General features: G+C 50.2%; 3 protein-coding genes across 3 annotated transcripts; 1 reads left to right on the top strand and 2 right to left on the bottom strand.

Moving 5' to 3' along the window:
- Positions 1–14,453: 14,453 nt before the first annotated feature.
- LOC142069966 (phospholipase A2 inhibitor and Ly6/PLAUR domain-containing protein-like) lies at positions 14,454–17,146 on the bottom strand. The gene is made up of 4 exons (XM_075122814.1): positions 17,098–17,146; positions 15,462–15,578; positions 14,953–15,105; positions 14,454–14,686 (listed from the first exon to the last, which is right to left on the bottom strand). The coding sequence occupies exons 1-4, from the start codon at positions 17,144–17,146 to the stop codon at positions 14,454–14,456; spliced, it is 552 nt and encodes a 183-aa protein (XP_074978915.1).
- An 18,889-nt stretch (positions 17,147–36,035) lies between these two features.
- On the bottom strand, positions 36,036–42,869 carry LOC125629739 (phospholipase A2 inhibitor and Ly6/PLAUR domain-containing protein-like). Its single transcript, XM_075122813.1, has 5 exons — positions 42,821–42,869; positions 41,172–41,288; positions 40,661–40,813; positions 40,325–40,468; positions 36,036–36,196 (listed from the first exon to the last, which is right to left on the bottom strand). The coding sequence occupies exons 1-5, from the start codon at positions 42,867–42,869 to the stop codon at positions 36,036–36,038; spliced, it is 624 nt and encodes a 207-aa protein (XP_074978914.1).
- A 6,519-nt stretch (positions 42,870–49,388) lies between these two features.
- LOC125629736 (phospholipase A2 inhibitor and Ly6/PLAUR domain-containing protein-like) lies at positions 49,389–55,373 on the top strand. Its single transcript, XM_075122812.1, has 5 exons — positions 49,389–49,437; positions 50,942–51,058; positions 51,417–51,569; positions 51,762–51,905; positions 55,213–55,373. Exons 1-5 carry the CDS (start codon positions 49,389–49,391, stop codon positions 55,371–55,373), a joined length of 624 nt encoding a protein of 207 aa, XP_074978913.1.
- Positions 55,374–69,997: the final 14,624 nt, after the last annotated feature.

The raw sequence follows: 69,997 nt of genomic DNA, 5'->3' as shown, positions 1-69,997 counted from the left end.
TAAACCAGAACATCTGGGGGGGGGGGGAGGAAAAAACAAGGGGAAATAGGCTACCTTGCATAATGACTTAGCCACTCCCAGTCTCTATTTAAGCCTAAATTAATTGTATCCAATTTGCAAATGAATTCCAATTCAGCAGTTTCTCACTGGAGTCTGGATTTGAAGTTTTTTTGTTTTAAGATAGCGACCTTCATGTCTGTGATTGCGTGACCAGAGAGATTGAAGTGTTCTCCGACTGGTTTATGAATGTTATAATTCTTGACATCTGATTTGTGTCCATTTATTCTTTTACATAGAGACTGTCCAGTTTGACCAAGGTACATGGCAGAGGGGCATTGCTGGCACATGATGGCATATATCACATTGGTGGATGTGCAGCTGAATGAGCCTCTGATAGTGTGGCTGATGTTATTAGGCCCTGTGATGGTGTCCCCTGAATAGATATGTGGGCACAGTTGGCAACGGGCTTTGTTGCAAGGATAAGTTCCTGGGTTAGTGGTTCTGTTGTGTGGTATGTGGTTGTTGGTGAGTATTTGCTTCAGGTTGCGGGGCTGTCTGTAGGCAAGGACTGGCCTGTCTCCCAAGATTTGTGAGAGTGTTGGGTCATCCTTTAGGATAGGTTGTAGATCCTTAATAATGCGTTGGAGGGGTTTTAGTTGGGGGCTGAAGGTGACGGCTAGTGGCGTTCTGTTATTTTCTTTGCTAGGCCTGTCCTGTAGTAGGTAACTTCTGGGAACTCTTCTGGCTCTATCAATCTGTTTCTTTACTTCCGCAGGTGGGTATTGTAGTTGTAAGAAAGCTTGACAGAGATCTTGTAGGTGTTTGTCTCTGTCTGAGGGGTTGGAGCAAATGCGGTTGTATCGCAGAGCTTGGCTGTAGACGATGGATCGTGTGGTGTGGTCAGGGTGAAAGCTGGAGGCATGCAGGTAGGAATAGCGGTCAGTAGGCTTCCGGTATAGGGTGGTGTTTATGTGACCATTGTTTATGAGCACTGTAGTGTCCAGGAAGTGGATCTCTTGTGTGGACTGGACCAGGCTGAGGTTGATGGTGGGATGGAAATTGTTGACACGCCCCCCAAATCTCAGCTAGGGTGAAACGCTGGCTGGGATTTCTTCCTGGAGCTCTAGGAAAAACAGAGTTAATAAGACACATGCACCTCTAAATATACTACCAAGTACTTAAAGACTAACAATCTTTTCCACATCTCAAGGATGATTTTAACCAGTTGATTGTGGGAAACTTTCCTGGGAGAGTGCATCCGCCACTTTGTTAGAAGCTCCTGAGATGTGTTGGATGTCGAAATCAAAATCTTGGAGAGCTAAACTCCACCGAAGAAGTGTTTTGTTATTTCCCGTAGCGGAATGAAGCCACTCTAGTGCAGCATGGTCGGTTTGCAGGTGGAAACGCCGTCCCCAAACGTATGGGCGTAGCTTTTCCAGAGCGAAGACAATGATGGAACATTCTTTTTCACTGACTGACCAGTTGCTTTCCCTCTCGGACAGTTTTTTGCTGAGAAACACTACAGGGTGGAATTCTTGATCAGGTCCTTTCTGCATTAAAACTGCTCCCACACCACGCTCGGACGCATCTGTGGTTACGAGGAACGGTTTGTCAAAGTCTGGGGCCCTTAGTACAGGGTCAGATATGAATGTCACTTTAAGCTGGTTAAGGCCTTCTGACACTTTTCGGTCCACTGAACGGCATTTGGCTGTTTCTTTTTGGTTAGACCTAGGAGTGCAGGGGCCTACGCCAGTAGCCGAGGGACCCTCCAAGGAAGCCTCTCCATCCGTCACTCAAGAGGATGTTCCCCCTACCTCGGCAACAGAGATTCTCAATAGACGAGACAAGGTGATAAGACCAGTAAAATGGCTAACTTATGATGCACCTGGGGTGACTAGTGAGGAGCCAATACATTTAGCACACAGGATTGTGGAAGCTCAAGTGGGCTTTCTGAGGCCCTTTGGAGGAAACCAATGAGTTGGTATAAAGGGAGTGTGATTTGTCGGGACGACAAATTCTCGGCCGGGGGGAGGATGTAAGCAGAGTCAGGATGAGCTCCACCCTGACGTCTGGTGGTGAGGTGCGGCAAGTTGTGGAAAAGAACTTCAGGGGCCGATCTCATTTGCATAGGCACACCCACCCCGCCTAGAATGAGGCCATAGCTGCCCAAATGGTCACTTTGGCTGTTGTGGGATCCCCAGTGTCTCTGTTATTGGGGCAGGAAGAATAACTTGCTATTACCCTGATTATGGGAACTGTGCTTGGAACTGTACTTGGCCTTTTGTTATGATGGAGGGACTCACCATCAACTAAGTAGCACTCGCTAGGCAAGGGACATGGGTTCCAAAACTCTGTGACTGGAGAGAGGCTTGAGACAGGTATTAGTACCTGGTGGTGTGGGCCCCTTTGTGAGGGCCTGAAACACTAGTTGCACCTCTGTCTGTCTCTCTCCACTGTGGAATGTCAGAGCTAATTTTGGGTCTATTAAGAGTCTTGCTACAGGTACTGTGCTGAATTCACTTTGGCCTTATGGTGCACCAGCACTAAGGCTCCCACTACTATGAGCTGGAATCACTGAGCGCTGTGTCAAGTAGTGGGGAGCCGGAAGATCTAGAGTGCAGCGGTGCTGTTCGTGCACAGGCTGGCGGAGCCGTTCCTGAGACGCCGAGGCGAGCTGTGCAGAGCGGAGCCATTCGTGGCGGAGCGGAGCCGTTCGTGAGACGGTGGAGTGGAGCGGAGCCCTGTGGGGCAGTCAGCTTCAGGTCACGTAAGGTGCCCCTTACCTCTTTCCCCCACACACAGGCACATTTTTAGCAAGACTGGGGAGTAACACTCTGCAGATGAACTTTTGAACTCTGGGGCTTGACTTTTTGGACTTTGGCTGATTTGTGGATTGCTGGACTCGAGACGTTTGGGTTCTGGGACTCAAGAACCCGAGGGAAAGGATGTGGCCCAATTTGCTGGGGTGGGTCTTTGCTCATGGTTTGGTTAATGAACACTAGTTGTGGTGTTTCCCCAATTTAATGCTGATGTCGTTTACCTCATGTTATTAAAGATTCTCTGCTACACCGAGACTCTGTGCTTGCAAGAGGGGAAGTATTGCCTCTTTGAGGCGTCCAGGGGGTGTGTAAGATTTTCCCAGGTCACTGGGTGGGGGCTCGAGGCAGTTTTCCATTTGCTTTGATGAGAGGGAACCACTGTGTACTGAACCCGGCCCTTGCTGCTATCAACTTGGCCTGGCAGAAGGGTTACATACGCATCATAACCTTTGGAACTGTGCGCTAGGAACGTGTAGTCCCGGAACTCTTTGCCAATAAAGGTCTTAACAAACATTGAAAGACATTCGTCACCCTTAAATTCCCAGGATTTTTCTGGCTTTAGGGACATCGCAAAAATGTAATTGGGCACATGCAACCCAGTCTCCTGCGTACATTCAAAATCATAAAAAATATACTTTTCTGAGGATTCGGGCTTCCTAAGGCTGTCCATAAAACAGAGGTGACTGTCTATATCTCCAACGACCAAACCCTGACCCTGCTTACAGCGCCTCCCTTTACACCGGTGCCGCTTGTCCACGTACGACGGACACTGATCACACAAAGTTTTAGACAGGCATTCAACTGGTTTTTTTTGATGCACAGTTGACATGTCTGTCTAAACACTCTTTGGGCCGACAAAACAGTCTACAGCTAGGACACCTCAGCAGCACCCCCACGCCAGAACCCCATAGTAATGTTCATCATGCAACAGGATGAAATAAGTCTTAGGGTACACAGGGCCCCCCCGTTTTAATAAAACCCCAGCCACCTTTCACTGCATACAGCACCACCTCCTAAATGCTGTTCAAACTTTGCTACATCACCGAGGAGAACCTTTTTTGGATCTGACCACCCCAGTTTCTCATGCAACTTTCTAGCCTCTGCTAACAATTCCGCATCCGTAGGTTTATGACCGGCCATGACGGACAAGAGCCCACCCGCAAAACATAGAAATTGGTACCAGTGTAAGTCAGGTCTACTAAACATTGTCTCTTTTTTGGAATAATTTGACTACTAAGGATAGAATTTAAAACTCTTCGAGCGCCCCCACCCCTATTTTTTACAACTGTCACAACGAGGCGCAATGTCCCATCGACATGCAATTCTCTGTCGCTCTGTAGCAGCTTTGAGGTCTGGTTTAAGAAATCCTCAGCGGACAGCTCATCCCTACTTCTTCTGACTGAAAACAAAGGGTCAGTTCAATGACGGCTCTCTAAACATAATTGTACATAATCATCAGGGCCTACCCTACCATTAATGTCATCAAGAACTAGCTGTATCCCTCTGTGTATGGCTTCAACAACCTCTTCAGCTGAATTTATTTCCTCAAGATTGACAAAACAAAACTCCTCACAATACACCGACCCCCCAAATCTTGGTAATTCACGTTGCCAACTTCTTACACTCTCCATATAGATCTCTGCATTTTCAGGGTTACTTGGGGGTTCCTCTACAGAACCATCAGTGGCATCTTCTACATCCCATACTTATTGAGAGTCAGACTCTGAGACGCCTCCATGAGGGTCATTGGGAGTAGATGGGGCCCCCGTCTAGAGAGCCCTCTGGGGAATTTTCTAAACCAGAGTCTGATTTCGCCTCCCCATTTTCAGACATGCCAGTTGATGCCCCCTACCGGAGGCTCTCATCTTTTTGGGTTTTTTTCCTCATTACCTCTTTAGCCCTTTTTAAAATTTTTACAGTGACCCTGGCCTGGAACTTTTTGGCAGTCATCTGTTTATCCCCCAGGCGCTGTCCGCCCTTTTGTTTACACATGAGCTGACGTGCACCCTTCAGGGTACCCCTTTCCACACCTAGTCATGCCTGATCAGAGCCACCCTTTCCAGACCCCCTTTCTTTTAGGCCCCCTGAGGATTCAGCATCCATCAGTTTTCTGAACAAAGCGTCATATTTTTTCCAAATCTTTTGAGAATGCCGTTGTTTTAGACCCCCCGAGGATACAGCGTCCATCAGTTTTCTGAATGAAGCATCAAACTCTTCCAAAATACTAGAATATGGGGGATCTGTGACAAGCTTATGGTTTTGGGAGAATGGCTTATCAATCCTTGGTTTTTTGGTCACAACCCCGAGAGCGCCTGCTCTGGGTTTGGAATGTGTGTGTTTCTGGGCACATTCAGAGCCCCTAGAGTGCGTGCTCTGGGTTTGTGAATGTGGGCGTTTTCGCTCACAGTTTTCTCAGGGCTCGGTGTGGCGATGGCCGCTGAGGAACTGGAGTTGTGTTTGCATGGATGTTTTTTACCAGAGTGTTTGTTTTGTCCTTGGCTTTGACGTAAATGAGGTTTGGACTGGCCTGATGCTTCATCTGCTCTCTTGTGCTGTTTTGCCTTGTTAAAGGTCTCAAAGCAGATTCCTGGTTCTTTGGTGGTTCTCGGGGTTGTGTCTTGGTAGCTCCCACTACAGCCTTGTCAGAAGGGCTGCACCTGACTGATTGGGACAGGGGGGAAAAATGCATTTTTTACTAAAACGTAACTTTGCCAGCTTTCTCACCCACACCTATGTATTTACTTAAAATACAAAACCTCATAAATTAACCAGACTCATAAGCAAAATATATTTACCCAGCTTCATCCATCCATCCGTCACTGATACTGGTGAATTTTTCTTTTCAGTTGTCTCTTTCCTTTTTCTTTTGAGGCTGTTTACCCCCTCACGTTTTGACCGTACTGTAAAGCAAACAACATTCTAATAAGACACATGAAACTGTCTAGTAAACTTTAAAATCAAAAAATATTCATTAGGGTGTTTTTTCTATTTAAAAAAGTCATAGCTTTGAAACAAAATAATCCATTTCAGGCTGTACAACAAACACAGGTTTTGAGTTTATTTCTACCGCTTTAAAAACAATCCCCACAAATATATATACATTTTAAAATACATCTCATTTTGCAAAGTAAAAACCCTGTTAATTGGAAACACACCATCACCATCACTTTGTAGACATATACTTTTTAAAAACCACCTATGTTTTACACACACACACACACACACACACACACACAGAGCAGTTTAAAACCCTGTTTGCAACAAAATACTTTTCAATAAAACCACATGCTTTTAAAGAGACCCCTGGTTGTTCTGTCCCCCGCCCCAGCCATGTGTGCTTGGAGCCTTTGGGTTAAAAAACAAGCCAAAATGTTCGTTAGTATTAGCCCCCAAATCCCTATTCATCCTATGTAATACCTGAAGTTATTAAGCAAAACAACAGTTAAAAATGTTTTTTTTTTTACCTTGGCCTGGTGATGAACTGCAACTTAAAGTTACTGGCTCCATGCTAAACAGATCACACTGCAATAAAGATAGGCACCATTATTTACTAAGACAGCATGGCCAAAGCATGGCATTATCTAATAAATATATATTTTTTTCAGAGTTAAAAACAGGGAACATACCTCCTCTTGCAGTCCAGCAGCAATTCAAGAGAGTTTCTGTTGAAAGAGAAAGTCTCCAAGCTATCTGAGGTTTTTAGACCATCCTAACTCTTTTGTTTCAAAATAGTTAGCAGGTTGATTGGATCACCCCTCCCTAGCATTCCCTTTTGTGATCTGGGGGGAATAAGTTTTCTGCACAATTGGCCTGCTTTTCTTTTTTAAGTTCAAATACATATTTTCCCCCCACCCCTGTAGGGCCTTCTTACAATAACCGTTTCAAGTGAGGGACCCTTTGCAGATATCAATGAATGTCTTGGGGCTTGTGTTTTTTGTTGTTGTTGTTTTTTTTAAACATGTGTCTTTCATGCTTAAAGTTGGGTGGGGTGGGGGTGCTTTCTAGAAAAAGTGCCCCATGGCCTTCAGCCAACTCCTGGGTCATATTTAAACTGGCCTATAGCGTTCCACCAACGCCTGGCGTCATATTTAAACTGTCCAATAGAGTTCTGCCAACTCCAGGGGTTATATTTAAACTGTCCAATAGCATCTGTGAACTCCTGAGGTTTTATTTCATTTCATATTAATCAGAACTCACCATCCTCGCCCACCCACCTCCCTGACGATGGGTGCACCCCCCCCCGCATCAAAATTAACCCTATGGCCACAAGGGTGAGTAATCACGGTCACTCTGGCTATTCAGTGAGGGGGGTGGTTAAACCCATTCAGTTCAACAGGATAAATCAGCTCTATTGTCCTCAACCACATGTCTGAACAATCCCTGTTTGTTTTATTGTAAACACGTTTTTAGGATATTTTTTCCCCTTCCACAACATACATTTCAGCTTTTTCTTTTTGCTGTCAATGGGTCTCTCTCTTACACAAAAGACACAAGAGCGAGGTGCTCACAAACAATTTTTTATTTAAAAGACATACAGCTCCTTTAAAACGAACCACAATACTCCATTAAAAAAAAAAAAGAAAGAAAGAAAGAAAACCTTTAAACTCCCTTAAGGGCCAGAGCCCTTTTAACAGAAATACAGAGAGTCACAAAGCCCTTTTCAATAGATTTTTTTTTTAAATTTACAGCTACCAAGTTTTATATCGCATGTTTGGCCCCTCGCCATTTTCTAACTTAATCCTTTTAGATTTCTTACAAATAGCCATTTTCTTAAGCAGGGTTTTGTAACTTTTTGTGCGGACCAGCTGGTCAATATAACGCTCTAAGCAGGCATCTTCCGGTTTGGTCATTTTCTTTAAAACACAGCCACGGTCTCCACTGAATTGCACAGCATTTATCAAGGTCACCCCTTGCGCTAAATGTTCTTGGGTTAGACACAGACAGTGCGTAGCATAACCTATGGCAATCACAGTGGTTAATAAGCTTTCCAAACCCAGCTCAGCACACAGGCCCCGGAGCTGGCAGTTTATATCCACTGAAGTCCAAGTCACACAGTCATGGTGCCGCTGGCCTGGCGCATCTATGACACAGCCCTCACAATCTTCAAAAAGCTTTTCCCTAAGACAGTGATTAAGAACAGCATAAACAGCAACGTGTACAATAGTCCGCATGACTTTTTTACGCTCACGACGTGACACTGGCTCAGTCAGTTTCATGCCAAGCCTCCTCCTCAACTCCTCCTAGCCGTCATCCTCGGAGTCCTCTTCAACATTTTGTATCAGCGTTGAGCAAAAACAAGGGGGGCCCAGTTCATCGTTGCCGCTTGGTGCAACGCTGTCCAGGGTCTCCAGGTCCTCTAGAACGGCATCATCGAGCTGTCGAGAGATTTTTTTCAAAAAAGAAACAGCGTAAGCACCCCACTGCTTGGTTTTTGATTTACACAATCCCTGGTTCCTAGCCCCCCATTACACACCCCACCCCGACCGTCACCTCTTTAACATTCATTTACCTGAGCCATGTCTTTTGCAGTCACCTTGTCTGCCTGTAACTCCCCCAAGCCATGATCTCCTTCCACCTCTCGGGGGGTGGACAACAAGAGGCCATCACGCTCATCGCGGTGCCTCACAAGCAGCCGGGTTTCGGTGTCCCGTGTGTCCATCAATGGTTGGGCCAAAGGGCTCCCCTCAGTCGCCCCCACCTCCTCCTTGGAACTCTCGCTGATGTAGCGCTTTCTCTGCGGTTTGTCAAAGGCCCTCGGGTCTAAAACAAAGTCCGAAGTTCCCACAGGGGTGGTGAAGGAGTCCATGTTTCCACGATTTCTAAAACACGAGCTCTTGGTAAAAGACAGCCTCTTCTGCCCGACGCTGGGACTTATGGGGTATTGGTGCTGCGTTCTGATTGGCAGAAGGGGTCATATGCCCCTCTTCTGGGCGGTTCACCCCATGCCAGAACCTGCCCTAGTTTGGTCAAATCTGCTCTCGGTGCGGCCTGATTGGCAGACGTTGGTGGGAGGAGGAGTTGTTAGAGGGGTCACATGAATCATTTCCAGATGGGTCACCCCGCTCCGGAACTCATCCTGATTGGTCAGATCTCCTCTTGGTCCTATAGGGACAAAACCCCTCCTGATTGGTAGAGGGTGGGAGGAGGAGTTGTTAGAGGGGTCACAAGACCCACTTCCGGGGAGGACATACCGCCCCGGAAATCGCCCTGATTGGTCAAATCTCCTATTGGGGGAAGTCCTACAGGGGCGAAACCTCTCCTGGTTGGTAGAGGGCAGTGGGAGAACTTGTTAGAGGGGTCACATGACATACCTTGCTTCCGGTCTTGTGGCAGCCTTGACCCCGGAATTAATACCCCATTGGGGTGGGACTTCCGGTGGGGGGGGCAGAGGTCAAGGGCTAAGTGGTCAAGGGGCGGAGTTAGGGTTTGATTGACGGTAGGGCCATTATACTACTAACCTCACTGTCACCTGACCAAAATGACCAATGAGGAGATAAGATACTTTCAAAAGCTGGGAGGAGGGAGAAAAACAAAGGGTCTGTGTCTCTCTGTGTGATGCTTTTGCTGGGGACAGAACAGGAATGGACTCTTAGAACTTAGTAACAGGTTTCAGAGTAACAGCCGTGTTAGTCTGTATTCGCAAAAAGAAAAGGAGGACTTGGGCACCTTAGAGACGGACCAATTTATTTGAGCATGAGCTTTCGTGAGCTACAGCTCACTTCATCGGATGCATACTGTGGAAACTGCAGCAGACTTTATATGCACACAGAGATCATGAAACAATACCTCCTCCCACCCCACTGTCCTGCTGGTAATAGCTTATCTAAAGTGATCATCAAGTTGGGCCATTTCCAGCACAAATCCAGGTTTTCTCACCCTCCACCCCCCCACACACAAATTCACTCTCCTGCAGGTAAAGCCCATCCAAAGTGACAACTCTCTTCACAATGTGCATGATAATCAAGGTGGGCCATTTCCTGCACAAATCCAGGTTCTCTCACCCCCTCACCCCCCTCCAAAAACCAAACACACAAACTCACTTTCCTGCTTTTTGTGTGACGGATGATAATGAGGAACTTTAGCACCAGAAAAGTGCTGAGTCCAAGGGCAGGGGCCATCGCGTGTGCTGACTGCCATGTACCTCCCTCCCCACATCGAAGGCAAAGCCCACGTGGGTGGGGGCCCTGCCAGCTTGTTCTCTGGGAGAAGAAGCTGTAAGAATGGATTCAGGGAAGGATCCTGCCACGCTGGGCTGGCTGGACTCTTACAGGGACCAGAACCAGATGCAAAGCAGGGATCCCCGGAGACGGTCTGGGGGCACCTGAAAAGACTTGGGAGAATGGCAGTTTGTTCCATCACCGCCACCGTTTGGAATTACAGACTGCAACTCATCTGGGCATGAATTTTACCGCCTTTAACCCCTCGTGACCCTCATTCAATTTCCTTAGCTCACGAACCTTTAGCGAGTTTCCTACAGACCTGGCTGCCAGCGTTGCCTTTGCTGTAGGATCTGGGGTCCCGTGGCTCTGGGGTAAGTGACCAGTCTCCTGGGGCTGGGAACAACCTGGGTGGGCTGGTTTGGGGTGTACGTGACCTTTCCTCACAAAGTCCGGCTTGTCTGAGAGTATCTGAGGGGACTGGCTGTGACTCCGGGGTCAGACGGGGGCAGCGATCCAGGAGTTCACGCTGGGTGAAATCTGCTCACAGAGCACCACCGGTTGGGGGGATCTGCCCTGTTTCCTGACACCTTCCCTGAGCCCGGCACTCCCAGTGGAGCCGCCCCAGAGAGCGGGATGAACTGAGCCCTGCAAAATCAACCTAGAAGGACATTTCTCCCCTCCAGGGCGTTCCCGCCCGCCTGGACAGCTGGGTGAGCCACGGCCTCTCCTTCCCACAGCCCTCCTTCCCCAGGGGAGCTCAGCCCGCCGGTGCCTTTCCCCCAGCCATGGGCCTTGCTCTGGGGGAGGGGGTCCAGGCAGGACTCCTGGGTTCCATTCCCTGGCCCTGCAAAGGGGAGAGGGGTCTAGTGGTTAGAAGAGGGAGCTTGGGAGCCAGGACTCCTGGGCTCTATCCCTGGCTTTCAGAAGGGAGTATGGTCTGGTGGGTTACAGGGTGGGGTACTGGGAGTCAGGACTCCCGGGTTCTCTTCCTGCCAGCATCACTTGTGCACAGATAGGGGTGGGGTGGGGGGGCCCGGTAGGGGGCGGTCAGGGGACAAGGAGCCAGGGGGGTACTTTCTGCACAACTTGCTTTATTCAGCCAATGCACAAAATTAACCCGCAATCCCCCCCAAAGAGAAGCAGCAGCCGGTGGCGGCTGAAGGGAGGCGCACTGCAGCCCGGCACACAGCAGAAGGGGAGGATGCCAGGCCGGGGCTCAGGGCTCCCCGATGCCTCCACTGGCCCTGGGAGCTGGGTAGCACTCGGCCCAGATCAGGTTCTCCACCACGCCCTGGACGTATTTCCTCTCCCCCTCTCTCTTCATGCAAGCGCCAGGGGAGGCACATCCAGCCACAGCCTTCTTCATGGTGATGTCACCTGGACGCGGGGGAGAGAGACGTCATCAGGGGCTCCCCCATCCCCTCCCCCATCCCCCATGTGCTTTCTCACCCACTCCCCTCCTAGCAGGACTGCACCCGGCTCTGCAGGCAGACTGGGGTCTAGTGCTCAGAGCAGGGGGCCTGGAACAACGTGAGAACATAACAGAGGAATGGCCACACCAAAGGTACATGTTAGGATATAGATATTCAGGCCTGTCTGCAAAGGCCTATACTCTAAGAATTTAGGTGTATTCTTATCACTTGGCTAGTGATAGAGGTATAAAAGAAAGAATCAAAATCAGTGTCTGCCGGTGTAAGGGCCTTCTCTTACTGTGACAGTTTGTGGCCCTGTGCTTAGGCTCAGGACTTTGGCTAAGCAGCAGAAGCTGCCATAAGCTGGGAAGCGACCGGTCACATCCTCACATCCCAAACTAGTCACACTGAAATAAGGTGCTATTGGGCTGTCAGGCACTATCAGGACAGGATTGTATTCCTATCACCTCCAGAGAAAGGGAAGTGCCTAGAAAATGTAAAAGGAAACTTAGTTTGAGAGCATCCTGTCTGGCAAGAACTCACTTATCAATAGCTGGGATGTGAAATCCTCACTTCTGTATTGTTTTGTCATTATAGTTCCCACTTTGCTGTTGTTTGTCTGTGTAATCTCTGTCTGGTTCTGTGATTGTTCCTGTCTGCTGTGTAATTAATTTTGCTGGGTGTAAACTAATTGAGGTGGTGGGATATAATTGGTTACATAATCATGTTACAATATGTTAGGATTGGTTAGTTAAATTTCAGGAAAATGATTGGTTAAGGTATAGCTAAGCAGAACTCAAGTTTTACGATATAATCTGTAGTCAATGAGGAAGTGACTGGGGGTGGGCATGTGGGTGTGTGAGATGGGAACAGGGAATGGGGGTAAGAAAATTGGAATCATGTTTTGCTAAAGGGGGAGATGGGAACAGGGAATGGGGGTAAGAAAATTGGAATCATGTTTTGCTAAAGGGGGAAATGGGAACAGGGAATGGGAGTAAGGAAGTTGGAATCATGTTTGGCTAAGGGTAGGAATGGGAACAGGGACACAGGTGTAAGGCTCTGTGGTGTCAGAGCTGGGAAGGGGGACACTCAGGAAGGAAACGGGAATCATGCTTGCTGGAAGTTCACCCCAATAAACATCGAATTGTTTGCACCTTTGGACCTCGGGTATAATAGATATACGTATAGGCGAGAAGGACCAGGGAAGTAAGTGGGTGAAGGAATAAGCCCCCTAACAGTACATCTAGCCCAGGATCCTCTGGCCAATGCCAGGTGTCCCAGAGGGAATGAACAGAACAGGGAACCTTCCACTGATCCATCCCCTGTTGCCCATTCCCAGCTCCTGGCAAACAGAGGCTGGGGCCACCTTCCCTGCCCATCCTGACTAATACCCACAGATGGACCTGTCGTCCAGGAACTTCTCTAGTTCCTGTTTGAACCCTGTTATAGTCTTGGCCTTCAAAACATCCTCTGGCAAGGAGTTCCACAGGTTGACTGTGCATTGTGTGAATCAGTACTTCCTTTTGTTTGTTTCAAACCTGCTGCCTGTGGTGACCCCTCGTTCTTATGTTAGGAGGAGTTAATAACGCTTCCTTATTTACTTCCTCCACACCCTCCAACCTTCTCTAGACCTCGATCATATGCCCCCTTAGCCATCTCTTTTCCAGGCTGAAAAGTCCCACCCTTATTAATCTCTCCTCATATGGCTGCCATTCCATCCCCCTCATCATTTTGGTTGGGCTTTTCTGAAGCTTTTCCAATTCCAATGGATCTTTTTTGAGACGGGGCGACCACATTCGCACGCAGTGTTCAAGATGTGGACATCCCATGGATTTATATTGAGGCAACACGGTGTTTTCTGTCCCATTCTCTGTCCCTTTCTTAATATTTCCCAGCATTCTGTTCCCTTTTTTCACGGCCGCTGCACATGGAATGGATGATTTCAGAGAACTCTCCACAATGACCCCAAGATCTTTCTTGAGTGGTAAATTCGACCCATCATTGTGTATGTCTAGTTGGGATTACATTTGCCCATGTGCATTACTTTGCATTTATCAACATTGAATTTCATCTGCCGTTTTGTTGCCCAGTCACCCAGTTCTGAGAGATCCTTTAGTACCTCTTCACAGTCTGCTTTGGACTTTACTATCTTGAGTAGGTTTGTATCTTCTGCAAATTTTGCCACCTCACTATTTACCCCTTTTTCCAGAACATTTCGGAATATGGTGAATAGCACTGGGCCCAGTGCAGATCTCTGGGGGACTCCCACTATTTACCTCTCTCCCTTCTGAAAACTGACCATTTCTTCCTACCCTTTTTTCCCTATCTTTTAACCAGTTACTGAGCCATGGGAGGATTTTATCGCATGACAGCTCACTTTCTTCAAGAGCCTTTGGTGAGGGACCTTTTCAAAGGCTTTCTGAACATCTAAGTACACTATATCCACGGGATCCCCCTTGTCCCCACGCTTGTTGACCCCCTCAGAGAATGCTAGTAGATTGGTGAGGTGTGATTTCCCTTTACAGAAACCATGTTTACCCTTCCCCAACAAATTATGTTCATCAATGTGTCTGACAGTTCTCTTCTTTCCTATAGTTTCAATGAATTTACCCTGTACTGAAGTCAGACTTATTGGCCTGTTGTTGCTGGCATCACCTCTGGAGCCCTTTTTAGAAATTGCAGTATCCTCTAGCCATTTGGGACAGAAGCTTATTTAAATGGTAGTCTACAAACCACAGTTAGTAGTTCTGTAATTTGACGTTTGAGTTCCTTCCTAACTCTTGGGCGAATCCCATCTGGTCCAGGTGACTTATTCCTGTTTAATTTATCAATTTGTTGCAAAAACTCCTGTAATGACTCCTCAATCTGGGACAGTACCTCAGATTTGTCACCAAAACAGAATGGCTCAGGTTTGGGAATCTCCCTCCCAGCCTCAGCTGTGAAGACCGATGCACAGAATACATTTACTTTCTCTGCAGTGGCCTTATCCTCCTTGGGCATCTCAGGAAGTAGGATTCCAGGGTTGTCTCTGCAGCTCTGCCAGGGGAGTGGAGTCTAGTGGGTCAGAGCAAGGGGGGCTGGGACTGAGCGAGGACACCTGGCTCCACCTCGTGCTCTGTGTTCAGACCCCGCCCCCATCTGGAGGACTTACCCCGTGTTAACACCCCATAATCCTGAAAACAACGGTCCTCGGCGCCGGTGCAGGCCAAGATCCCAGTCGGCTGAATGTCAAAAGGATCCAATTTGAAAACCGACAGGCACTGCCGGCCGTTGGGGACGGAGCTCACAGTTCGCACTGGGAAAAGTCAGACACACACAGTCAGCCAGGGGTGGGGAGTCACCACACACTGGGCTCAATCCCAGCTCGGGGAAGGGAGTGGGGTCTAGTGTTTAGAGCAGGGGGGCTGGGAGCCAGGAATCTTGGGTTCTGTCCCCAGCTGTGGGAGGAGAGTGGGCTCTAGTGGTTAGAGATGGGGGGGTTGGGCTGGGAGCCAGGACTCCTGGGTTCTCTCCAGGCAGGTGTGGCCGGAGCACGGCTCTAGGTTTGCAGCAGACACACACCTGGGATGGCCCCGGCGTTGCAGCCGTCGGTGTCACAGCAGGCGATGTTCACCCGCACGGTGACATTGTGCGCGTAGGTCAGTGAGAAGGGACCGGACTCACAGTTCTTGGGCTCCAGGCACGATTTAGCCGTGTAGGATATGGAGTTTCCCTCTGTGGAAGGGAAACAGAGCATCACCTCTGAGCTCCCCAATGGACAGCCAGCTGCTCCATCCTCCCATTTTGTTCCATCCACCCCACCCCCAACTAATCTCATCTCCCCCCCCCCGCGACAAAATCCTCTCTTCTGTCTGATCCAGCCCCACAGCCACACACTGCAATACCCCATCTCATCCCATCCCCCATCTATGACATTATCTTTCCAGACTGAGCAGTCAATGCTCCTAGAGAGGAGAAGAGACTATTGGTTAGAGTAGGGGGAGGGGCTGGGAGCCAGGACTCCTGGGTTCGACCCCTGGCTTCAGGAGGACAATGGTGTCTACACTTAGTAGGAATCTTCTTTCACTCACTTAGCCCGAACTCTGCCACGACGGTGACGCAGGTCCCTTCCGAGGGGGCGCAGGGCTGCAGGCGGCCGGAGCACGATTGCTCTCTGGACGCACACACCTCGCATTGCAGAGCGCTCCCTGGAGGTTGGAAAAATCCCTTCTCAGTACAAATCGTGGCTCCCCACCCCTCCTCAGGCAGTGCCCGTGGGCGAAATACCACCACCAACCAACTGTGGGAGTTGTTACCACCAATGCCTCACTGAACGTGTGGGCCGGCAGATCTTGGAGAAATGCCACCTGCTTTTGCAGCAGTTCTGCCCAGTTCCATTTAACTCTCCGGATGGGGAAAGGCATCTTGCTAGCTGGTCATTTATATCTGACTCAACACGGCAGACAAGTCTGTTTGCTGCCTGAGTGTCTGTGGCTAGAATACATTTTCAGCTGCTGACGTGGCTATCTGGGGTGCAGCTTGTGCCTGCTAACAAACCTCACACGTCTGTGTAGACAGAAAAACAAGACTTCGGCTGCTCTGAAGAGGGGTTTCTGCCTGGCTTTGCGGTGAACCTTTCTCACACACACACACACCCCGCCGTAGCTCTCTGCTCCAGGCCTCTGCCTCTCAGAGTTACGTCAACTCGACTTCAGCCCACTTTTCATCGCTGATCCTGCCAATTCTCTTCTTCAGAATACTATTGAGGCTTGTAAAACCTTTGGATTGATGGCTGTGCGCCTCCAGCCAGCAATCCCAGGAGCATCAACTCTTTCCTCTCCAGAGCATGGGGGACTTTAAATTCATGAGCGTAAGGTAGTTTTAAGAAAGAAAGAAAGAAAGAAAGAAAGAAAGAAAGAAAGAAAGAAAGAAAGAAAGAAAAAGAAAAGTTTTCCCACTTTGGTTTTTTTAAAGTTTTCATGTGGAAACATCAATTAAAACTCAGAACACATTCCCCTGCCCTTCTATCTCCCTAGATGGTTGCAAAGTTATATTACTATCAAAGAATAGGGAAACTGAGGTAGAAAAAAGATGTGTTCAATTCAGGGTATAAACCAAGAAGACAGCTGAGAACTCCTCACTCCTGACTCCCAGCCCACTCTAACCCACGAGATCCCACTCCTCTTTCAGAGCCACGGACAGAGCCCGGGAGTCCTGATTTGCAGCCATCTCTGCTCAAACTCACTACACCCCAGCCCTCTTCTACAGCTGGGGAATGAGTCCAGAAGACCTGGCTCCCAGCCCCCACCCGTTGCACCCCCATTCCCCTTTCAAACCCGGGGAATGAACCCAGGAGTCCTGGCAGGAATCTCAGCGCTGACAGGCAGGGGAACATTTCTAGGCAGGATGACATGTGGACGGGGGTGCTGCTCCTCATCCGGATGACCCCAAGCTCGGACGAGAGGTGGAGGAGGAACGAGAAGAAGGAAGGACAGACGGACTCAGACCCGCTGGCCAGGCCCCTAGCGTGGGCTGTGGGCGTCCCAGGCTCCAATCCCTGCTCTCCCCAAGTCAGCCGGGGGACGTGGCTCCAGGTTTTCCTCTCGCTGGTTTTACCCACAAATTCCATCCTGACGCCAGAATCCACCATCGACAGCAGCACTTTCCCCAAGTGAATTCCCGACCCCACCACCCGGCTCCCTGTGACCGGAGACAGATGGGACTCACCTGTGGCCAGGAGAGCGGACAGCAGGCAGAGGGGCAGAGCCACCCACATGGTGCCTGGATGTTAGCTGCAGTGAGCAGAACAGCGAGGAAGCATCTGGCTGTGGTTTTATCCGGCAGGATGGCAAATACCTGTCCCCTGGGTGATCGGCTGGGGCTGCCCCATGACATCCTGGTGGACCCGGAGATGGGAGATTTCACAACCCTGCATGTGACTTTGGCTGATCAGGTGATGCAATGTGTGTTGAGGCCAATTCCCTTGTGCGTTAGTGGAGATCTGTGGTTCTCAGCCAGGGGTCCGTGTACTCCAGGGGTACACACAGGTCTTCCAGGGGGTACATCAGCTTATCTTGAACTGAGAAAGGAAGCTATTTGTCAGTCACAATGTGGCCGTAACACTTATGTATTTTTATAATAACATAAGAAAGGACCTGTCATAAATATAAAGGGAAGGGGAACCACCTTTCTGTCCCCGGTGCTATAAAATCCCCCATGGCCAGTGGCAAAACACTTTCACCTGTTGTCATAAATAGAAAGGGAAGGGTAAACTCCTTTATAATCCCTCCTCTCCAGAGGAAAAATCCTCTCACCTGTAAAGGGTTAAGAAGCTAAAGGTAACCTCGCTGGCACCTGACCAAAATGACCGATGAGGAGATAAGATACTTTCAAAAGCTGGGAGGAGGGAGAAAAACAAAGGGTCTGTGTCTGTCTGTGTGATGCTTTTGCCGGGGACAGAACAGGAATGGACTCTTAGAATTTAGTAAGTAATCTAGCTAGGTATGTGTTAGATTATGATTTGTTGAAATGGCTGAGAAAATAGCTGTGCTGAATAGAATGGATATTCCTGCCTGTGTGTCTCTTTGTAACTTAAGGTTTTGCCTAGAGGGATTCTCTCTCTTTTGAATCTAATTCCCCTGTAAGGTATTTGCCATCCTGATTTTACAGAGGTGATTCTTTTCTACTTCTATTAAAAGTCTTCTTGTAAGGAAACGCAATGCTTTTTCATTGTTCTAAGATCCAAGGGTTTGGGTCTGTGGTCACCTATGCAAATTGGTGAGGATTTTTACCAAACCTTCCCCAGGAAGTGGGGTGCAAGGGTTGGGAGGATTTTGGGGGGAAAGACGTGTCCAAACTACATTTCCCAGTAAACCCAGTTAAAGTTTGGTGGTGGCAGTAGAAATCTAGGGGCAAAGGACAAAATTAATTTGTACCTTGGGGAAGTTTTCACCTAAGCTGATGAAAGTAAGCTTAGGAGGTTTTCATGCAGGTCCCTACATCTGTACCCTAGAGTTCAGAGTGGGAAGGAACCTTGACATGGTGGCAGAGTGGTGGGATTAACCTGAAATCATTTTGAGATCAATTTGAGATTTTTTTGAACCAGAAAAACGGATTTTAAAAAGGAAATATTTTTTTTCCTTTGGGGCTGCTGGAAAGGAGGTCCAACTGAAAGCAACTAGTTTTTTCTCTGCTTTGGGGCCAGAGCAGAGACAAAAGGGGATTATCTTTGTGAATTGCAGGTTTTCTTTGCCTGGAGGCAGAGGAGTTAATCTCCTGCAGATAAATTCACAGTCTTCGAAAACCTGAGGTTTTTTTCCCCCTAAAACTAAATGGAGGGGGGGGGGTGTTCTACCCATTTGCCTGGAGACAAAAGTGGCAGGTTTGGGGTTTTTTTTTAGGATTTTATTTTTTTTTTACAAGGAGCACAGAATTGAACACGAATTTTTTTTTCCTTTGGGGCTGCTGATAAGCAGGTTTCCAAGTAGTTGGAAGTTTTTTCTTTGATTTGGGGCCAGAGCAGAGACAAACTGAATTGTCTTTTTCTGTAGCCTGACAGTCACTATCAGAGAAAAGGTATCCTATTCCAGCACAGCAAAATTTTACAGCCAAGTTTTTTTTGTTTGTTTATTTCCAAACCTCGGGTGTAAAGTTAGTTAAAAACAGAGAGGTTAGGATGACAGAATCCACGGCTCAAGAAACGCTGGAATTAGCCAGATTTCAGGCTGAGGGAAAAACAAAAGGAACATGAAAGACAGATAGAACTCATGCGGCTGGAGAAGGAGGTACAGGAGGCTGCCCACAGGAGGGAAATGGAGGCAAGGAAGCATGTGGAGGAGGAGAAGGAAAAAGAGAGGCAGCATGAACTGGAGATGGAGAAGGTAAAGACTCAGCAGAATATACCAACAAACCCTAGCAATCCTTCTCCAGGTAGCACTTCCCATCCCAGAAAGTTCCCCACCTACAAGGCAGGCGATGATACCGAGGCCTTCTTAGAAAACTTCAAAAGGGCCTGCCTTGGGTACAGCATCCCTACAGACCAATACATGGTAGAGCTGAGGCCGCAGCTCAGTGGACAATTAGCTGAGGTGTTGGCTGAAATGCCTAAAGAACACATGAATGAGCATGAACTGTTTAAATCCGAGGCGAGAGTCAGAATGGGGATAACACCCGAGCATTCTCGTCGGAGGTTCAGAGCCCTAAGGTGGAAACCAGACGTGTCATTTACCCGACATGCCTACCACATTGTGAAACACTGGGATGCCTGGATATCAGGAGGAAGTGTTGAATCTCCAGTAAATTTGCCCTTCCTAATGCAAATGGAACAATTCTTAGAGGGTGTTCCTGAGGAAATAGAAAAATACATCCTCGATGGGAAGCCCAAAACTGTAATCGAGGCAGGAGAGATTGGAGACAGATGGGTAGAGGTGGCAGAGAAGAAAAAAACTGGTCGCAGTTGGAGCGGAGACCAGAAGGGACAACCCCAGACCACACCCTATTACCGGGGGCCGCCCAAGGCCCCACCTACCTCCCAAAGAACCCTCCAAACACCTTATCGTCCCACCACCCCGTTCTCCAGCAACCCACCTCACCCCAGTGACCCCTCAGCTGGATGATGTTTTAAATGTAACGGGCTGGGGCAAGTAAAGGCCAACTGCCCCAAGAACCCCAACAGATTACAGTTCATTGCACCGGAATCACACCAAAGATCCGCAGGCCCAGATACTTCCCAGATACCCTTGGAGTGGAGGGAAACTGTGAGTGTGGGCGGGAAGAAGGTCACCGCGTGGAGGGACACCGGAGCACAAGTGTCAGCTATCCATGCTTCCTTAGTGGACCCCAATTTAATCAACCCAGAGATCCAAGTGACGATTCAACCCTTCAAGTCCCACTCTTTCCATTTGCCTACAGCCAAATTGCCTGTCCAGTACCAGGGCTGGTCAGGAACGTGGACTTTTGCAGTCGATGATGATTATCCCATCCCCATGCTGTTGGGGGAAGACTTGGCCAATCATGTGAAGCGGGCCAAGAGGGTGGGAATGGTCACCCGCAGCCACTCTAAACAAGCCATGAGGCCTAGCTCTGTTCAGGAAACTTCTCTCAGGACCCGGTCAGAGGTGATGGACCCGGACCCCAGGCCAATGTCTGCAACAGCACTCGTGGATCCAGTCCCAGAGACCCAGACGGAACCAGTCCCAGAACCGGAACCAGAGGAACAACCAGCACCAGACCCATTGCCAGCACTGAATCCAGTACTTGCAACCTCAACACCAGAGGGCCCTACCGAACCTGAACCAGCAGCAGCCCATAACCCTACACAAGAGGCTCAGCCAGAGCCTGAACCCCAACATAGTGTCCCAGCGGAGAGCGGTTCACAGTCAACGGAAACAGCCCCATCCCCTACATTGCTTCCAGAAGGACCAAGCATAGGTCCACAATCCAATGAGGAACTGATGTCTCCAGCATCAAGGGAACAGTTCCAGACCGAACAGGAAGCGGATGAAAGCCTCCAGAGAGCTTGGACGGCAGCACGGAGCAACCCACCGCCTCTCAGCTCTTCTATTCGATCCAGGTTTGTTATAGAAAGAGGACTTTTATACAAAGAAACTCTTTCTGGTGGACACCAGGAAGACTGGCATCCTCAGAGACAGTTGGTAGTTCCAACTAAATACCGGGCCAAGCTCTTGAGCTTAGCCCATGATCACTCTAGTGGCCATGCTGGGGTGAACAGGACCAAAGACCGTTTTGGGGGGGCATTCCACTGGGAGGGAATGGGCAAGGATGTTTCTACTTATTTCCGGTCTTGTGAAGGATGCCAAAGAGTGGGAAAACCCCAAGACCAGGTCAAAACCCTTCTCCAACCACTCCCCATCATTGAAGTTCCATTTCAGTGAGTAGCTCTGGATATTCTGGGTCCTTTTCCGAAAAAGACACCCAGAGGGAAGCAGTACAGACTGACTTTCATGGATTTTGCCACCCGATGGCCGGAAGCAGGAGCTCTAAGCAACCCCAGGGCTAAAAGTGTGTGCCAGGCACTAGCAGACATTTTTGCCAGGGTAGGTTGGCCCTCCGACATCCTCACAGGTGCAGGGACTAATTTCCTGGCAGGAACTATGGAAAACCTCTGGGAAGCTCATGGGGTAAATCACTTGGTTGCCACTCCTTACCACCATCAAACAAACGGCATGGTGGAGAAGTTGAATGGGACTTTGGGGGCCATGATACGTAAATTCGTAAATGAGCACTCCAAGGATTGGGACCTAGTGTTGCAGCAGTTGCTCTTTGCCTACAGAGCTGTACCACATCCCAGTTCAGGGTTTTCCCCATTTGAACTTGTATATGGCTGTGAGGTTAAGGGGCCATTACAGTTGGTGAAGCAGCAATGGGAGGGATTTACACCTTCTCCAGGAACTAACATTCTGGACTTTGTAACCAACCTACAAAACACCCTCCGAACCTCTTTAGCCCTTGCTAGAGAAAACTTACAGGATGCTCAAAAAGAGCAAAAAGCCTGGTATGATAAACATGCCAGAGAGCGTTCCTTCAAAGTAGGGGACCAGGTCATGGTCTTAAAGGCGCTCCAGGCCCATAAAATGGAAGCATCGTGGGAAGGGCCATTCATGGTCCAGGAGCTCCTGGGAGCTGTTAATTACCTCATAGCATTCCCCACCTCCAACTGAAAGCTAAGATGTACCATATTAATTCTTTAAAGCCCTTTTATTCCAGAGAATTAAAGCTTTGTCAGTTTACAGCCCAGGGAGGAGACGACGCTGAGTGGCCTGAAGGTGTCTATTACGAAGGGAAAACTGTTGGTGGTGTGGAAGAGGTGAACCTCTCCATGACCCTTGGGCGTATGCAGTGACAGCAGACCAAGGAGCTGTGCACTAGCTACGCGCCGACATTCTCATCCACCCCAGGACTGACTGAACGGGCATACCACTCCATTGACACAGGTAATGCTCACCCAATTAAAGTCCAACCTTACCGGGTGTCTCCTCAAGCTAAAACTGCTATAGACCGGGAGATCCAGGATATGTTACAGAGTGCATGGGCATCTCCAGTGGTTCTAGTTCCCAAACCAGATGGGAAGATACGTTTTTGTGTGGACTACCATAAGCTAAACGCTGTAACTCGCCAAGACAACTATCCAATGCCACGCACAGATGAACTATTAGAGAAACTGGGGCGGGCCCAGTTCATCTCTCCCTTGGACTTAACCAAGGGGTACTGGCAGGTACCGCTAGATGAATCCACCAAGGAAAGGTCAGCCTTCATCACACATCTCGGGCTGTATGAATTTAATGTCCTCCCTTTCGGGCTGTGGAATGCACCCGCCACCTTCCAAAGACTTGTAGATGGTCTCCTAGCGGGATGAGGAGAATATGCATCGCCTACCTTGACGACGTGGCCATATTTTCAGATTCCTGGGCAGAACACCTGGAACATCTACAAAAAGTCCTTGAGCGCATAAGGGAGGCAGGACTAACTGTTAAGGTTAAGAAGTGTCAAATAGGCCTAAACAGTGTGACTTACCTTGGATACCAGGTGGGTCAAGGAACTATCAGCCCCCTACAAGCCAAAGTGGATGCTATCCAAAAATGGCCTGTCCCAAAGTCAAAGAAACAGGTTCAATCCTTCTTAGGTTTGGCTTGTTATTACAGACGATTTGAACTGCAATAGAGCCAAATTGCCACCCCACTGAGAGACCTAACCAAAAAGAAACAGCCAAATGCCATTCAGTGGACCAAAAAGTGTCAGGAGGCCTTTAACCAGCTTAAAGCGACACTCATGTCTGACCCTGTACTAAGGGCCCCGGACTTTGACAAACCGTTCCTAGTAACCACAGATGCGTCCGAGCGTGGTGTGGGAGAAGTTTTAATGCAGAAAGGACCTGATCAAGAATTCCACCCTGTAGTGTTTCTCAGCAGAAAACTGTCTGAGAGGGAAAGCAACTGGTCAGTCAGTGAAAAAGAATGTTTCGCCATTGTCTACATCCTGGAAAAGATACGCCCACACGTTTGGGGATGGCGTTTCCACCTGCAAAGCGACCATGCTGCACTACAGTGGCTTCATACCGCTACGGGAAATAACAAAACACTTCTTCGGTGGAGTTTAGCTCTCCAAGATTTTGATTTCGACATCCAACACATCTCAGGAGCTTCTCACAAAGTGGCTGATGCACTCTCCTGTGAAAGTTTCCCACAATCAACTGGTTAAAATTGTCCTTGAGATGTGGAAAAGATTGTTAGTCTTTATGTACTTGGTAGTATATTTAGAGGTGCATGTGTCTTATTAACTCTGTTTTCACTAGAGCTCCAGGAAGAAATCCCAGCCAGCGTTTCACCGTAGCTGAGATTTGGGGGGCGTGTCATAAATATAAAGGGAAGGGTAAACCCCTTTAAAATCCCTCCTGGCCAGAGGAAAAATCCTCTCACCTGTAAAGGGTTAAGAAGCTAAAGGTAACCTCGCTGGCACCTGACCAAAACGACCAATGAGGAGACAAGATACTTTCAAAAGCTGGGAGGAGGGAGAAAAACAAAGGGTCTGGCTCTGTCTGTATGCTGCTTTTGCCGGGGATAGAAAAGGAATGGAGTCTTCGTACCTTTAGTAAGTAATCTAGCTAGGTATATGTTAGATTATGATTTCTTTAATTGGCTGAGAAAAGAATTGTGATGAGTAGACTGACTATTCCCGTCTGTGTGCCTTTTTTGTAACTTAAGGTTTTGCCTAGAGGGAATCTCTATGTTTTGAATGTAATTACTCTGTAAGGTATCTACCATCCTGATTTTACAGAGGTGATTCCTTCACTTCTATTAAAAGTCTTCTTGTAAGAAAACTGAATGCTTTTTCATCGTTCTAAGATCCAAGGGTTTGGGTCTGTGGTCACCTATGCAAATTGGTGAGGATTTGTACCAAACCTTCCCCAGGAAGTGGGGTGCAAGTGTTGGGAGCATTTTGGGGGAAAGATGTGTCCAAACTACGTTTCCCAGTAAACACAGATAAAGTTTGGTGGTGGCAGTGGAAATCCAAGTGCAAAGGGTAAAATTAATTTGTACCTTGGGGAAGTTTTAACCTAAGCTGGTGGAGGTAAGCTTAGGAGGTTTTCATGCAGGTCCCCACATCTGTACCCTAGAGTTCGGAGTGGAGAAGGAACCTTGAGAACGGCGTAGGGATGCTAATGAAGAACTTTAGCACCAGAAAAATGCTGACCCCAAAGGCAGGGGCCATCGCGTGTGTAGACCACCGCGTTCCTCCCTCCCCCCATCGAAGTCAAAGCCCATGTGGGTGGGGGCCCTGCCACCTTGTTCTCTGGGAGAAGAGGCTATAAGGATGGATTGAGGGAACACTGCCTCGCTGGGCTGGCTGGACTCTTACACGGACCGGTACCGGATGCAAAGCGGGGATCCCTGGGGCCCGTCTGGGGGCACTTGAAAAGACTTGGAAAAATGGCAGTTTCTCCCATCACAGCCACCGTTTGGAATTACAGAATGCGACTCACCTGGGCATGAATTTTACCACTTTAACTGCTCGTGACCCTAATTCCCTTTCCTTAGCTCACGACCCTTTAGCGACTTTCCTACAAACCTGGCTGCCAGCGTTGCCTTTGGTGTAGGATCTGGAGTCCCGTGGCTCTGGGGTAAGTGACCGGTCTCCTGGGGCAGGGGACAACCTGGGTGGGCTGGTTTGGGGTGTACGTGACCTTTCCTCACAAAGTCTGGCTTGTCTGAGAGTATCTGAGGGGACTGGCAGTGACTCCGGGGTCAGACGGGGGCAGCGATCCAGGAGTTCACGCTGGGTGAAATCTGCTCACAGAGCACCACCGGTTGGGGGGATCTGCCCTGTTTCCTGACACCTTCCCTGAGCTCGGCACTCCCAGTGGAGCCGCCCCAGAGAGCGGGACGAACTGAGCCCTGCAAAATCAACCTAGAAGGACATTTCTCCCCTCCAGGGTGTTCCCGCCCGCCTGGACAGCTGGGTGAGCCACGGTGTCTCCTTCCCCAGGGGAGCTCAGCCAGCCCATGCCTTTCCCCCGGCCTTGCCTTGCGGGAGGGGGCCTAGACAGGACTCCTGGGTTCCATTCCCTGGCCCTGCAAGGGGAGAGGGGTCCAGTGGTTAGAGCAGGGGTCTTGGGAGCCAGGACTCCTGGGCTCTATCCCTGGCTTTCAGAAGGGAGTGGGGTCTGGTGGGTTACAGGGTGGGGTACTGGGAGTCAGGACTCCCAGGTTCTCTTCCTGTCAACATCACTTGTGCACAGATAGGGACGGGGGGGAGAGGCGGGACTGGGCGGTCAGGGGACAAGGAGCGAGGGGGGTGCTTTCTGCACAACTCCCTTTACTCAGCCAATGCACAAAAGGAAGCCACAATCCCCCCCAAAGAGAGGGAGCAGCCGGTGGCTGCTGAAGGGAGGTGCACTGCAGCCCGGCACTCAGGAGAAGGGGAGGACGCCAGGCCAGGGCTCGGGGCTCCCCGATGCCCCCGCCAGCCCTGGGAGCTGGGTAGCACTCGCTCTGGATCTGCCACTCCACCACGCCCTGGATGTATTTCCGCTCCCCCACTCTCTTCATGCAAGCGCCAGGGGAGCCACATCCAGCCACAGCTTTCATCGCGGTGATGCCACCTGGACGGGGGGAGAGAGATGTAATCAGGGGCTCCCACATCCCCCCTCCCCCGACCCCCATGTGGTTTCTCACACACTCCCCTCCCAGCAGGACTGCACCCGGCTCTGCAAGCAGAGTGGGGTCCAGTGCTCAGAGCAGGGGGCTGGAACTATGTGAGAACATAACAGAGGAACCGCCCTCCTCAGTCACACCAAAGGTCCATCTAGCCCAGTATCCTCTGGCCAATCCCAGGTACCCCAGAGGGAATGCACAGAACAGGGAATCATCCAATGATCCATCCCCTGTCACCCATTCCCAGCTCCTGGCAAACAGAGGGTAGGGCCCCCTTCCCTGCCCATCCTCGCTAATAGCCACAGATGGACCTGTCTTCCAGGAACTTCTCTAGTTCCTGTTTGAACCCTGTAATAGTCTTGGCCTTCAAAACATACTCTGGCAAGGAGTTCCACAGTTTGACTGTCTTATTCTCTGTCCGTTTCTTAATGATTCCCAGCTTTCTGTTCCCTTTCTTCATGGCCGCTGCACATGGAGTTGATGATTTCAGAGAACTTTCCACAATGACTCCAAGATCTTTCCTGAGTGGTAAATGCGACCCATCATTGTGTATGTCTAGTTGGGATTACGTTTGCCCATGTGCGTTACTTTGCATTTATCAACCTTGAATTTCCTCTCCCGTTTTGTTGCCCAGTCACCCAGTTCAGAGATCCTTTAGTACCTCTTCACAGTCTGCTTTGGACTTCACTATCTTGAGTAGCTTTGTATCTTCTGCAGATTTTGCCACCTCACTATTTACTCCTTTTTCCAGAACATTTTGGAATATGGTGAATAGGATTGGGCCCAGTGCAGATCCCTGGGGGACTCCCACTATTTACCTCTCTCCCTTCTGAAAACTGACCATTTCTTCCTACCCTTTTTTCCCTATCTTTTAACCAGTTACTGAGCCACGAGAGGATTTTATCGCATGACAGCTCACTTTGCTTAAGAGCCTTTGGTGAGGGACGCTTTCTGAAAATCTAAGTACACTATATCCATGGGATCCCCCTTGTCCACACGCTTGTTGACCCCCTCAGAGAATTCTAGTAGATTGGTGAGGCGTGATTTCCCTTTACCGAAACCATGTTGACCCTTCCCCAACAAATTATGTTCATCTATGTGTCTGACAGTTCTCTTCTTTCCTATAGTTTCAATGAGTTTGCCCAGTACTGAAGTCAGACTTATTGGCCTGCAGCTGCCGGGATCACCTCTGGAGCCCTTTTTAGAAATTGGCGTGTCATCAGCCATCCTCCAGCCAGTTGGAACAGAAGCTGATTTAAATAGTAGGTTACAAACCACAGTTAGTCGTTCTGTAATTTGACATTTGATTTCCTTCCAAACTCTTGGGCGAATCCCATCTGGACCTGGTGACTTATTACTGTTTAATTTATCAATTTGTTGCAAAAACTCCTGTAATGATTCCTCAACATGGGACAGTTCCTCAGATTTGTCACCAAAACAGAATGGCTCAGGTTTGGGAATCTCCCTCCCATCCTCAGCCGTGAAGACCGTTGCACAGAATTCATTTACTTTCTCTGCAGTGGCCTTATCCTCCTTGGGTGCTCCTTTGGCATCTCAGCAAGTAGGACTCCAGGGTTCTCTCTGCAACTCTGCCAGGGGAGTGGAGTCTAGTGGGTCAGAGCAAGGGGGGCTGGGACTGAGCCAGGACACCTGGGCTCCACCTCGTGCTCTGTGTTCAGACGCCGCCCCCATCTGGAGGACTTACCCAGTGTTAATATCCCAGATTCCTCAACACAATGGTCCTCGGCGCCGGCGCAGGCCAAGAGCTCCTTCTCCTTCTCCTGCCAGCCATCTGCCCCCATTTTGAAGAACGACAGGCACTCCCGGCCATTGGGGACGGAGCTCACAGTTGGCACTGAGAACAGTCAGACACACACAGTCAGCCAGGGGTGGGGAGTCACCACACGCTGGGCTCGATCCCAGCTCAGGGAAGGGAGTGGGGTCTAGTGGTTAGAGCAGGGGGGCTGGGAGCCAGGACTCCTGGGTTCTCTCCAGGCAGGTGTGGCCGGAGCAGGGCTCTAGGTTTGCAGCAGACACACGCCTGGGATGGCCCCGGCCTTGCAGCCGTCGGTGAGCCAGCAGGCGATGTTCGCCCACACGGTGACATTGTGCCCGGGTGTTTGCTTCAGTGAGCAGAACAGCGAGGAAGAATCTGGCTGTGGTTTTATCCGGCAGGTTACCAAGTACCTGCCCCCTGGGGGATTGGCTGGGGCTGCGCCATAACATCCTGGTGGACCCGGAGATGGGAGATTTCACAGCCCTGCATGTGACACTGGCTGATCAGGTGATGCCAGTGTGTACTGAAGCCAATTCCCTTGTGCGTTAGTGGAGATCAGCGGTTCTCAGCCAGGGGTCCGTGTACCCCAGGGGTACACACAGGTCTTCCAGGGGTACATCAGCTCATCTGGATATTTGCCTCGTTTTACAACAGGCCACATTAAGGCACGAGTGAAGTCAGTACGAACTAAACTGTCGACCCCTTGTTCATATTGCTCTATATTCTCTACACTGAAATGCAAGCACCAGAAAAGTGTCGACTCCAAAGCCGGGGACCATCCTGTCCTGTCAACTCTCTTCTTCCGAATTTGATTGGTGATCGTTCACCCTCGCCACTGATGGCTTCACACCTCCATCATGCATGCAAAAACTCTGGGCTGGCTGAAGAGATCCCATGATCGTTAACTCTTTCCTGTCCAGAGCTTGGGAGAGTTTCAATTCAGTCAGTGAACATAAGTTTTTAATTGAAGGACGAAAGAAAGAAAACCAATTGGTTCACTTTGTTTTTTTCCAGAGCTTTCCTCTGGAAACATCACTTCAACCTCCAAATGCCTTCCCCTGCCTTTGCCAGGGTCCCAGGTGGGAGGAAGGGAGCATTGTCATGGAGTCCCTGGGCGATGCTCTGGAACTGCTCCCCATGAAGCCAGTCAGGACTCTGGGGAAGTCTCCTCTCGGGGAGCAGCCTGTCTGCAGGACACACAGCTCACCCGGCTCCACCTTCCTGGGTCTGACCTCGGAGCATTCAGCATCCTCTGCCCCTCCCTGCGCTTCCCACAGCGAGTCCGCCCAGGCGGGGTCCTGGGGAACCCAGAGGGTCCTGCACCCCAACTCCGCAGTCAGACGTGACTCTCAGCCAGCCAGTAAAACAGAGGTTTATTAGACGACAAGAACATGGTCTAACACAGAGCTTGCAGGTGCAGAGAACAGGACCCCTCAGCTGGGTCCATTTTGAGGGGCAGTGAGCCAGACAACCACGTCTGCACTTCACTCCATGTCCCAGCCAGCCCCAAACTGAAACTCCCTCCCGCCCCTCCTCCTCTGGGCTTTGTCTCTTTCCCAGGCCAGGAGGTCACCTGATTCCTTTGTTCTCCAACCCTTTAGCTCTCACCTTGCAGGGGGGAAGGGCCCAGGCCATCAGTTGCCAGGAAACAGGGTGTCGGCCGTTCTCTGTGTCCAGACTCCTGCAAACACCTGCCCTCTAGGGCTCTGCAATGATCATACACCCTCACCCCACCACCTAGACACCCAAGAACTGCCCAGGGGAAACCGAGGCACCCCCACACCACTCAGAGGAAACATCAAGAACAGTCCCACTTCAACACAAACATTACCCCCATCTTATAAACAGGGAAACTGAGGCAGAAAGAGGTAGTGTCAGACTCGGAGCCACGAATACAGCCAAGGAGTTAGATTTCAGAGTAGCAGCCGTGTTAGTCTGTATCCCCAAAAAGGACGGGAGTACTTGTGGCACCTTAGAGACTAACAAATTTATATGACTTTGTTAATCTCTAAGTTGCTACAAGTACTCCCGTTCTTTTAAGCAAGGAGTCCTAATTGCTGCTGGCTTCCAGCCTATTCTAGACCCACCCCCTCCCTGACCTGGGGATAGAACCCAGGAGTCCTGGCTCCCAGAAATGAGACTATGTGAGTCAGTGCGATGGTGCAACAGTGTCCCCTCCTGGCCAAGCAGGGCGCGGTCCCGGCTCACCCAGCTCAGCGCGGCCCTCACGCTAGTCCCTGTGCCCAGGAATCTGCAAAACCCTGTCTGCTGCTCGGCCCTTTTCTCCCTGCACTCGCTGGGCCAGCGTGGGGTACATACACCCCAGAAGAGACCCCCCACTCCCTCCCAGAGCCGGGGAATGATCCCAGGAGTCCTGGCAGGAATCTCAGCGCAGGGGGCAGGGGAACATTTCCAAGCAGGATGACAAGGGTGGGGGACGGTTTTCCTGACTCCTGAGAATTGTCTGTGATTTCCAAATGATTCCTGCTCCTCATCGGTGCCCGGCTCCATGTGCCTGGGGATGGATGGGACTCCCCTGTGACCAGGTGAGCAGACAGCAGGAAGAGGGGCTGGGGCGCCCACATGGTGGCCGGACATTTTCTGCAGTGACCAGAGCAGCAATGAAGCTGCTGGCTGTGGGTACGGCAGGCAGGTTCAGAGAATCGGAGAACCATAGAAGATCGGGGTTGGAAGAGAGCTCAGGAGGTCATCTAGTCCAACTCCTCCTCAAAGCAGGACCAACCCCAACTAATTCATCCCGGCCAGGCCTGTGTCAAGTAGGCCTTAAACACCTCAAAGGATGGAGATTCCACCCCCTCCCTAGGGAACCCAATGCAGCGCTTCACCACCCTCCTATTGAAATAGTGTTTCCTGATTTCCAGCCTAGACCTCCCCCACTGCAACTGGAGACCATTGCTCCTCGTTCTGTCATCTGCCACCACTGAGAACAGCCGAGCTCCACACTCTTTGGGACCCCCCTCAGGTAGTTGAAGGCTGCTCTCAAATTCCTCCTCACTCTTCTCTTCTGCAGACGAAAGAAGCCCAGTTCCCTCAGCCTCCCCTCCTAAGTCACGTGCTCCAGCCCCCTAATCATTTTCGTTGTCCTCTACTGGACTCTCTCCAATTTTTCCACATCCCTTCTGTAGTGGGGGGCCCAAAACTGGACCCAGTACTCCAGATGTGGCCTCACCAATGCCGAATAGAGGGGAATAATCACTTCCCTCCATCTGCTGGCAACGCTCCTACTAATACAGCCCAATATGCCGTTGGCCTTCTTGGCAACAAGGCCACCCTGCTGTCTCATAGCCACCTTCTCATCCACTGTAATCCCCAGGTCCTTCTCTGCAGAAGGGTTGGCAAAAACCTGCCCCCTGCGGGATCGGCTGGGGCTGCCCCATGACATTCTGGTGGACCCGGAGATGGGAGATTTCACAGCCCTGCATGTGACACTGGCTGATCAGATGATGCCAATGTGTCTTGAGGCCAATTTCCTTGTGCATTCATGGAGATCAGTGGTTCTCAGCCACTGGTCCGTGTACCCCAGGGGTACACACAGGTCTTCCAGGGGGAACATCAGCTCATCTTGATGTTTGCCTCGTTTTACAACAGGCCAGATATAAAGCACTAGTGAAGTCAACACGAGCTAAAATTTCCGGACACAATGACTTGTTTGTGCAGCTCTATGTACTGTCCACTGAAATGTAAGTGCAATATTTATATCCCAGTGGAGTTATTTTATAATTACATGGTGGAACTGAGAAAGGAAGCTATTTGTCAGTCACGATGTGGCCGTGACACTTATGTATTTTTATAATTACGTAAGAAAGGACCTGTCATAAATATAAAGGGAAAGGGAACCACCTTTCTGTCCCCGCTGCTGTAAAATCCCTCGTGGCCAGAGGCAAAACACTTTCACCTGTAAAGGGTTAAGAAGCTAAGGTAACCTTGCTGGCACCTGACCCAAAATGACCAATGAGGAGACAAGATACTTTCAAATCGGGAGTGAGGGAAACAAAGGGTCTGCTTGTCTGTGTGATCTTTTGCTGGAACAGCTCAGGAATGGAGTCTCAGAACTTCTGTTAGTTAGTAAGTAATCTAGCTAGAAATGTGTTAGATTTCCTTTTGTTTAATGGCTGGTAAAATAAGCTGTGCTGGAGGGAATGAATATTCCTGGTTTGGTGTCTTTTTGTAACTTAAGGTTTTGCCTAGAGGATTCTCTATGTTTTGAATTTGATTACCCTGGAAGGTATTTACCATCCTGATTTTACAGGGGTGATTCTTTCACCTTTTCTTTCATTCAAATTCTTCTTTTAAGAACCTGTTTGCTTTTTCATTGTTCTAAAGATCCAAGGGTTTGGGTCTGTGTTCACTTGTACAAATTGGGGAGGATTCTTATCAAGCCTTCCCCAGGAAAGGGGGTGTAGGACTTGGGGTGATATTTTGGGGGAAGACGTCTCCAAGTGGGCTCTTTCCCTGGTCTTTGTGTAAGACACTTGGTGGTGGCAGCGTACAGTTCAAGGACAAGACAAAGTTTGTACCTTGGGGAAGTTTTTAACCTAAGCTGGTAAGAATAAGCTGAGGGGGTCTTTCCTGCGGTTCCCCACATCTGTACCCTAGAGTTCAGAGTGGGGAAGGAACCCTGACAGGGCCACACTGGGTCAGACCAAAGGTCCATCTAACCTAGTATCCTGTCTTCCGACAGTGGCCAATGCCAGGTGCCCAGAGGGAATGAACAGAACAGGTAATCAAACATCAAGTGTTCCATCCCCTGTCCTCCATTCACAGCTTCTGGCAAACAGAGGCTAAGGACACCATCCCTACCCAGCCTGGCTAATAGCCATTGATGGCCCTATCCTCCATGAATTTATGTAGCTCTTTTTTGAACCCAGCTTACTTTTGGACTTTGCACATTCCTCTGGCAAGGAGTTCCACAGGTTGATGGTGCATTATGTGAAAAAACACTTCCCTTTTTTTTTTAAACCTACTGCCTCTTAATTTCATTTGGTGGCCCCTAGTTCTTGTGTTATGAGAAGGAGTAAATAACACTTCCTTATCTACTTTCTCCACACCACTCATGATTTTCTAGACCTCTCCCCTATCCCCCCTTGTCCGTCTCTTTTCCAAGCTGAAAAGTCCCACTCTTATGAATCTCTCCTCACGGAAGCTGTTCCATCCCCCTAATAATTTTATGACCCTTTTCTGAATCTTTTCTGAATACAGTGGATGTATTGTTTCTTGACTTTAGCAAAGCTTTTGACACGGTCTCCCACAGTATTCTTGTCAGCAAGTGAAGGAAGTATGGGCTGGATGAATGCACTATAAGGTGGGTAGAAAGCTGGCTAGATTGTCGGGCTCAACGGGTAGTGATCAATGGCTCCATGTCTAGTTGGCAGCCGGTATCAAGTGGAGTTCCCAGGGGTCGGTCCTGGGGCCGGTTTTGTTCAATATCTTCATAAATGATCTGGAGGATGGTGTGGATGGCACTCTCAGCAAATTTGCGGATGATACTAAACTGGGAGGAGTGGTAGATACGCTGGAGGGGACGGATAGGATACAGAGGGACCTATACAAATTGGAGGATTGGGCCAAAAGAAATCTGATGAGGTTCAATAAGGATAAGTGCAGGGTCCTGCACTTAGGATGGAAGAATCCAATGCACAGCTACAGACTACGGACCGAATGGCTAGGCAGCAGTTCTGCGGAAAAGGACCTAGGGGTGACAGTGGATGAGAAGCTGGATATGAGTCAGCAGTGTGCCCTTGTTCCCAAGAAGGCCAATGGCATTTTGGGATGTATAAGTAGGGGCATAGTGAGCAGATCGAGGGACGTGATCATTCCCCTCTATTCGACATTGGTGAGGCCTCATCTGGAGTACTGTGTCCAGTTTTGGGCCCCACACAACAAGAAGGATGTGGATAAATTGGAGAGAGTCCAGTGAAGGCCAACAAAAATGATTAGGGGTCTGGAACACATGAGTTATGAGGAGAGGCTGAGGGAGCTGGGATTGTTTAGCCTGCAGAAGAGAAGAATGAGGGGGGATTTGATAGCTGCTTTCAACTACCTGAAAGGGGGTTCCAAAGAGGATGGCTCTAGACTGTTCTCTATGGTAGCAGATGACAGAACGAGGAGTAATGGTCTCAAGTTGCAGTGGGGGAGGTTTAGATTGGATATTAGGAAAAACTTTTTCACTAAGAGGGTGGTGAAACACTGGAATGCGTTACCTAGGGAGGTGGTAGAATCTCCTTCCTTAGAGGTTTTTAAGGTCAGGCTTGACAAAGCCCTGGCTGGGATGATTTAACTGGGAATTGGTCCTGCTTCAAGCAGGGGGTTGGACTAGATGACCTTCTGGGGTCCCTTCCAATCCTGATATTCTATGATTCTATGATTTTCCAATTCCGATATCTCTTTTATACGCTGGGGTGACCACATCTCCACACAGTTTTCAAGAATGGGAGTAGCATGGATTTATATAGGGGCAATATGACATTTACTGTCTCATTATCTCTCCCTTTCTTAATGATTCCCAACATTCTGTTCTCTTTTTTGACATGCACTGCGTACTGTGAACTATCCACTGTGACTCCAAGATCTCTTTCTTGACTGGGAACAGCTAATTTAGACCCCATGTCTGGTTTTGGAAGCAAGTAGTTTTAAGTGAGGGGAAACTTGGGCTATGCAAGACACATCAGACTGCCACAAGGGGTACAGCGGTCTGGAAAGGTCGAGAGCCCCTGGCCTAGATCAAAGGCATGGCGAAGGTAGAACAGTGTGTTTGGAGTTTCAATTTCATGAAAACCAATGGGCCGTCGCATGGTTTTCCCTTCCCCGTCTGCTGTTTTAACGGAGTAACAACCATTCACCCTGAGCACAGCCCTGGGACTCACTGACCCAGCAGAGACGCCGGAGGGATGCTAAGGAGGAACTTTAGCACCAGAAAAGTGCTGACCCCAAAGGCAGGGGCCATCGCGTGTGCTGACCGCCGCGTTCCTCCCTCCCCGCATCGAAGGCAAAGCCTACGTGGGTGGGGGCCCTGCCAGCTTGTTCTCTGGAAGAAGAAGCTGTAAGGATGGATTCAGGGAAGGATCCTGCCACGCTGGGCTGGCTGGACTCTTACAGGGACCAGAACCAGATGCAAAGCGGGGATCCCTGGAGACGGTCTGGGGGCACCTGAAAAGACTTGGGAGAATGGCAGTTTCTCCCATCACCGCCACCGTTTGGAATTACAGACTGCGACTCATCTGGGCATGATTTTACCACCTTTAACCCCTCGTGACCCTCATTCCCTTTCCTTAGCTCACGAACCTTTAGCGAGTTTCCTACAGACCTGGCTGCCAGCGTTGCCTTTGGTGGAGGATCTGGGGTCCCGTGGCTCTGGGGTAAGTGACCGGTCTCCTGGGGCTGGGAACAACCTGGGTGGGCTGGTTTGGGGTGTACGTGAGGTTTCCTCACAAAGTCCGGCTTGTCTGAGAGTATCTGAGGGGACTGGCTGTGACTCCGGGGTCAGACGGGGGCAGCGATCCAGGAGTTCACGCTGGGTGAAATCTGCTCACAGAGCACCACCGGCTGGGGGGATCTGCCCTGTTTCCTGACACCTTCCCTGAGCCCGGCACTCCCAGTGGAGCCGCCCCAGAGAGCGGGACGAACTGAGCCCTGCAAAATCAACCTAGAAGGACATTTCTCCCCTCCAGGGTGTTCCCGCCCGCCTGGACAGCTGGGTGAGCCACGGCCTCTCCTTCCCACAGCCCTCCTTCTCCAGGGGAACTCAGCCAGCTGGTGCCTTTCCACAGGCCACGGACCTTGCTTTGGGGGAGGGGGTCTAGGCAGGACACCTGGGTTCCATTCCCTGGCCCTGCAAGGGGAGAGGGGTCCAGTGGTTAGAGCAGGGGGCTTGGGAGCCAGGACTCCTGGGCTCTATCCCTGGCTTTCAGAAGGGAGTATGGTCTGGTGGGTTACAGGGTGGGGTACTGGGAGTCAGGACTCCTGGGTTCTCTTCCTGCCAGCATCACTTGTGCACAGACAGGGGTTGGGGGGGGGAGCCGGTACAGGACGGTCAGGGGACAAGGAGCTTGGGGGGTACTTTCCCCACAACTCGCTTTATTCAGCCAATGCACAAAAGGAATCCGCAATCTCCCCCAAAGAGAAGCAGAAGCCAGTTGCTGCTGAAGGGAGGTGCACTGCAGCCCGGCACGCAGCAGAAGGGGAGGATGCCAGGCCGGGGCTCAGGGCTCCCCGATGCCTCCACCGGCCCTGGGAGCTGGGAAGCACTTGGCCTGGCTCAGGATCTCCGGCACGCCCTGGGTGTATTTCTTCACCAACGCTCTCTTCACGCAGGCGCCAGGGGAGCCACATCCAGCCGCAGTATTCCTCATTTTGATGTGACCTGGACAGGGGGAGAGACGTGATCGGGGGTTCCCAATTCCCCCCCCCCCGCGACCCTCATGAGGTCTCTCACACACTCCCCTCCCAGCAGGACTGCACCCGGCTCTGCAGGCAGAGTGGGGTCTAGTGCTCAGAGCAGGGGGCTGGAACAACATGAGAACAGAAGAGGAATGGCCCTCCTGGGTCACCCCAAAGGTCCATCTAGCCCAGTATCCTCTGGCCAATGCCAGGTGCCCCAGAGGGAGTGAACAGAACAGGGAATCATCCATTGATCCATACCCTGTCGCCCATTCCCAGCTTCTGGCAAACAGAGGCTAGGGCCACCTTCCCTGCCCATCCTGGCTAATAGCCACAGATGGACCTGTCCTCCAGGAACTTCTCTAGTTCCTGTTTGAACCCTGTTATAGTCTGCACCTTCACAACTTCCCCTGGCAATGAGTTCCACAGGTTTCTTGTGCGTTGTGTGAAGCAGTACTTCCTTTGGTTTGTTTTATACCTGCTGCCTGTGGTGACTGCTCGTTCTTATGTTAGGAGGAGTAAATAACACTTCCTTCTTTACTTCCTCCACACGCTTCAACCTTTTTTAGACCTCGATCATATCCCCCCTTAGCCGTTTCATTTCCAAGCGGAAGAGTCCCACTCTTATTAATCTCTCCTCATATGGCAGCCATTCCATCCCCCTCATCATTTTGGTTGGCATTTTCTGAAGCCTTTCCAATTCCAATAGATCTTTTTTGAGACAGGGCGACCACATCCGTCCGCAGTGTTCAAGCTGTGGGCGTCCCATGGATTTATATTGAGGCAACACGATCTTTGGGGTTAGATCTCTGTCCTATTCTCTGTCCCTTTATGAATGATTCCCAGCATTCTGTTTGCTTTTTTTGACGGCCGCTGCACATGGAGTGGATGATTTCAGAGAACTCTCCACAGTGACTCCAAGATCTTTCTTGAATGGTAAATTCAACCCATTATTGTGTATGTCTACTTGGGATTACGTTTGCCCATGTGCATTACTTTGCATTTATCAACACTGAATTTCCTCTGCCATTTTGTTGCCCAGTCATCCAGTTCTGAGAGACCCTTTAGTACCTCTTCACAGTCTGCTTTGGACTTCACTATCTTGAGTAGGTTTGTATCTTCTGCAAATTTTGCCACCTCACTATTTACCCTTTTTTCCAGAACATTTCGGAATTTGGTGAATAGCACTGGGCCCAGTGCAGATCCCTGGGGGACTCCCACTATTTACCTCTCTCCCTTCTGAAAACTGACCATTTCTTCCTACCCTTTTTTCCCTATCTTTTAACCAGTTACTGAGCCATGAGACAGGTTTCAGAGTAACAGCTGTGTTAGTCTGTATTCGCAAAAAGAAAAGGAGTACTTGTGGCACCTTAGAGACTAACCAATTTATTTGAGCATGAGCTTTCGTGAGCTACAGCTCACTTCATCTGATGCATACCGTGGAAACTGCAGCAGACTTTATATACACACAGAGATCATGAAACAATACCTCCTCCCACCCCACTGTCCTGCTGGTAATAGCTTATCTAAAGTGATCATCAAGTTGGGCCATTTCCAGCACAAATCCAGGTTTTCTCGCCCTCCACCCCCCCACACAAATTCACTCTCCTGCTGGTGATAGCCCATCCAAAGTGACAACTCTCCACAGAATGTGCATGACAATCAAATTGGGCCATTTCCTGCACAAATCCAGGTTCTCTCACCCCCCCACCCCCTCCCAAAAACCACACACACAAACTCACTATCCCGCTGGCAATAGCTAATCCAAAGTGACCACTCTCCCCACAATGCGCATGATAATCAAGGTGGGCCACCCCCAGCACAAATCCAGGCCTTCTCACCCCCCCCCCCACCTCCATACACACACAAACTCACTCTCCTGCTGGCAATAGCTCATCCAAACTGACCACTCTCAAAGTTTAAATCCAAGTTAAACCAGAACCTCCCGGGGGGAGGGGGGGGAGGAAAAAACAAGGGGAAATAGGCTACCTTGCATAATGACTTAGCCACTCCCAGTCTCTATTTAAGTCTAAATTAATAGTATCCAATTTGCAAATGAATTCCAATTCAGCAGTTTCTCGCTGGAGTCTGGATTTGAAGTTTTTTTGTTTTAAGATAGTGACCTTCATGTCTGTGATTGCGTGACCAGAGAGATTGAAGTGTTCTCCGACTGGTTTTTGAATGTTATAATTCTTGACATCTGATTTGTGTCCATTTATTCTTTTGCGTAGAGACTGTCCAGTTTGACCAATGTAAATGGCAGAGAGGCATTGCTGGCACATGATGGCATAGATCACATTGGTGGATGTGCAGTTGGATGTGCAGGCGTTCTGTTATTTTCTTTGTTAGGCCTGTCCTGTAGTAGGTGACTTCTGGGAACTCTTCTGGCTCTATCAATCTGTTTCTTCACTTCCGCAGGTGGGTATTGTAGTTGTAAGAAAGCTTGACAGAAATCTTGTATGTGTTTGTCTCTGTCTGAGGGGTTGGAGCAAATGCGGTTGTATCGCAGAGCTTGGCTGTAGACGATGGATCGTGTGGTGTGGTCAGGGTGAAAGCTGGAGGCATGCAGGTAGGAATAGTGGTCAGTAGGTTTCCGGTATAGGCTGGTGTTTATGTGACCATTGTTTATGAGCACTGTAGTGTCCAGGAAGTGGATCTCTTGTGTGGACTGGACCAGGCTGAGGTTGATGGTGGGATGGAAATTGTTGAAATCATGGTGGAATTCCTCAAGGGCTTCTTTTCCATGGGTCCAGATGATGAAGATGTCATCAATATAGCGCAAGTAGAGTAGGGGCATTAGGGGACGAGAGCTGAGGAAGTGTTGTTCTAAGTCAGCCATAAAAAAGTTGGCATACTGTGGGGCCATGCGGGTACCCACAGCAGTGCCGCTGATCTGAAGGTATACATTGTCCCCAAAAGTAAAATAGTTATGGGTAAGGACAAAGTCACAAAGTTCAGCCACCAGGTTAGCCGTGACATTCATTGTGTGGAGAGTTGTCACTTTGGATGGGCTATCACCAGCAGGAGAGTGAATTTGTGTGGGGGGGGTGGAGGGCGAGAAAACCTGGATTTGTGCTGGAAATGGCCCAACTTGATGATCACTTTAGATAAGCTATTACCAGCAGGACAGTGGGGTGGGAGGAGGTATTGTTTCATATTCTCTGTGTGTATATAAAGTCTGCTGCAGTTTCCACGGTATGCATCTGATGAAGTGACCTGTAGCTCACGAAAGCTCAGGCTCAAATAAATTGGTTAGTCTCTAAGGTGCCACAAGTACTCCTTTTCTTTTTGAGCCATGAGAGGATTTTATCGCATGACAGCTCACTTTGCTTAAGAGCCTTTGGTGAGGGACGCTTTCTGAAAATCTAAGTACACTATATCCATGGGATCCCCCTTGTCCACACGCTTGTTGACCCCTTCAGACAATTCTAGTGGATTGGTGAGGCGTGATTTCCCTTTACCGAAACCATGTTGACCCTTCCCCAACAAATTATGTTCATCTATGTGTCTGACAGTTCTCTTCTTTCCTATAGTTTCAATGAGTTTGCCCAGTACTGAAGTCGGACTTATTGGCCTGCAGCTGCCGGGATCACCTCTGGAGCCCTTTTTAGAAATTGGCGTGTCATCAGCCATCCTCCAGCCAGTTGGAACAGAAGCTGATTTAAATGGTAGGTTACAAACCACAGTTAGTCATTCTGTAATTTGACATTTGAGTTCCTTCCGAACTCTTGGGCGAATCCCATCTGGTCCTGGTGACTTATTACTGTTTAATTTATCAATTTGTTGCAAAAACTCCTGTAATGACTCCTCAATCTGGGACAGTTCCTCAGATTTGTCACCAAAACAGAATGGCTCCGATTTGGGAATCTCCCTCCCAGCCTCAGCCGTGAAGACTGATGCAGAGAATTCATTTAGTTTCTCCGCAGTGGCCTTATCCTCCTTGGGTGCTCCTTTGGCATCTCGGCAAGTAGGACTCCTGGGTTCTCTCTGCAACTCTGCCAGGGGAGTGGAGTCTAGTGGGTCAGAGCAAGGGGGGCTGGGACTGAGCCAGGACACCTGGGCTCCACCTCATGCTCTGTGTTCAGACCCCTCCCACATCTGGAGGACTTACCAAATATAAATATCCCAGATTCCACAACACAATGGTCCTCGGTGCCGGTGCAGGCCAAGACCCCCTTCCCGTTCCAGTGATATGGCCCCACTCTGAGGAACGACGGGCACTGCCGGCCGTTGGGGACGGAGCTCACAGTTGGAACTAAGAACAGTCAGACACACATAGTCAGCCAAGGGTGGGGAGTCACCACACATTGGGCTCAATCCCAGCTCGGGGAAGGGAGTGGGGTCTAGTGGTTAGGGATGGGGGCTTTGGGCTGGCAGCCAGGACTCCTGGGTTCTCTCCAGGCAGGTGTGGCCGGAGCAGGGCTCTAGGTTTGCAGCACACACACACCTGGGATGGCCCCGGTGTTGCAGCCGTCGGTGTCACAGCAGGCGATGTTCGCCCGCACGGTGACATTGTGCGGGTACGTCAGCGAGAAGGGGCCGGGCTCACAGTTCTTGGGCTCCAGGCACGATTTACCCGTGTAGGACATGGAGGATCCCTCTGTGGAAGAGAAATAGAGCATCACCTCTGAACTCCCCAATGGACCCCCAGCCGCTCCATCCTCCCCTTTTGTTCCATCCACCCCACCCCCAACTAATCTCATCTCCCCACCCCCCGTGATAAAATCCTCTCTTCTCTCTGATCCAGGCCCCACAGCCACCCACTGCAATACCCCATCTCCTCCCATCCCCCGTCAATGACATTATCATTCCAGACTGAGCAGTCCCTGCTCCTGGAGAGGAGCGGAGACTATTGGTTAGAGTAGGGGGAGGGGCTGGGAGCCAGGATTCCTGGGTTTGACCCGTGGCTTCAGGAGGACAATGGTGTCTACACTTAGTAGAAATCTTCTTTCACTCACCCAGCCTGATCTCTGCCACGACGGTGACGCAGGTCCCTTCCCAGGGGGCGCAGGGCTGCAGGGGGCCGGAGCACGATTGCTCTCTGGACGCACACACCTCGCATTGCAGAGCGCTCCCTGGAGGTTGGAAAAATCCATTCTCAGTACAAACCCCAGCTCCACACCCTTCCTCAGGCAGTGCCTGTGGACGAAATACCACCAGCAACCAAGAGGTGGCGCTGTGGGAGTTGTTACCACCAATGCCTCCTCACTGAACGTGTGGGCAGGCAGAACTTGGAGAAATGCCACCTGCTTTTGCAGCAGTTCTGCCCAGTTCCATTTAACTCTCCGGATGGGGAAAGGCATCTTGCTAGCTGGTCATTTGTATCTGACTCAAAACCACAGACAAGTCTGTTTGCTGCCTGAGTGTCTGTGGCTAGAATACATTTTCAGCTGCTGACGTGGCTATCTGGGGTGCAGCTTGTGCCTGCGAACAAACCCCACACGTCTGTGTAGACAGAAAAACAAGAATTCGGCTGCTCTGAAGAGGGGTTTCTGCCTGGCTTTGCAGTGAACCTTTCACACACACACACACACACACACATCCCGCCATAACTCTCTGCTCCAGGCCTCTGCCTCTCAGAGTTACATCAGCTCAGCCACACTCGACTTCAGCCCACTTTTCATCGCTGATCCTGCCAATTCTCTTCTTCAGAATACGATTGACGCTTGTTAAGCCTCTGGATAGATGGCTGTGCACCTCCAGCTAGCGATCCCAGGAGCATCAACTCTTTCCTCTCCAGAGCGTGGGGGCCTTTAAATTCATTACGTGGGCATAAGGTAGTCTTAAGAAAGAAAGAAAGAGAGAAAGAAAGAGAGAAAGAAAGATTTTCCCACTTTGGTTTTTTTAGAGCATTCATGTGGAAACATCAATTAAACCTCAGAACACCTTCCCCGCCCCTTCTATGTCCCTAGATGGTTGCAAAGTTATATTATCCCTATCAAAGAAATATGGAAACTGAGGTAGAAAAAAGATGTGTTCAATTCAGGGTTAGAACCAAGAAAACAGCTGAGAAGTCCTCACTCCTGACTCCCAGCCCACTCTAACCCACGAGATCCCACGGCTCTTTCAGAGCCACGGAGAGAGCCCGGGAGTCCTGATTTGCAGCCATCTCTGCTCAAACTCACTACACCCCAGCCCGCTTCTACAGCTGGGGAATGAGCCCAGAAGTCCTGGCTCCCAGCCCCTACCCGTTGCAGCCCCATTCCCCTTTCAAAGCCAGGGAATGAAGCCAGGAGTCCTGGCAGGAATCTCAGCGCTGACAGGCAGGGGAACATTTCTAGGCAGGATGACATGTGGACGGGGGTGCTGCTCCTCATCCGGATGACCCCAAACTCGGGCGAGAGCTGGAGGAGGAACGAGAAGAAGGAAGGACAGACGGACTCACACTCGCTGGCCAGGCCCCTAGCGTGGGTTGTGGGAGTCCCAGGCTCCAATCCCTGCTCTCCCCGAGTCAGCCAGGGGACGTGGCTCCGGGTTTTCCTCTTGCTGGTTTTACCCACAAATTCCATCCTGACCCCAGAATCCACCATCAACAGCAGCACGTTCCCCAAGTGAATTCCCGACCCCACCACCCGGCTCCCTGTGCCTGGGGACGGACGGGACTCACCTGTGGCCAGGAGAGTGGACAGCAGACAGAGGGGCAGAGCCACCCACATGGTGCCTGGATGTTAGCTGCAGTGAGCAGAACAGCAAGGAAGCATCTGGCTATGGTTTTATCCGGCAGGTTGGCAAATACCTGCTCCCTTGGGGATGGGCTGGGGCTGCCCCATGACATCCTGGTGGACCCGGAGATGGGAGATTTCACAACCCTGCACGTGACTTTGGCTGATCAGGTGATGCAATGTGTGTTGAGGCCAATTCCCTTTTGCGTGAGTGGAGATCGGTGGTTCTCAGCCAGGGGTCTGTGTACTCCAGGGGTACACACAGGTCTTCCAGGGGGTACATCATCTTATCTTGATGTTTGCCTCATTTTACAACAGGCCAGATATAAAGCACTAGTGAAGTCAGTACGAGCTAAAATTTCCTGACACAATGACGTGTTTGTGCAGCTCTATGTACGATCCACTGAAATGTAAGAACAATATTTATATCCCAGTGGAGTTATCTTATAATTACACAGTGGAACTGAGAAAGGAAGCTATTTGTCAATCACAATGTGGCCGTAACACTTGTGGCTGCAAGGGGGTGGGTGGACTGGGACAGGACTGTGGGTGGAACCGGGGCAGGGCCACGGGGGAAGGGGCAGAACAGGGGTGGGACTGCAGGCAGAAGGGGCGGGCGGGCCCCAGGGCCTGCACAGCCCAGCCTTCCCGGCTTCTCGCTGGCCACCATGAGCCTGAAGTAGCAACCGCCGCCGATGGAAGAAAAAGAGACGTCCACCATGCAGCATGCGGCCAGCTGCTCCCCAGGGCCGGGAAGCTGAGCTCTCACCGCTGTGACCTGCCCTGGGGTCCCGGTTGCTGTCCTGTGGATGCCGTCCCTCCCCTCGACCTCCAACCTAGACCTCCCCCACTGCAACTGGAGACCATTGCTCGTCGTTCTGTCATCTGCCACCACTGAGAACAGCCGAGCTCCATCCCCTTTGGGACCCCCCTCAGGTAGTTGAAGGTGCTATCAAATTCCCCCTCACTCTTCTCTTCTGCAGACGAAAGAAGCCCAGTTCCCTCAGCCTCCCCTCCTAAGTCACGTGCTCCAGCCCCCTAACATTTTCGTTGCCCTCCGCTGGACTCTCTCCAATTTTTCCACATCCCTTCTGTAGTGGGGGGCCCAAAACTGGACCCAGTACTCCAGATGTGGCCTCACCAGTGCCGAATAGAGGGGAATAATCACTTCCCTCCATCTGCTGGCAACGCTCCTACTGATGCAGCTCAAAATGCCGTTGGCCTTCTTGGCAACAAGGCCACCCTGCTGACTCATAGCCAGCTTCTCATCCACTGTAATCCCCAGGTCCTTCTCTGAGGAAAGGTTGGCAAATACCTGCCCCCTGCGGGATCGGCTGGGGCTGCCCCGTGACATCCTGGTGTGACCGGAGATGGGAGATTTCACAACCCTGCATGGGACACTGGCTGATCAGGTGATGCCAATGTGTCTTGAGGCCAATTTCCTTGTGCATTTGTGGAGAGCAGTGGTTCTCAGCCAGGGGTCCGTGTACCCCAGGGGTACACACAGGTCTTCCAGGGTGGTACATCAGCTCATCTTGATGTTTGCCTCATTTTACAACAGGCCAGATAAAAAGCACGAGTGAAGTCAGTACGAGCTAAAATTTCCGGACACAGTGGCTTGTTTGTGCAGCTCTATGTACTATCCACTGAACTGTAAGACCAATATTTATATCCCAGTGGAGTTATCTTATAATTACACAGTGGAAATGAGAAAGGAAGCTATTTGTCAGTCACAGTGTGGCCGTGACACTTTTATATATTTTTAGAAGAACATAAGAAAGGACCTGTCATAAATATAAAGGGAAGGGGAACCACCTTTCTGTCCCTGGTGCTCTAAAATCCCTCATGGCCAGTGGCAAAACACTTTCACCTGTTGTCATAAATATAAAGGGAAGTGTAAACCCCTTTATAATCCCTCCTGTCCAGAGGAAAAATCCTCTCACCTGTAAAGGGTTAAGAAGCTAAAGGTAACCTCGCTGGCACCTACCCAAAATGACCAATGAGGAGATAAGATGCTTTCAAAAGCTGGGAGGAGGGAGAAAAACAAAGGGTTTGTGTTTGTCTGTGTGATGCTTTTGCTGGAGACAGACCAGGAATGGACTCTTAGAACTTAGTAAGTAATCTAGCTAGGTGTGTGTTAGATTATGATTCTTTACATGGCTGAGAAAATAGCTGTGCTGCATAGAATGGATATTCCTGTCTGTGTGTCTTTTTGTAACTTAAGGTTTTGCCAAGAGGGATTCTCTCTCTTTTGAATCTAATTCCCCTGTAAGGTATTTGCCATCCTGATTTTACAGAGGTGATTCTTTTCTACTTCTATTAAAAGTCTTCTTGTAAGGAAACTCAATGCTTTTTCATTGTTCTAAGATCCAAGGGTTTGGGTCTGTGGTCACCTATGCAAATTGTTGAGGATTTTTACCAAACCTTCCCCAGGAAGTGGGGTGCAAGAGTTGGGAGGATTTTGGGGGGAAAGACGTGTCCAAACTATGTTTCCCAGTTAACCCAGTTAAAGTTTGGTGGTGGCAGTAGAAATCTAGGGGCAAAGGACAAAATTAATTTGTACTTTGGGGAAGTTTTCACCTAAGCTGGTAAAAGTAAGCTTAGGAGGTTTTCATGCAGGTCCCCACATCTGTACCCTAGAGTTCAGAGTGGGGAAGGAACCTTGGCAGGTGTGTAGGGAGATGGATGGACAGGCGTGAAGGCGGATGGATGGATGGACAGACAGTCTCTTAGGGGAATGGATGGATGGGTGTGGGGTGGGAAGGGTGGACGTGTAGGAGGATGGACGGACAGAAGGATGGGTGTTGTCAGGGAGTCCCCGGGCGATGCTCTGGAGCTGCTCCCTACGAAGCCAGGCAGGACTCTGGGGAAGTCTCCTCTCTGGGAGCAGCCTGTCTGCAGGACACACAGCTCACCCGGCTTCCACCTTCCTGGGTCTGATCTCGGAGCATTCAGCCTCCTTTGCCATTCCACGCGCTTCCCACAGCGAGTCCACCCAGGCAGGTTCCTGGGGAAGCCAGAGGGTCCTGCCCCCCAACTCCACAGTCAGACGGGACGATCAGCCAGCCAGTAAAACAGAGGTTTATTAGACAACAGGAACATGCTCTAAAACAGAGCTTGTGGGTGCAGAGAACAGGACCCCTCAGCCAGGTCCATTTTGGGGGGCAGTGAGCCAGACAACCCCGTCTGCACTTCACTCCACTCCCCAGCCAGCCCCAAACTGAAACTCCCTCCAGCCCCACCTCCTCTGGGCTTTCCCCTTTCCCGGGCCAGGAGATCACCTGATTCCTTTGTTCTCCAACCCTTTAGCTCTCACCTTGCAGGGGGGAAGGGCCCAGGCCATCAGTGGCCAGGAAACAGGGTGTCGGCCATTCTCTGTCTCCAGACCCCTGCACACACCTGCCCTCTCGGGCTCTGCAAGGATCATACACCCTTATCCCACCACCTAGATACTTAAGAACTGCCTAGGAGAAACTGAGGCACCCCCACACTATTCAGAGGAAACATTAAGAACGCTTCCACTTCCTCACAGGTGTGTCGGGATGGATAGAGGGGCGGCCCTGCACAACGGGGTGGTGGGACGATAAGTTGTCTGGAGGGTTCTTTGGGAGGTAGGTGGGGCTTTGGGTGACCCTAGGTAAGAGGGTGTGGTCTGGGGTTGTCCCTTCTGGTCTCCGCTCCAACTGCGACCAGTTTTCTTCTTCTCTGCCACCTGCACCCATCTGGCTCCGATCTCTCCTGCCTCGATTACAGTTTTGGGCTTCCCATCTAGGATGTATCTTTCTATTTCCTCAGGAACACCCTCTAAGAATTGTTCCATTTGCAGTAGGAAGGGCAAATTTACTGGAGATTCAACACTTGCTGCTGATATCCAGGCATCCCAGTGATTCACAATGTGGTAGGCATGTCGGGTAAATGACACGTCTGGTTTCCACCTTAGGGCTCTGAATCTCCGACGAGAATGCTTGGGTGTTATCCCCATTCTGACTCTCGCCTTGGATTTAAACAGTTCATACTCGTTCATGTGTGCTTTAGGCATTTCAGCCGCCACCTCAGCTAATTGTCCACTGAGCTGCGGCCTCAGCTCTACCATGTATTGGTCTGTAGGGATGCTGTACCCAAGGCAGGCCCTTTTGAACTTTTCTAAGAAGGCCTCGGTATCATCGCCTGCCTTGTAGGTGGGGAACTTTCTGGGATGGGAAGTGCTACCTGGAGAAGGATTGCTAGGGTTTGTTGGTATATTCTGCTGAGTCTTTACTTGCTCCATCTCCAGTTCATGCTTCCTCTCTTTTTCCTTCTCCTCCTCCACATGCTTCCTTGCCTCCATTTCCCTCCTGTGGGCAGCCTCCTGTACCTCCTTCTCCAGCCGCATGAGTTCTATCTGTCTTTCATGTTCCTTTTGTTTTTCCTCAGCCTGAAATCTGGCTAATTCCAGCTTTTGTTGAGCCGTGGATTCTGTCATCCTAACCTCTCTGTTTTTAACCAACTTTTCACCGGAGGTTTGGAAATAAGCAAACAAAACTTGGCTGTAAAATTTTGCTGTGCTGGAATAGGATACCTATTCTCTGATAGTGATTGTCAGCCTACAGAAAAAGACAATTCCCTTTGTCTCTGCTCTGGCCCCAAATCAAAGCAAAAAACCTCCAACTACTTAGAAACCTGCTTATCAGCAGCCCCAAAGGAAAAAAAAATTCGTGTTCAAATCTGTGCTCCTTCGAAAAAAAAAATCAAAATCCTAAAAAAAAAAAACCCCTGCCACTTTTGTCTCCAGGCAAATGGGTGGAACACCCCCCCCCTCCCATTTAGTTTTAGGGGGGAAAAAAACCTCAGGTTTTCGAAGACTGTGAATTTCCCTGCAGGAGATGAACTACTCTGTCTCCAGGCAAAGAAAACCTGCAATTCACAAAGATAATCCCCTTTTGTCTCTGCTCTGGCCCCAAAGCAGAGAAAAAACTAGTTGCTTTCAGTTGGACCTCCTTTCCAGCAGCCCCAAAGGAAAAAAAATATTTCCTTTTTAAAATCCGTTTTTCTGGATCAAAAATATCTCAAATTGATCTCAAAATGATTTCAGGTTAATCCCACCACTCTGTCACCATGTCAAGGTTCCTTCCCACTCTGAACTCTAGGGTACAGATGTGGGGACCTGCATGAAAACCTCCTAAGCTTACTTTCATCAGCTTAGGTGAAAACTTCCCCAAGGTACAAATTAATTTTGTCCTTTGCCCCTAGATTTCCACTGCCACCACCAAACTTTAACTGGGTTTACTGGGAAACGTAGTTTGGACACGCCTTTCCCCCCAAATCCTCCCAACCCTTGCACCCCACTTCCTGGGGAAGGTTTGGTACAAATCCTCACCAATTTGCATAGGTGACCACAGACCCAAACCCTTGGATCTTAGGACAATGAAAAAGCATTGAGTTTCCTTACAAGAAGACTTTTAATAGAAGTAGAAAAGAATCACCTCTGTAAAATCAGGATGGCAAATACCTTACAGGGGAATTAGATTCAAAACAGAGAGAATCCCTCTAGGCAAAACCTTAAGTTAAAAAAAGACACACACAGACAGGAATATCCATTCTATGCAGCACAGCTATTTTCTCAGCCATTTAAAGAAATCATAATCTAACACATACCTAGCTAGATTACTTACTAAATTCTAAGAGTCCATTCCTGTTCTGTCCCCGGCAAAAGCATCACACAGACCCTTTGTTTTTCTCCCTCCTCCCAGCTTTTGAAAGTATCTTATCTCCTCATTGGTCATTTTGGTCAGGTGCCAGCGAGGTTACCTTTAGCTTCTTAACCCTTTACAGGTGAGAGGATTTTTCCTCTGGAGAGGAGGGATTATGAAGGAGTTTACCCTTCCCTTTCTATTTATGACAACAAGTGAAAGTGTTTTGCCACTGGCCATGGGGGATTTTATAGCACCGGGGACAGAAAGGTGGTTCCCCTTCCCTTTATATTTATGGCAGGTCCTTTCTTATGTTATTATAAAAATACATAAGTGTTACGGCCACATTGTGACTGACAAATAGCTTCCTTTCTCAGTTCCCCCGTGTAATTATAAGATAACTCCACTGGGATATAAATCTTGTTCTTACAGTTCAGTGGATAGTACATAGAGCTGCACAAACAAGTCATTGTGTCAGGAAATTTTAGCTCGTACTGACTTCACTCGTGCTTTATATCTGGCCTGTTGTAAAATGAGGCAAACATCAAGATAAGCTGATGTACCCCCTGAAGACCTGTGTGTACCCCTGGAGTACACGGACCCCTGGCTGAGAACCACTGATCTCCACTAAAGCACAAGGGAATTGGCCTCAAGACACATTGCATCACCTGATCAGCCAATGTCACATGCAGGGCTGTGAAATCTCCCATCTCCGGGTGCACCAGGATGTCATGGGGCAGCCCCAGCCCATCCCCCAGGGGGCAGGTATTTGCCAACCTGCCGGATAAAACCGCAGCCAGATGCTTCCTCACTGTTCTGTCACTGCAGCTAACATCCAGGCACCATGTGGGTGGCTCTGCCCCTCTGCCTGCTGTCCGCTCTCCTGGCCACAGGTGAGTCCCGTCCGTCCCCGGGCACAGGGAGCCAGGTGGTGGGGTCGAGAATTCACTTGGGGAACGTGCCGCTGTGGATGGCGGATTCTGGGGTCAGGATGGAATTTGTGGGTAAAACCAGCAAGAGGAAAACCCGGTGCCACGTCCCCCGGCTGACTCAGGGAGAGCAGGGATTGGAGTCTGGGACTCCCACAGCCCATGCTAGGGGCCTGGCCAGCGGGTCTGAGTCCGTCTGTCCTTCCTTCTTCTCATTCCTCCTCCACCTCTCGCCCGAGCTTGGGGTCATCCCGATGAGGAGCAGCACCCCCGTCCACATGTCATCCTGCCTAGAAATGTTCCCCTGCCTGTCAGCGCTGAGATTCCTGCCAGGACTCCTGGGTTCATTCTCCGGGTTTGAAAGGGGAATGGGGGTGCAACGGGTGGGGGCTGGGAGCCAGGACTTCTGGGCTCATTCCCCAGCTGTAGAAGCGGGCTGGGGTGTAGTGAGTTTGAGCAGAGATGGCTGCAAATCAGGACTCCCGGGCTCTGTCCGTGGCTCTGAAAGAGGCGTGGGATCTCGTGGGTTAGAGTGGGCTGGGAGTCAGAAGTGAGGAGTTCTCAGCTGTCTTCTTGGTTCTAACCCTGAATTGAACACATCTTTTTTCTACCTCAGTTTCCATATTTCTTTGATAGGGATAATATAACTTTCCAACCATCTAGGGACATAGAAGGGGCGGGGAAGGTGTTCTGAGGTTTAATTGATGTTTCCACATGAATGCTCTAAAAAAAACAAAGTGGGAAAATCTTCCTTTCTTTCTTTCTTAAAACTACCTTATGCTCACGTAATGAATTTAAAAGCCCCCACGCTCTGGAGAGGAAAGAGATGATGCTCCTGGGATCGCTGGCTGGAGACGAACAGCCATCAATCCAAAGGTTTAACAAGCCTCAATCGTATTCTGAAGAAGAGAATTGGCAGGATCAGCGATGAAAAGTGGGCTGAAGTCGAGTGTGGCTGAGCTGATGTAACTCTGAGAGGCAGAGGCCTGGAGCAGAGAGTTACGGCGGGGTGTGTGTGTGTGTGTGAGAAAGGTTCACCACAAAGCCAGGCAGAAACCCCTCTTCAGAACAGCCGAATTCTTGTTTTTCTGTCTACACAGACGTGTGGGGTTTGTTCGCAGGCACAAGCTGCACCCCAGATAGCCACGTCAGCAGCTGAAAATGTATTCTAGCCACACACTCAGGCAGCAAACAGACTTGTCTGTGGTTTTGAGTCAGATATAAATGACCAGATAGCAAGATGCCTTTCCCCATCCGGAGAGTTAAATGGAACTGGGCAGAACTGCTGCAAAAGCAGGTGGAATTTCTCCACGATCTGCCGGCCCACACGTTCAGTGAGGAGGCATTGGTGGTTACAACTCCCACAGCGCCACCTCTTGGTTGCTGGTGGTATTTCGCCCACGGGCACTGCCTGAGGAGGGGTGTGGAGCTGGGGTTTGTACTGAGAATGGATTTTTCCAACCTCCAGGGAGCGCTCTGCAATGCGAGGTGTGTGCGTCCAGAGAGCAATCGTGCTCCGGCCCCCTGCAGCCCTGCGCCCCCTGGGAAGGGACCTGCATCACCGTCGTGGCAGAGATCAGGCTGGGTGAGTGAAAGAAGATTTCTACTAAGTGTAGACACCATTGTCCTCCTGAAGCCAGGGGTCGAACCCAGGAATCCTGGCTCCCAGCCCTTCCCCCTACTCTAACCAATAGTCTCCTCTGCTCTCCAGGAGTAGGGACTGCTCAGTCTGGAATGATAATGTCATTGACGGGGGATGGGATGAGATGGGGTATTGCAGTGGGTGGCTGTGGGGCCTGGATCAGACAGAAGAGAGGATTTTATCGCGGGGGGTGGGGAAATGAGATTAGTTGGGGGTGGGGTGGATGGAACAAAAGGGGAGGATGGAGCGGCTGGGGGTCCATTGGGGAGCTCAGAGGTGATGCTCTGTTTCCCTTCCACAGAGGGAAACTCCTTCTCCTACACAGGTAAATCGTGCCTGGAGCCCAAGAATTGTGAGCCCGGCCCCTTCTCGCTGACCTTCCCGCACAATGTCACCGCGCGGGCGAACATCGCCTGCTGTGACACCGACGGCTGCAACGCCGGGGCCATCCCAGGTGTGTGTCTGCTGCAAACCTAGAGCCCTGCTCCGGCCACACCTGCCTGGAGAGAACCCAGGAGTCCTGGCTCCCAGCCCAAAGCTCCCATTCCTAACCACTAGACCCCACTCTCTTCCCCGAGCTGGGATTGAGCCCAATGTGTGGTGACTCCCCACCCTTGGCTGACTGTGTGTGTCTGACTGTTCTCAGTGCCAACTGTGAGCTCCGTCCCCAACGGCCGGCAGTGCCCGTCGTACCTCAGAGGGGGGCCACATCTCTGGAACGGGAAGGGGGTCTTGGCCTGCACCGGCACCGAGGACCATTGTGTTGTGGAATCTGGGATAGTAACACGGGGTAAGTCCTCCAGATGCGGGCGGGGTCTGAACACAGAGTATGAGATGGAGCCCAGGTGTCCCGGCTTAGTCCCAGACCCCCTTGCTCTGACCCACTAGACTCCACTCCCCTGGCAGAGTTGCAGAGAGAACCCAGGAGTCCTACTTGCTGAGATGCCAAAGGAGCACCCAAGGAGGATAAGGCCACTGCGGAGAAACTAAATGAATTCTCTGCATCAGTCTTCACGGCTGAGGATGGGAGGGAGATTCCCAAATCGGAGCCATTCTGTTTTGGTGACAAATCTGAGGAACTGTCCCAGATTGAGGAGTCATTACAGGAGTTTTTGCAACAAATTGATAAATTAAACAGTGATAAGTCACCAGGACCAGATGGGATTCGCCCAAGAGTTCGGAAGGAACTCAAATGTCAAATAACAGAACTACTAACTGTGGTTTGTAACCTACCATTTAAATCAGCTTCTGTCTCAACTGGCTGGAGGACAGCTAATGACACGCCTGTTTCAAAAAAGGGCTTGTTAGCCGATGGCCAAGGATGTTTGGTGAGGTGCCAGCTATGCCCGTTTATACCATCCGTGACTTTAACCACTAGGACGCACTGTCCCTTCGCGGCGGGCAGCCCGGGCTAGGCTGACGGATGCCCCAAGGTCCTAACCACCCGTGACTTTAACTGCTAGAGCTCAGAGCTCCTTCGCAGCGGGCAGCCAGGATTGACTGACAGGTGCCCCAAGAGTTTGCCCCGTGGAGGCGGCACAACTCAACGCGAGGCTCTTAGTACTCTCACCTAATGGCCAGACTTTAGAGCCAAAATGGCTGAGGTTCTTTAATTGTGTTGGCTGCTTTACAGTAAACCAGAGAAAACAAGTCAGGCTTATGCACAAATGGTTCCCAAAATTTATGAAGCTAGATTCTAATCATGTGGTTACAAAATTGCTAGTGCCTACTTATTTAAATGTAGAGATGTTACACACACAAACAGGTTACAAAACTGAAGCCACAATCCCAAAAAAAGAAAACAAAGTACAGAGCTCTATTTCAAAATATGTGTACACTAAAGATAGGAGATCAGGTGTGGGTGCTTCTTACCCTCCTTGCATCTCTCGATTCCAGCGGTGCCAAGCCAGGATCGGTCACTCAATTCCACGGAAAGACGAATAAGGGACAAGGCTTAGGGACCCTCTTAGCTGCAGAAGCCTTGGGAGGCTGTCACTTATCTGACCAGCAGATAGATAGTGAAAAGCACTCCAAAATCATGGTGCTGTAGGTCCCCTACTTATACCTCTGTACTCCTTTATTCTCTTTCTCCTTTCTTCTGCCAAATTAGGGCTGGTCTGTCTGGGTGACGCCAAATTTCGCAAGAGTAGTTTACACTTGCAAGGGAGAGAAACAATAAGTGTCGACAACTGGACATTTCTTTTATCAGGGTAAATATTTTCCCACCTCGGATGTTGGGGTGTGTGCATCACGCTATTTAGTAGGGGCTAAGAGCCATGTCTGTCACAGGGCCTCTGCCTGCTGTGAGCTTAATCGTTGTATCTGTTCCCAGAGGCACATTGTAGCAGCACACCTGTGCTTTTCACAGCTTCAAGGCTGTGCTGGAATATATGTTCAGTGCCCTGTTCCAGCTTCCTCCTGTGTTTCCAGCAATGCTGGTCTGAGGGGGCGGGGGGTGGGGCTGGCTGTCTGGCTACAGGGCTCCAGAGGTGATCCCGGCAACTACAGGCCAATAAGTCTGACTTCAGGACAGGGCAAACTCATTGAAACTATAGGAAAGAAGAGAACTGTCAGCCACATAGATGAACATAATTAGTTGTGGAAGGGTCAACATGGTTTCGGTAAAGGGAAATCACGCCTCACCAGTGTACGAGAATTCTCTGGGGGGTCAACAAGAGTGTGGACAAGGGGGATCCCATGGATATAGTGTACTTAGATTTTCAGAAAGCGTCCCTCACCAAAGGCTCTTAAGCAAAGTGAGCTGTCATGGGATAAAATCCTCTCATGGCTCAGTAACTGGTTAAAAGATAGGGAAAAAAGGGTAGGAAGAAATGGTCAGTTTTCAGAAGGGAGAGAGGTAAATAGTGGGAGTCCCCCAGGGATCTGCACTGGGCCCAGTCCTATTCACCAAATTCCGAAATGTTCTGGAAAAAAGGGTAAATAGTGAGGTGCCAAAATTTGCAGAAGATACAAACCTACTCAAGATAGTGAAGTCCAAAGCAGACTGTGAAGAGGTACTAAAGGGTCTCTCAGAACTGGGTGACTGGGCAACAAAATGGCAGAGGAAAGTCAGTGTTGATAAATGCAAAGTAATGCACATGGGCAAACGTAATCCCAAGTAGACATACACAATAATGGGTCGAATTTACCACTCAAGAAAGATTTGGAGTCACTGTGGAGAGTTCTCTGAAATCATCCACTCCATGGCCGTCAAAAAAGCAAACAGAATGCTGGGGATCATTCATAAAGGGACAGAGAATAGGACAGAGATCTAACCCCAAAGATCGTGTTGCCTCAATATAAATCCATGGGACGCCCACAGCTTGAACACTGCGGACGGATGTGGTCGCCCTGTCTCAAAAAAGATCTATTGGAATTGGAAAGGCTTCAGAAAATGCCAACCAAAATGATGAGGGGGATGGAATGGCTGCCATATGAGGAGAGATTAATAAGAGTGGGACTCTTCACCTTGGAAATGAAACGGCTAAGGGGGGATATGATCGAGGTCTAAAGAAGGTTGAAGGGTGTGGAGGAAGTAAAGAAGGAAGTGTTATTTACTCCTCCTAACATAAGAACGAGGGGTCACCACAGGCAGCATGTATAAAATAAACCAAAGGAAGTACTGCTTCACACAACGCACAAGAAACCTGTGGAACTCATTGCCGGGGGAAGTTGTGAAGGCGCAGACTATAACAGGTTCAAACAAGAACTAGAGAAGTTCCTGGAGGACAGGTCCATCTGTGGCTATTAGCCAGGATGGGCAGGGAAGGTGGCCCTAGCCTCTGTTTGCCAGAAGCTGGGAATGGGCGACAGGGTATGGATCACTGGATGATTCCCTGTTCTGTTCATTCCCTCTGGGGCACCTGGCATTGGCCAGAGGATACTGGGCTAGATGGACCTTTGGGGTGACCCAGGAGGGCCATTCCTCTGTTATGTTCTCACGTTGTTCCAGGCCCCCTGCTCTGAGCACTAGACCCCAGTCTGCCTGCAGAGCCGGGTGCAGTCCTGCTGGGAGGGGAGTGTGTGAGAGACCTCATGAGGGTCCGGGGGGGGGGGGGGAATTGGGAGCTCCCAATCACGTCTCTCCCCCTGTCCAGGTAACATCAAACTGAGGAATACTGCGGCTGGATGTGGCTCTTCTGGCGCCTGCGTGAAGAGATTGTTGTTGAAGAAATACGCCCAGGGCGTGGTGGAGATCCTGAGCCAGGCCAAGTGCTACCCAGCTCCCAGGGCCGGTGGAGGCATCGGGGAGCCCTGAGCCCCGGCCTGGCATCCTCCCCTTCTGCTGCGTGTCGGGCTGCAGTGCGCCTCCCTTCAGTAGCCACGGGCTGCTGCTTCTCTTTGGGGGAGATTGCGGGTTCCTTTTGTGCATTGGCTGAATAAAGCGAGTTGTGGGGAAAGTACCCCCCTAGCTCCTTGTCCCCTGACCGTCCCGTACCGGGCCCCACCCCGCCCCTATCTGTGCACAAGTGATGCTGGCAGGAAGAGAACCCGGGAGTCCTGACTCCCAGTACCCCACCCTGTAACCCACCAGACCCCACTCCCTTATGAAAGCCAGGGATAGAGCCCAGGAGTCCTGGCTCCCAAGCCCCCTGCTCTAACCACTGGACCCCTCTCCCCTTGCAGGGCCAGGGAATGGAACCCAGGAGTCCTGCCTGGACCCCCTCCCGGAAGGCAAGGCCCATGGCTGGGGGAAAGGCATCAGCTGGCTGAGCTCCCCTGGGATGGAAGAACCTGCCATTCTCCCAAGTCTTTTCAGGTGCTCCCGGACCGTCTCCGGGGATCCCCGCTTTGCATCCGGTTCCGGTCCCTCTAAGAGTCCAGCCAGCCCAGCGAGGCAGGAACCTTCCCTGAATCCATACTTACAGCTTCTTCTCCCAGAGAACAAGCTGGCAGGGCCCCCACCCACGTGGGCTTTGCCTTCGATGGGGGGAGGGAGGAACGCGGCAGTCAGCACACACGATGGCCCCTGCCTTTGGGGTCAGCACTTTTCTGGTGCTAAAGTTCCTCATTAGCATCCCTCCGGCGTCTCTGCTGGGTCAGTGAGTCCCAGGGCTGTGCTCAGGGTGAATGGTTGTTACTCCGCTAAAACAGCAGACGGGGAAGGGAAAACCATACCATGGCCCATTGGTTTTCATGAAATGGAAACTCCAAACACACTGTTCTACCTTCGCCATGCCTTTGATCTAGGCCAGGGGCTCTCGACCTTTCCAGACAGCTGTACCCCTTGTGGCAGTCTGATGTGTCTTGGATAGCCCAAGTTTCCCCTCACTTAAAACTACTTGCTTCCAAAACCAGACATGGGGTCTAAATTAGCTGTTCCCAGTCAAGAAAGAGATCTTGGAGTCACAGTGGATAGTTCACAGTACGCAGTGCATGTCAAAAAAGAGAACAGAATGTTGGGAATCATTAAGAAAGGGAGAGATAATGAGACAGTAAATGTCATATTGCCCCTATATAAATCCATGCTACTCCCATTCTTGAAAACTGTGTGTCGTCACCCCAGCGTATAAAAGAGATATTGGAATTGGAAAAGATTCAGAAAAGGGTCATAAAATTATTAGGGGGATGGAACAGCTTCCGTGAGGAGAGATTCATACGAGTGGGACTTTTCAGCTTGGAAAAGAGACGGACAAGGGGGGATAGGAGAGAGGTCTAGAAAATCATGAGTGGTGTGGAGAAAGTAGATAAGGAAGTGTTATTTACTCCTTCTCATAACACAAGAACTAGGGGCCACCAAATGAAATTAAGAGGCAGTAGGTTTAAAAAAACAAAGGGAAGTGTTTTTTCACATAATGCACCATCAACCTGTGGAACTCCTTGCCAGAGGAATGTGCGAAGTCCAAAAGTAAACTGGGTTCAAAAAAGAGCTAGATAAATTCATGGAGGATAGGGCCATCAATGGCTATTAGCCAGGCTGGGTAAGGATGGTGTCCTTAGCCTCTGTTTGCCAGAAGCTGTGACTGGGTGACAGGAGATGGAACACTTGATGTTTGATTACCTGTTCTGTTAATTCCCTCTGGGCACCTGGCATTGGCCACAGTCGGAAGACAGGATACTGGGTTAGATGGACCTTTGGTCTGACCCAGTATGGCCCTGTCAGGGTTCCTTCCCCACTCTGAACTCGAGGGTACAGATGTGGGGACCCGCAGGAAAGACCCCCTCAGCTTATTCTTACCAGCTTAGGTTAAAAACTTCCCCAAGGTACAAACGCTGCCTTGTCCTTGAACCGTACGCTGCCACCACCAAGCGTCTTACACAAAGACCAGGGAAAGAGCCCACTTGGAGACGTCTTCCCCCAAAATATCACCCCAAGTCCTACACCCCCTTTCCTGGGGAAGGCTTGATAAGAATCCTCCCCAATTTGTACAAGTGAACACAGACCCAAACCCTTGGATCTTCAGAACAATGAAAAAGCAAACAGGTTCTTAAAAGAAGAATTTGAATGAAAGAAAAGGTGAAAGAATCACCCATGTAAAATCAGGATGGTAAATACCTTCCAGGGTAATCAAATTCAAAACATAGAGAATCCTCTAGGCAAAACCTTAAGTTACAAAAAGACACACAGACAGGAATATCCATTCTATGCAGCACAGCTATTTTCTCAGCCATTTAAAGAAATCATAATCTAACACACACTTAGCCAGATTACTTACTAAATTCTAAGAGTCCATTCCTGTTCTGTCCCCGGCAAAAGCATCAGACAGACAAACACAGACCCTTTGTTTTTCTCCCTCCTCCCAGCTTTTGAAAGCATCTTATCTCCTCATTGGTCATTTTGGTCAGGTGCCAGCGAGGTTACCTTTAGCTTCTTAACCCTTTACAGGTGAGAGGATTTTTCCTCTGGACAGGAGGGATTATAAAGGGGTTTACACTTCCCTTTATATTTATGACAACAGGTGAAAGTGTTTTGCCACTGTCCATGAGGGATTTTAGAGCACCAGGGACAGAAAGGTGGTTCCCCTTCCCTTTATATTTATGACAGGTCCTTTCTTATGTTATTCTAAAAATATATAAAAGTGTCACGGCCACACTGTGACTCACAAATAGCTTCCTTTCTCATTTCCACTGTGTAATTATAAGATAACTCCACTGGGATATAAATATTGTTCTTACTGTTCAGTGGATAGTACATAGAGCTGCACAAACAAGTCATTGTGTCAGGAAATTTTAGCTCGTACTGACTTCACTCGTGCTTTTTATCTGGCCTGTTGTAAAATGAGGCAAACATCAAGATGAGCTGATGTACCACCCTGGAAGACCTGTGTCTACCCCTGGGGTACACGGACCCCTGGCTGAGAACCACTGCTCTCCACGAATGCACAAGGAAATTGGCCTCAAGACACATTGGCATCACCTGATCAGCCAGTGTCACATGCAGGGTTGTGAAATCTCCCATCTCCGGGCCCACCAGGATGTCACGGGGGAGCCCCAGCCGATCCCTCAGGGGGCAGGTATTTGCCAACCTTTCCGCAGAGAAGGACCTGGGGATTACAGTGGATGAGAAGCTGGCAATGAGTCAGCAGGGTGGCCTTGTTGCCAAGAAGGCCAAAGGCATTTTGAGCTGCATCAGTCGGAGCGTTGCCAGCAGATGGAGGGAAGTGATTATTCCCCTCTATTCGGCACTGGTGAGGCCACATCTGGAGTACTGGGTCCAGTTTTGGGCCCCCCACGACAGAAGGGATGTGGAGAAATTGGAGAGAGTCCAGCGGAGGGCAACGAAAATGATTAGGGGGCTGGAGCACGTGACTTAGGAGGGGAGGCTGAGGGAACTGGGCTTCTTTCGTCTGCAGAAGAGAAGAGTGAGGGGGGATTTGATAGCACCTTCAACTACCTGAGGGGGGTCCCAAAGAGGATGGAGCTCGGCTGTTCTCAGTGGTGGCAGATGACAGAACGAGGAGCAATGGTCTCCAGTTGCAGTGGGGGAGGTCTAGGTTGGAGGTCGAGGGGAGGGACGGCATCCACAGGACAGCAACCGGGACCCCAGGGCAGGTCACAGCAGTGAGAGCTCAGCTGCCCGGCCCTGGGGAGCAGCTGGCCGCACGCTGCATGGTGGACGTCTCTTGTTCTTCCATCGGCGGCGGTTGCTACTTCAGGCTCATGGTGGCCAGCGAGCAGCCGGGAAGGCTGGGCTGTGCAGGCCCTGGGGCCCGCCCGCCCCTTCTGCCTGCAGTCCCACCCCTGTTCTGCTCCTTCCCCCGTGGCCCTGCCCCGGTTCCACCCACAGTCCTGTCCCAATCCACCCACCCCCTTGCAGCCCCCCCGCCCACGTCCCCAAGACCAGGAAAGATCTGTCCCGCCGCCAACTGGGGGTGAGAGCTCTTCCAGTGCCCGGGCCACAGCCGCAGCTGGGATCCAGGCGCTGGGGCTTCCCCCGCCACCTGGCACTTCTGCCAGGCACCGGGCTTGGGGTGCAGGGGTGCCCATTTTCCAGGGGGCCCCCAATGGGCTGAGGCTGCTGGGCACAGGCCCCGACGGCCCATTGGATAATCCGCCACCGCTGCACTGCGGATAGGGGTGCAGGCTCCCCTGGCTGAGCTGCCCTGGCAGGGCAGGGCAGGTGAGGGAAGAGGGCTCTGTGTGTGGACGGAGCAGGGTTTGGGTTTAAACACGGGTCAGAGCCATGTCCACAGGGAGAGGCGGCAGCCGGCTGGCTTTGGAACAGGGGAGCGTGGCTCCGAACTCGCTTGCAAAGCCACAGGGTGTGACAAGAGGCTCTGGCCCCATAGGGAGCCTGGGGCTGAGCCTTGCCCAGAGCTGGGCCAAGGGCATAGCCAGGTAAAGCGGGAACTGCCGGGAGGCTGCGGGGGCCTGGCCCACTGGAAATCCCGGCCCCGGGCCTCCCTTTGTCCTAGTGCCTATGGGCCCGGAGAGCCGGGGCTGGAAGGAATCCGGGACAGGCGCTCACCTTCCCAGATCTGCCCGCTGATGGAAATGCACTGGCTGGCACGGCCCTCGCACTGCAGGGTCTCCGTGCTGGAACAGCTGCTCCGACCCGGGGCAATGCAGATCGGGCACCGGCCTCCCGTCTAGACGGTGTTCATGATCGGACCTGCAAGACCCCCAAAGAGAGGGTTGGTGGGGGTTGACGGGCAGGGCTGAGGACAGGTGCCTTCTCTACTTTGTTACCACTTATTTCTAGCACCACAAGAAGTGAGATCAGGGACCCCCTTGTGCCAAGAGCTGCACAGACTCCCCAGAGCAGGGGCCCTGATTGCACTGGGCACTGCATAGATCCCCCCAGCCTGCTACTGGGGGCCCCCCATTGTGCCAGGCACTGCACGCCTCCCTCCCCTGAGATCAGGGTCCCTCCTGTGGCACCAGGTGCTACACGGGACCCCACCCTTCTCCAGAAAAGAACCTTTTCCAAACCAGTTTGACACTCAGTCGGAGCCTGGGCCACTGGGAACGAGCAGGGAGGGATGCAGAGACGTACAGACAGGAGAGAACCGGGTATTGCAGCTGTTCGTAGAGCAGGTCCGGGATTGAATCTTCACAAAGACCCCGTTCCCGAAGAAGAGGGAGATGTTCCTGGGCGTGGCGGAGGATACACAGGACAAGGAATAGCCTGCATTTTCCTTCACTTCTGGTTAGAAGCAAAACAGTCACAAAAATTATTTACAGATGAAACCAGCGCCCCGAGGGCTGGTGATTCCTGGGAGCCACCTCACCCCTTTTCCTGGAGTCCCAGGCCAGAAGGGCCCATTCCCAGCATCTACTATGACCTGCCGCATAGCCCAGGCTAGAGAAGTCCTCCCTACATTGTGCCCGATCACGTGTATTTGATGAAAGCATCTTCCAGGAGGGCAGCCAGCCTGGCCTGGGGGATGCCGAGGGACGGCGCATCCACGGCAATCCTCAGGAGCTTGTTAACCACCCTCCCCAGCATGTCTAGCTAAATACTTGTCTGGCACGCATCATCATGGTATCTGAACCCTGCGTCATCTTTAATGTATTATCCTCACAGCCACCTTGTGGGATGGGGCAGGGCTGTCACCCGCATTGAACAGATGGGGGAAACTGAGGCACAGGTCCTCAGCAGGACCTAACTCTTTGAAGCTCTGGGCCTAAGTAGTGTGTCCCAGGTCACACATGGCGGCTGGCAGAGGGGGGCCTGGAGCCCAGGTGTGCTGAGCCCTTGGCACGCGTGCCCCGCCCACAGCCAGCAAACGGTCGGTGCAGAGAACGATGGTGGAAAGTCAGTGCCACCCACCTTTGACCAGTGCGTTTGCCTCCCAGACACCGAGGCAGGTGCTGTGACCAGCGGGGCAGGGCTGTGGCTGAGCAGGACAGTTGCTCACAGAATTTCTCCTACACTGGTAACAGGATCTGGTGAGGAGGGAAATAAAGCAGGATTTCCATTTTAATTTCTGGTGCCAGCGTCCCCCCTTTCTCGTACGGTCCCCGCAGGCTTAGGGCTTGTGGAGGTGGCCTTGGCTGGGTTGATCTCACTCCCGCCGTTAAAGCCAGTGCCTGGGATCGGTGCTGGCAGTGGCAGGGTGCACCGGCTGGTGTCTGCAGCAGTTTGGGGCGCAGAGGGATGCGACAAAGTGGGAATTGAGCTCCTATTTCTACGATGCCATGGAGTGCCTCAGTTTACCTCTGTGCTTTGTAAGGCTGTGCAGGGCCACCCCTCCATCCATCCCCGACACACCTGTGATGAAGTGGAAGTGTTCTTAATGTTTCCTCTGAATAGTGTGGGGGTGCCTCAGTTTCCCCTATGCAGTTCTTAAGTATCTAGGGGGTGGGGTAAGGGTGTATGATCCTTGCAGAACCCGAGAGGGCAGGTGTGTGCAGGGGTCTGGACACAGAGAATGGCCGACACCCTGTTTCCTGGCCACTGTTGGCCTGGGCCCTTCCCCCCTGCAAGGTGAGAGCTGAAGGGTTGGAGAACAAAGGAATCAAGAGCCCTCCTGGCCCGGGAAAGGGACAAAGCCCAGAGGAGGTGGGGCTGGAGGGAGTTTCAGTTTGGGGCTGGCTGGGGAGTGGAGTGAAGTGCAGACGGGGTTGTCTGGCTCACTGCCCCCCAAAATGGACCGGGCTGAGGGGTCCTGTTCTCTGCACCCACAAGCTCTGTTTTAGACCATGTTCCTGTTGTCTAATAAACCTTCTGTTTTACTGGCTGGCTGAGAGTCACGTCTGACTGCAGAGTTGGGGGGCAGGACCCTCTGGCTTCCCCAGGAGTCCGCCTGGGCGGACTGGCTGTGGGAAGCGCAGGGAGGGGCAGAGGAGGCTGAATGCTCCGTGGTCAGACCCAGGAAGGTGGAGCCGGGTGAGCTGTGTGTCCTGCAGACAGGCTGCTCCCCGAGAGGAGACTTCCCCAGAGTCCTGCCTGGCTTCGTAGGGAGCAGCTCCAGAGCATCGCCCGGGGACTCGGTGATGTGTTGATCTGGCGGATCTCGCTCGCTCTTGAGGTCCCCTAAATAATCCCCCAGAGCGGGATTCCAGGCCCCCTCCCTTTTTCCAAATATCACCGAGTCAGGGTCAGGGTACAGGCACCGCTCTTGCAACCCGTCCAGGAGGCTGTATCGTTTTAAGCGGGCGTCAGCGGTGGGGAAACAGGCTATGAAAACATTGGTATTGCCAGAGACAGAATAACGGTCCTTTGCGTGCTTCCAAGATACGCACGCTGGTTCATCGTCAATAAACTCACAGGATGAAACCTCATAAAACAGGGACTGAAAGAATTCATCAGGGTCTCTCACAAAGCTGCTATTGGGTAGGTTGGTTCTTTGGCCGAATTTACCCCATAGAGAATTTAAAAACAGTTTAGCAATTTGGCGTTTAGTGGGCTTTAGCCTGATCTCATGTTGGCGTAAACGCACACCTTCTTGCTGGTAGAAATCGTTAACATACTTATTTTGTTTTTCTTCATCTGTGCACCAGCTGGGATACCCTGAAGCCTCTTGTTTCTGGCGGAGGTGTAATTTTATGTACTCTGAAAAGAGGTCATCAGATTTTTCATTAAAATGCCAGATTTCATAGATTTTAGACACCAAGTACCCCTTCGCTATGGCAGCGTTCAATTCCACCGTGCACCAAGTCCCCAGGATGGCCCTCTCCTCGTCAGTATGGGTGCACGTCTCCCGCTGCTCGGTTTCCGCATAGGTTTGGCATAGTGGGAACATAAGCTTGCCACCCACTCTGACAGGTAACAATGGGAAAAAGAGGCCTCGTGGAGGGAACACTTTAACTTTTGCAATTCCAAAACAATTTGCAAGGGGTCCAAATTTGTCATAAACTATATCGGGGTGTCCAAAAGGATAGTCTTTGGTTTTGTTTACGAAAGGGTACAGGCTGGTAAAATCATAATAGTGGATTTCTTCGCCGGGGTTAGGTTTATAATATAGACGTATAGCGTTTGTCCTCCCCCCAAAAAGAGCATCCCTAGGCATGAGAGGCTGGGGTAACTGGGCTCGGTTTAAAAAGCTTGCAAGCTCCCTGTCTGTTTCTTTCATCACCTCCCACTCGTGCTCCCAAAGAGTCCTCACTACAAAACCAAGTCGTTTTAGATAGTCGGTCTTGAGCTGCGTCTTGTAATAAAGAAATCCAAAAGTTGTACCCATCATAGGGTTTTGTGCTTTTTCACAATGACAGGTGACACAACCGTGAAAAAAACACCCATTAGACTCAAAGGCTGTGTGTACCCCATCAACATTGGCATAACCGTCTACAAAGTAGGGGCCTACCTGTAGTTCCCCACCCTGTAAAGCGTGCCGTATTTGTATGTTTTCTTTTTGAGAGGTTTCAGAGGAACAGCCGTGTTAGTCTGTATTCGCAAAAAGAAAAGGAGTACTTGTGGCACCTTAGAGACTAACCAATTTATTTGAGCATGAGCTTTCGTGAGCTGTGGCTCACGAAAGCTCATGCTCAAATAAATTGGTTAGTCTCTAAGGTGCCACAAGTACTCCTTTTCTTCTTTTTGAGAGGTATACAACAGCCACTCAATAGATGGAGTTGAATATCTCTTTTTCTGTCTGTGATAGTTGTCTGGAGGGAGAAGAGCTACCGGGTTAGGCTCCAAAAACATAAACCTGTACATAGCCATGCAGACAGATGCCAGCGTTATGTGCCGGAATGGAACTATACACAGTTTTCTCTCGGTGAATTTACCAGGTTCTCTCTCTACTATATCGCCCTTCTCCGTCATTTTCATCATTTCTTTTCTGTATAGCATACAAGCCTGTCTCAAAATTTTTACATCCTGCTGACAGTAATACGCAAGCTCTTTCTGCAGGTCAAAAGTCTCAGAGCTGTGGTCTTGATACCAGTCGAGAAACTCTGCTTTTTCCCTGGGCATCATGCCCTGGGCATCAGTGCTCCACACCAGGCATAGGCCCCACATAATTTTGATTTGCTAAAGTGTTAAAAAAAATGTGGAAAATACCCTTTGCAACCTTCAAACCCCATCGCCTGCGGGAGCTTGCTAAGCTTCATGGGCAAGAAGTTTAAGGAGTCTATAAAACGAATGCCCAGGGCCTTAACTTCTACACATATGAGTTTACTACCCTGAGTGATCAGCTCTATGCACATCTTTTCCTTCAGTAACTGTCTAACGCTGAAGTACGCATCATCACCTTTGGAACCTTTGTGCGCTAGGAACGTGTAGTCCCGGAACTCTTTGCCAATAAAGGTCTTAACAAACGTTGAAAGACATTCGTCACCCTTCAATTCCCAGGATTGTTCTGGCTTTAGGGACATCGCAAAAATGTAATTGGGCACATGCAACCCAGTCTCCTGCGTACATTCAAAATCATAAAAAATATACTTTTCTCAGGATTCGGGCTTCCTAAGGCTGTCCATAAAACAGCGGTGACTGTCTATATCTCCAACGATCAACCGGTGCTGCTTGTCCACGTACGACTGACACTGATCACACAAAGTTTTAGACAGGCATTCAACTCGTTTTTTTGATGCACAGTTGACATGTCTGTCTAAACACTCTTTGGGCCGACAAAACAGTCTACAGCTAGGACATCTCAGCGGCACCCCCACACCAGAACCCCAAAGTAATGTTCATCGTGCAACAGGATGAAGTAAGTCTTAGGGTACACAAGGCCCTAAAAAAACCCCAGCCACCTTTCACCGCCATACAGCACCACCTGTATGTTAACTCCTAAATGCTGTTCAAACTTGGCTATGTCACTGAGCAGAACCTTCTCTGGATCTCACCACCCCAGTTTCTCATGCAACTTTCTAGCCTCTGCTAACAATTCCGCATCCGTAGGTTTATGACCGGCCATGACGGCCAAGAGCCCACCCGCAAAACATAGAAATTGGTACCAGTGTAAGTCAGCTCTACTAAACATTGTCTCTTTTTTGGAATAATTTGACTACTAAGAATAGAATTTAAAACTCTTCGAGCGCCCCCACCCCTATTTTTTACAACTGTCACAACGAGGCGCAATGTCCCATCGACATGCAATTCTCTCTTGCTCTGTAGCAGCTTTGAGGTCTGGTTTAAGAAAGCTCATCCCTACTTCTTCTGACTGAAAACAAAGGGTCAGTTCAATGATGGCTCTCTAGACGTAACTGTACATAATCATCAGGGCCTACCCTACCATTAATGTCATCAAGAACTAGCTGTATCCCTCTGTGTGTGGCTTCAACAACCTTTTCAGCTGAATTTATTTCCTCAAGATTGACAAAACAAAACTCCTCACAATACACCGACTCCCCAGATCTAGGTAATTCACGTTGCCAACTTCTCACTCTCTCCATATACACCTCTACATTTTCAGGGTTACTTGGGGGTTCCTCTGCAGAACCATCAGTGGCATCTTCTACATCCCATACTTATTGAGAGTCAGACTCTGAGACGCCTCCGTGAGGGTCATTCGGAGCAGATGGGGCCCCATCTAGACAGCCCTTTGGGGAATTTTCTAAACCAGAGTCTGATTTCGCCTCCCCATTTTCAGACATGCCAGTTTGAGAGCCTCCGGTAGGGGGCATCTCTTTTTGTTTGTTTTTTTCTTCATTACCTCTTTAGCCCTTCTTAAAATTTTTACAGCGACCCTGGCCTGGAACTTTTTGGCAGCCATCTGTTTATCCCCCAAGCGCTGTCCGCCCTTTTGTTTACACATGAGCTGACGTGCACCCTTCAGGGTACCCCTTTCCACACCTAGTCATGCCTGATCAGAGCCACCCTTTCCAGACCCCCTTTCTTTTAGGCCCCCTGAGGATTCAGCATCCATCAGTTTTCTGAACAAAGCGTCATATTTTTTCCAAATCTTTTGAGAATGCCGTTGTTTTAGACCCCCCGAGGATACAGCGTCCATCAGTTTTCTGAATGAAGCATCAAACTCTTCCAAAATACTAGAATATGGGGGATCTGTGACAAGCTTATGGTTTTGGGAGAATGGCTTATCAATCCTTGGTTTTTTATTCACAACCCCGAGAGCGCCTGCTCCGGGTTTGGAATGTGTGTGTTTCTGGGCACATTCAGAGCCCCTAGAGTGCGTGCTCTGGGTTTGTGAATGTGGGCGTTTTCGCTCACAGTTTTCTCAGGGCTCGGTGTGGCGATGGCCGCTGAGGAACTGGAGTTGTGTTTGCATGGATGTTTTTTACCAGAGTGTTTGTTTTGTCCTTGGCTTTGACGTAAATGAGGTTTGGACTGGCCTGATGCTTCATCTGCTCTCTTGTGCTGTTTTGCCTTGTTAAAGGTCTCAAAGCAGATTCCTGGTTCTTTGGTGGTTCTCGGGGTTGTGTCCTGGTAGCTCCCACTACAGCCTTGTCAGAAGGGCTGCACCTGACTGATTGGGACAGGGGGGAAAAATGCATTTTTTACTAAAACGTAACTTTGCCAGCTTTCTCACCCACACCTATGTATTTACTTTTAAAATACAAAACCTCATAAATTAACCAGACTAATAAGCAAAATATATTTACCCGGCTTCATCCATCCATCCATCACTGATACTGGTGAATTTTTCCTTTCAGTTGTACTTTCCTTTTTCTTTTGAGGCTGTTTACCCCGTCACGTTTTGACCGTACTGTAAAGCAAACAACATTCTAATAAGACACATGAAACTGTCTAGTAAACTTTAAAATCAAAAAATATTCATGAGGGTGTTTTTTCTATTTCAAAAAGTCATAGCTTTAAAACAAAATAATCCATTTCAGGCTGTACAACAAACATAGGTTTTGAGTTTATTTCTACCGCTTTAAAAACAACCCCCACAAATATATATATATATATATATATATATATATATATATATATATATATATATATATATATTAAAATGCATCTCAGTTTGCAAAGTAAAAAAGTAAAAAAGTTTGCAAAGTAAAAAAGTTAGGTGGGGTGCGGGTGCTTTTTAGAAAAAATGCCCCAGGCCTTCAACCAACTCCTGGGTCATATTTAAACTGGCCTATTTAAAATATAGCGAAGTAAAAAATTTTGCAAAGAAAAAAGTTTGGTGGGGTGGGGGTGCTTTCTAGAAAAAATGCCCCAGGGCCTTTAACCAACTCCTGGGTCATATTTAAACTGGCCTATAGCGTTCCACCAACTCCTGGCGTCATATTTAAACTGCCCAATAGAGTTCTGCCAACTCCAGGGGTTATATTTAAACTGTCCAATAGCATCTGCGAACTCCTGAGGTTTTATTTCATTTCATATTAATCAGAACTCACCATCCTCGCCCACCCACCTCCCTGACGATGGGTGCACCCCCCCCCCGCCATCAAAATTAACCCTATGGCAACAAGGGTGAGTAATCACGGTCACCCTGGCTATTCAGTGAGGGGGGTGATTAAACCCATTCAGTTCAACAGGATAAATCAGCTCTATTGTCCTCAACCACATGTCTGAACCATCCCTATTTGTTTTATTGTAAACACGTTTTTAGGATATTTTTCCCCTCCCACAACATACATTTCAGCTTTTTCTTTTTGCTGTCAATGGGTCTCTCTCTTACAGAAAAGACACAAGAGCGAGGTGCTCACAAACAATTTTTTATTTAAAAGACATACAGCTCCTTTAAAACGAACCAAGATGCTCCATTAAAAAAAGAAAGAAAGAAAGAAAAAAACCTTTAAGCTCCCTTAAGGGCCAGAGCCCTTTTAACAGAAATACAGATCGTCACAAAGCCCTTTTCAAAAGATTTTTTTTTTAAATTTACAGCTACCAAGTTTTATATCATATGTTTGGCCCCTCACCATTTTCTAACTTAATCCTTTTAGATTTCTTACAAATAGCCTTTTTCTTAAGCAGGGTTCTGTAACTTTTCATGCGGACAGCCGGTCCATATAATGCTCTAAGCAGGCATCTTCCGGTTTGGTCATTTTCTTTAAAACACAGCCAGGGTCTCCACTGAATTGCACAGCATTTATCAAGGTCACCCCTTGCGCTAAATGTTCTTGGGTTGGACACAGACAGTGCGTAGCATAACCTATGGCAATCACAGTGGTTAATAAGCTTTCCAAACCCAGCTCAGCACACAGGCCCCGGAGCTGGCAGTTTATATCCACTGAAGTCCAAGTCACACAGTCATGGTGCCGCTGGCCTGGCGCATCTATGACACAGCCCTCACAATCTTCAAAAAGCTTTTCCCTGAGACAGTGATTAAGAACAGCATAAACAGCAACGCGTACAATAGTCCGCATGACTTTTTTACACTCACGACGTGACACTGGCTCAGTCAGTTCCATGCCAAGCCTCCTCCTAAACTCCTCCTAGCCGTCATCCTCGGAGTCCTCTTCAACATTTTGTATCGGCGTCGAGCAAAAACAAGGGGGGCCCAGTTCATCCTTGCCGCTTGGTGCAATGTTGTCCAGGGTGTCCGGGTCCTCTAGAACGGCATCATCGAGCTGTCGAGAGATTTTTTCAAAAAAGAAACAGCGTAAGCTCCCCACTGCTTGGTTTTTGATTTACACAATCCCTGGTTCCTAGCCCCCCATTACACACCCCACCCCGACCGTCACCTCTTAAACATTCATTTACCTGAGCCACGTCTTTTGCATTCACCTTGTCTGCCCGTAACTCCCGCCAGCCATGATCACCTTCCACCTCTCGGGGGGTGGACAACAAGAGGCCATCATGCTCATCGCGGTGCCTCACAAGCAGCCGGGTTTCGGGGTCCGGTGTGTCCATCAACGGTTGGGCCAAAGGTTGCCCCTCAGTCGCCCCCGCCTCCTCCTCAGAACTCTCGCTGATGTAGCGCTTTCTCCCCAGTTTGTCGAAGGCCCTGGGGGCTAAAACAAAGTCCGAAGTTCCCACGGGGGTGGTGAAGGAGTCATGTTTCCACGATTTCTAAAACACGAGCTCTTGGTAAAAGACAGCCTCTTCTGCCCGATGCTGGGACTTATGGGGTGATGGTGCTGCTCTCTGACTGGCAGAGGGATCACACGCCCCGCTTCTGGGTGGTTCACCCCATCCCAGAACCTGCCCTATTTTGGTCAAATCTGCTCTCGGGGCGGCCCGATTGGTAGACGTTGGTGGGAGGAGGAGTTGTTAGAGGGGTCACACGAATTATTTCTGGATGGGTCACCCCGCCCCCGGAACTCATCCTGATTGGTCAAATCTCCTCTCGGTCCTATCGGGACAAAACCCCTCCTGATTGGTAGAGGGTGGGGAAGAGGAGTTGGTAGAGGGGACACAAGACCCATTTCCGGAGAGGACACCCCGCCCCGGAACTCGCCCTGATTGGTCAAATCTCCTCTTGGGGGAAGTCCTACAGGGGAGAAACCTCTCCGTATTGGTAGAGGGCAGTGGGAGAAGTTGTTAGAGGGGTCACATGACATCCCTTGCTTCCGGTCTTGTGGGAGCCTTGACCCTGGAAATAATACCCCATGGGGGGCGTGAAGGCAGATGGATGGATGGAGAGACAGTTTCGTAGGGGAATGGATGGACGGGTGTGTGGGGGGAAGGATGGACGTGTA

The sequence above is a fragment of the Caretta caretta genome, chromosome 24 (assembly GCF_965140235.1).
Source record: "Caretta caretta isolate rCarCar2 chromosome 24, rCarCar1.hap1, whole genome shotgun sequence".
NCBI classification, from domain to species: Eukaryota; Metazoa; Chordata; order Testudines; family Cheloniidae; genus Caretta; species Caretta caretta.
Note: the sequence above shows the minus strand (reverse complement) of the source record. Positions and strands in the feature narration are given on the sequence as shown.

What these genes read in the sequence shown, in the direction of transcription:
- LOC142069966 (XM_075122814.1), bottom strand. Translation starts at nt 17,146, where the DNA reads ATGTGGGTGGCTCTGCCCCTCTGCCTGCTGTCCGCTCTCCTGGCCACA. An exon ending in GTCCGCTCTCCTGGCCACAG is followed by an intron (nt 15,579 to 17,097) that starts GTGAGTCCCATC and finishes TCCAACCTCCAG; the next exon opens with GGAGCGCTCTGCAATGCGAG. An exon ending in CGTGGCAGAGTTCGGGCTAA is followed by an intron (nt 15,106 to 15,461) that starts GTGAGTGAAAGA and finishes TCCCTTCCACAG; the next exon opens with AGGGAAACTCCATATCCTAC.
- LOC125629739 (XM_075122813.1), bottom strand. Translation starts at nt 42,869, where the DNA reads ATGTGGGTGGCTCTGCCCCTCTGTCTGCTGTCCACTCTCCTGGCCACA. An exon ending in GTCCACTCTCCTGGCCACAG is followed by an intron (nt 41,289 to 42,820) that starts GTGAGTCCCGTC and finishes TCCAACCTCCAG; the next exon opens with GGAGCGCTCTGCAATGCGAG. An exon ending in CAACACCGGGGCCATCCCAG is followed by an intron (nt 40,469 to 40,660) that starts GTGTGTGTGTGC and finishes GACTGTTCTTAG; the next exon opens with TTCCAACTGTGAGCTCCGTC.
- LOC125629736 (XM_075122812.1), top strand. Translation starts at nt 49,389, where the DNA reads ATGTGGGTGGCTCTGCCCCTCTGCCTGCTGTCCGCTCTCCTGGCCACA. An exon ending in CAACGCCGGGGCCATCCCAG is followed by an intron (nt 51,570 to 51,761) that starts GTGTGTGTCTGC and finishes GACTGTTCTCAG; the next exon opens with TGCCAACTGTGAGCTCCGTC. An exon ending in ATCTGGGATAGTAACACGGG is followed by an intron (nt 51,906 to 55,212) that starts GTAAGTCCTCCA and finishes CCCCCTGTCCAG; the next exon opens with GTAACATCAAACTGAGGAAT.